This window comes from Salmo trutta, chromosome 4 (assembly GCF_901001165.1).
Source record: "Salmo trutta chromosome 4, fSalTru1.1, whole genome shotgun sequence".
In the NCBI taxonomy this organism is placed as follows: Eukaryota; Metazoa; Chordata; class Actinopteri; order Salmoniformes; family Salmonidae; genus Salmo; species Salmo trutta.
Window position 1 is genome coordinate 59,558,584 of NC_042960.1, and position 70,751 is coordinate 59,629,334.

The 70,751-nt window shown below is 44.1% G+C and overlaps 5 protein-coding genes across 7 annotated transcripts in view; all 5 read right to left on the bottom strand.

Annotated features, from left to right (window-relative positions):
- Positions 1–259: 259 nt before the first annotated feature.
- LOC115193057 (bile acid-CoA:amino acid N-acyltransferase-like) lies at positions 260–4,662 on the bottom strand. The gene is made up of 7 exons (XM_029752040.1): positions 4,645–4,662; positions 2,264–2,440; positions 1,885–1,973; positions 1,671–1,764; positions 1,289–1,369; positions 1,027–1,168; positions 260–778 (listed from the first exon to the last, which is right to left on the bottom strand). Exons 1-7 carry the CDS (start codon positions 4,660–4,662, stop codon positions 648–650), a joined length of 732 nt encoding a protein of 243 aa, XP_029607900.1. The 3' UTR covers positions 260–647.
- A 7,738-nt stretch (positions 4,663–12,400) lies between these two features.
- Positions 12,401–16,805, bottom strand: LOC115193058 (peroxisomal succinyl-coenzyme A thioesterase-like). The gene is made up of 7 exons (XM_029752041.1): positions 16,788–16,805; positions 14,404–14,583; positions 14,025–14,113; positions 13,811–13,904; positions 13,429–13,509; positions 13,167–13,308; positions 12,401–12,919 (listed from the first exon to the last, which is right to left on the bottom strand). Exons 1-7 carry the CDS (start codon positions 16,803–16,805, stop codon positions 12,789–12,791), a joined length of 735 nt encoding a protein of 244 aa, XP_029607901.1. The 3' UTR covers positions 12,401–12,788.
- A 7,737-nt stretch (positions 16,806–24,542) lies between these two features.
- On the bottom strand, positions 24,543–29,613 carry LOC115192744 (acyl-coenzyme A thioesterase 1). Of its 2 annotated transcripts, none has more exons than XM_029751559.1 (10): positions 29,198–29,613; positions 28,618–28,717; positions 28,150–28,286; positions 27,361–27,524; positions 26,546–26,665; positions 26,167–26,255; positions 25,953–26,046; positions 25,571–25,651; positions 25,309–25,450; positions 24,543–25,061 (listed from the first exon to the last, which is right to left on the bottom strand). In XM_029751559.1, the coding sequence occupies exons 1-10, from the start codon at positions 29,490–29,492 to the stop codon at positions 24,931–24,933; spliced, it is 1,353 nt and encodes a 450-aa protein (XP_029607419.1). In that variant the 5' UTR covers positions 29,493–29,613; the 3' UTR covers positions 24,543–24,930. The 2 variants fall into 2 exon arrangements, with proteins under 2 accessions (XP_029607419.1, XP_029607418.1); XM_029751558.1 differs by having other exon boundaries at positions 28,150–28,340; positions 29,198–29,612.
- A 10,210-nt stretch (positions 29,614–39,823) lies between these two features.
- LOC115192746 (acyl-coenzyme A thioesterase 1) lies at positions 39,824–44,835 on the bottom strand. 2 transcript variants are annotated; one of them, XM_029751563.1, is made up of 10 exons: positions 44,438–44,835; positions 43,858–43,957; positions 43,390–43,526; positions 42,601–42,764; positions 41,803–41,922; positions 41,424–41,512; positions 41,210–41,303; positions 40,852–40,932; positions 40,590–40,731; positions 39,824–40,342 (listed from the first exon to the last, which is right to left on the bottom strand). In XM_029751563.1, exons 1-10 carry the CDS (start codon positions 44,622–44,624, stop codon positions 40,212–40,214), a joined length of 1,245 nt encoding a protein of 414 aa, XP_029607423.1. In that variant the 5' UTR covers positions 44,625–44,835; the 3' UTR covers positions 39,824–40,211. The 2 variants fall into 2 exon arrangements, with proteins under 2 accessions (XP_029607423.1, XP_029607422.1); XM_029751562.1 differs by having other exon boundaries at positions 43,390–43,580; positions 44,438–44,833.
- Positions 44,836–69,376: 24,541 nt separating this feature from the next.
- LOC115193059 (acyl-coenzyme A thioesterase 1-like) overlaps positions 69,377–70,751 on the bottom strand; it is a 5,038-nt gene continuing 3,663 nt past the window's right edge. Inside the window, exons 7-9 of the mRNA XM_029752042.1 lie at positions 70,628–70,708; positions 70,286–70,427; positions 69,377–69,999 (exon numbers count right to left, since the gene is read on the bottom strand). Coding sequence (XP_029607902.1) covers positions 69,869–69,999; positions 70,286–70,427; positions 70,628–70,708 — 354 coding nt within the window. The 3' untranslated portion in view covers positions 69,377–69,868. The remainder of the gene's footprint in view (positions 70,000–70,285; positions 70,428–70,627; positions 70,709–70,751) is intronic.

Here is a 70,751-nt window from a genome sequence, read left to right on the forward strand (position 1 = left end):
AGCTCTATTCCCCGCTGCTGCATAGTATTGTTTTTTTTGTCTGTATTATTAGTTTGCTGACGCTATTCCTGTCTTGTTCCATGCCCGTTCTTTATTAAATGTTTGACTCCCCGTACCTGCTTCGTCTCTCCAGCGTCAACACGTGAAATCCTGTAACTCCCTCTGGATAAGAGCGTATGCTAAATCACTAAAATATAACATTTGCAAAAACAAATGTTTTTATGGCATCAATATCAACTAATCAGTCATATAGTTATACTGTAGTTTAACACATTTAATAACAGGGTGTCAATAAGCATATTTGAAATCAGGAAGAAATTAGTACATTTTATCATTCTTAATAAGTACGGTAACAATAGATGTTGAATTCAGTGACATGAGTTGTACTTAAAGGACTAAAAAGTAAGTTGAGATCTGTGTGAATAAATGTTTCATTGTTATCATGATTCAAGGTGGCGGTTGATGCTGTGGTACACTTCCACTGCATCTGGGTTGTTACTATCTTAATATCAATTCAGCATATTTTTGTTCTACAGTATGTTGATGAACTCAAAATCCAGACTGTGGTTCAAGGCTCTGGAAGAGATGCTCTCGGAGAAAACCTTCTCCCATGCATAGTAGTGACGCCACCTCACGTAAGACAATGCTCACAATCTTGACTGAACATGGGGTTTGACACTGTGACAGAGATGCTCTCGCAGAAAACCTAGAATCTTCTCCCATGAGTCTTCCTGTGCGACAGCGTGAGGTTTGGTGAGGCCTCCCCACAGCGCCAACACTGCAACAAGTTGGAATGACTGCTTTAGATTTAACACATTTGAGACATGGTATTCTTATGACTGTGTAATGTAGACCTATATGAATTTACTGGTATGTTCAAGTAACATAAAATAGCCTTACTTAACATAATAAGAACATAGAACTGTAGGTTGATGATTCCTTGACCAGTTGAATCAGGTGTGGCAAAGCACAATAACTAATTATGCACAGACTGTCTACATGAATGATCAGACTTCCGAAAGGCACCTCTCTCTCTGCTTATCGGCATCAGAAAGGATGAAACCTTGCAGTGGGGACTATACGGCATTTCAATCAGGTGACCAGCCCCAGGGTAGGACAGAGTGGTCAGCAGGTTACTGTTCCCTGCTCTCTCCATCATCTGCTTCATCTGAGGAGGAGAAAAGGATGGAGATTAGTATGAGGATCATTTCATATTTTCTCTAAAAGACTTCTCAACTCATTGTTCTTTTGTATTTAAACAGCATTTATGATGCATACAGTAACTCACATCATCAGCTGATTCGACAGTGGCGTTACTCTGATCATCTTGTCCAACAACCAGCAGCAGAGGACATGTTATCCTCCCCATCTGAGGACAGAATAAAACAAAATGGAGCTGAACTGAACAGATTAACAGCCATTTAGGAAAACATTGAATATTGACAGACACAACAATACTTCTGAGCCCTCAATCTTGTGAGATGCTGGAGGATCATGATAGGACTGGAGAAAGTGTGAAACTGTTCCCAGTATTGGTTGAGTTCTCCAGCGTAATCTTTTAGAGCTCCTTATCATCCTGTCCTCCTGTGTGGGATACATTTCCCTCACTACAATCATCCAAACAAGAGCAGAGGACTGAAGGGTCTTTCTGTACATAACAGATATCTTACTTCCACTTTCAGGTCTATATCTTCTGGAATAGGTAAAAGAACGTCCCTCCCGATGATGTGATTCTTCTCATATCGACAGGCCTTTTTGTACAGTCTGCAAACGCAAGGGCAAAGGTAATGCCCTTTAACCAAGTCAAACAGTACTTTTCTTCTTTAAAAAAGTTGGCTATGTAAAGAGACACACATAAATTAAAAACATTAAGTATCAACTCACTTTTCTATCCTACTATAGGCTTCTGCAATGGACTGGGTGGCTCCAATTCGGCCAGTATGGGTGCCACTGATGCACACACAACATCTTGGCTAAAAGGAGTAGACAGAGATTTAGTCATCGTAATAATAATACTACATTTTATGTGTTAATGCTACAAATGTTCCTGACAGAGAAACATATATACACAATAAAAGGACTGATAGACAACAATGCAACTTTTCTCTGATATTAATGTGGCAAGTAACTTTGTGATATTCCCAAACATACGCATACTCAATGATGGTGAGTATTTCGGGGACATTTTGGTCTGGTGCAAGCAAATATGTATATGTGTTTATTCACGAAATCAAAAAAATGACAGAGTTGCATAGGGACTTACCTTTACAGTTTTTGAGTAGGCGGTGATGGATAGAACCACTGGGACAGCAGCGGAAATGCCAAGTAGAGCAATTCTGTCAGTGGCCACTAGAGGGTGATCCTGCAGTAGTCTGAAAGCATTCTGAGATGAGATAGATGTACAATATGTATGAGAGTTGTTCTCAAAGTCCTTGGGATTCTTTCATCAGTCTTTAGCAGCACAAACTTGCTCAATCTTTCGTATGAGCAAATTCACCAATATGTCTGCATTCATCAACATTTTCTCCAGACAATATATACTGTAGATTAAGACAAGTCTCAGATAGAAATGTTGACATAAGACATGCAGAGGTAATTGTGTGTGGGGGGTATGGGTTCATATTTAACAATTATCTGATGCATGGGACTTTTATTTCCCGGTGCTACATGAGACAGCATGGTGAGACAGCATGGTGGTGAGTGTGCTGATATCCACCTTCATGGAACACTCTGACCTGATTCCAAAGGCCTTAATTAAGTACTGATTGGGTGCAGTAAGGATTCAAGCTAGCAAACAAACAACCACAGGTATTATGGTTGTTTGTTTGTGTATAAAACACACACACACACACACGTTTTGGTAAGTTTGCTAGTGGTTTTCGAGTACTGTCGGCAGGTTTTCAGACAGATGCCGTTAAGCACGTTGTTTCGTTCCGGAGGCAAATGTTTATGTTTCTGAACAACAATGAGCAACAGCTAAATGTGCATTTTAAAGTGAGGCATGGGGAGGGGCTCTATGCAGGGTTTGCCAGCACAGATAGTCTACGGTGTTTTGAGTGTGGGGATTTGGGGCATAAGAGCTTTGCGTGCCCACATAAAGGCCATAGACAAAGTGAGGGTACAAGCGCCACTGGGGGAAATCGAGGTCAAATTGCAGGGGGTAATGAGATGCAGACAGCAGAGGCTGGGCCAAGTCATGCCAGGGATGGTGTTGTAGATGAGGCTGGGCCTAGTCAGGCTAGAGATGGTGGGGTAGCTGAGGCTGGGTCTAGTCAGGCTAGAGATGGTGGGGTAGCGGAGGCTGGGCCTAGTTATGCTATGGAGGGTGGTGTAGATGATGCTGGGTCTAGTCAGGTTATGCTAGTGGATGAGGAGAGTATAGTGGGGAAGTGTAAGAGACTAGGGGGGGAGGAGGAGGGTGTCAAGCGGAAAAGGAAAAAGGGTGTGGTCAAAGGCACCATGGAAACTTTGCCTGTTGCTGTGGGGGATGGTCAGGGTGGGAGAAGGGCAGGTGGTCAGGGTGGGAGATAGAGATGAGGAGGAAAGTGAGTCTGAGGAAGAGGATGAGGAGTTATTTTTTTCAGACTCCTCTTCAATGGGCCCGGAGCTGACAGCCAGTCAAGCAGAGGGGTCTAAGTACACGTTGAGAGAACTGACAAGGTTCCTGAATGAGACCAAGGGGAAAAAAGTTAATCTTGTGGCTTTTTTTTCTGATCCGAGAAAATGTGTAAGATCAGTACAACATGCTATGAAAAATGAGGAGCATGGTGTCCTCTCACCCAGAAACGGTTTAGGTTGAGGAAGTGGCTCACAACAGTGTGTAAAGGTTTACCTTCAGACACTGTTTAGATATATAGTTTCTTTCTGACACTGGGGCTTTTTGAGCTTTGCTATTGGTCTCTTTCTCTGCTGGCTTTTCTCCCACTTCTTATGGAGACTCTTCGGATAGGCTCGCTCAATATAAATGGCGCCAGAGATGCGGGAAAGAGGAGTGTGTTGGGTGAATATGTGAAACAAAAAAAAGTACAGGTGTTGTTTCTGCAGGAGACACAAAGTGATGTGTTGCATGAAGTCGATTGGGGGCTCTGGTGGAAAGGGGCAAGTGTGTTGAGCCATGGGACAAATCTTAGTGCAGGGGTAGCAGTCCTTTTTGCACCGGGTCCGTCTGTAAAAGTTTGCTCCTCAAAGGTAGGCTGCTTGTTGTTAAAGCAGAAATTAACAACATGGGTTTTGTCTTTATAAATGTGTATGCGCCTAATACAGGGAGGGAAAGCGGGGTTCTATTTGGGAGTCTTAGACAGGAACTCTCACAGGTAGCGCCTGAGGAGACGCTGGGGGTCGGAGGAGACTGGAACTGTACAACGGATTTTACAAAAGACAGAAATGGCGAGGAGCCTCATTCAGTGTTAGTGGGAGTGTTAAGGGACATCATTAATCAGTTCGACCTAGTGGATGTTTGGAGATCTAAACATCCAAACACAAGACAGTATACATGGGTGAAGGTTTTTGGGGCTAGGGTGAGTGCAGCACGACTTGATCGGTTTTACATGTCTAGGAATCGGAGCAATAGGCTGTTGGGCGCTACCATTCTCCCGGTGGGGTTTTCCGATCATCACATAACCATGGCTCGGCTGTCTACTTCACCAGGATCCCGGGAGGCATCTTATTGGAAGTTAAATGTAAAGCTCTTACAAGATGCCACTTTTTGCTCAGGTTTCCAGACTATTTGGGAAGGGTGGGGGCAGCGAAGAGAGGAGTATGAGTCTCTGAGTCAATGGTGGGATGTGGGGAAAGTCCAAATTTGACTTTTCTGTTAACAGTACACAGCTCTCTCATCCTCAGAGGCTAGGAGAGTATTGGGGGAACTAGAGCGTTGTTTTAGCAAGATGGAGGTAGAGATGGTGGGGCAAGGCAATATAAGCCTCCAGGCTAATTTAGCTGAACTACGTAGAGACCTGGGCTGTTTTTTCCAGGTTAAAGCAAAGGGAGCACTTGTAAGAGCTAGGTTCTACATGCTCAAGGAGATGGATGCTCCCTGCTCCTTCTTCTTTGGTTTGGAAAGACAGAGCAGTGAAGACAAGGGTATGCATTGTCTACGGCTGTCTGATGGGCAGGTGACCTCTGTGGTGGGTGAGATGCGGGAGCAGACTGTGGAGTTTTATACTGAGTTGTATAGGGCAGAAGTGTGTGATCCTATGTGTGCTCAGGTCTTGTTTGCAGAACTCCCTAAGCTCTCTCTGGCACAGAGGGATGAAATGGACATTCCTCTGTTGTCCCATGAACTGGCAGAGGCCGTAACCCAGATGTCCCCCGGTCGTGCACCGGGGGTTGATGAACTCCCAGTGGAGTTTTATAAAGAATTCTGGGGAATAATTGGACAGGACTTCTTCTGCGTGTTGCCTGAATGCGTCGGGGTAGGAGAGTTGCCTATGAGCTGCCGTCGGGAGGCTCTGACTCTCCTGCCAAAAAAAGAGGACTTGTGTGAACTTAAGAACTGGAGGCCTGTGGCATTACTCTGTGCGGACTACAAGATATTTGCCAAGGTCCTCTCTAACAGACTGAAGTCCCATTTGGACTCGATAGTACATAAGGACCAAACATATTGTGTACCGGGACGCTCAATCACAGACAACTTGTTCTTAATTAGGGACCTGTTGGACTTGTCGAGAGGTTCTAATGTCAACTTTGGACTGGTCTCTTTAGATCAAGAGAAGGCTTTTGATAGAGTGGACCATGAGTATCTGTTCAATGTAATGTTTGGGTTTGGGGAGAGTTTTTTGACGTGTGAAGCTGTTGTATGCTGGGGCGTCATGTATGGTTAAGGTGGGAGGGGGGCTCAGTAGGCCAGTCTAAGTGAGACGGGGCATTAGACAAGGATACCCTCTATCTGGGCAGTTATACACATTTGCCATTGAGTCTTTTTTAGGACTGCTACGCAGGAGACTGCAGGGAGTGTGCTGGACAGGCATGGATGTGGTGACAGGAATAGCAGTGTCAGCATATGCAGATGATGTTTCTGTGATGGTCAAGATATGCAGGCACTAGAGACCAGTCTGAAGGTGTACGAGGGAGCTTCATTAGCTAAGGTAAACTGGGGCAAGAGCAAAGCTCTGTAATGTGGGGCATGGGGGGATAGGGCTCCTCCTCCTACCTGGGCTCAGAGAAGTGGGTCAGGAAGAACTGGGAGGGGCTGTCACATGCAGTGGTGTCAAGACTGGCCAGGTGGAGGTGGCTCCTGTCCCAAGTGTCATATAGAGGGAGGGTGCTGATAATTAACAACCTGGTGGCATCTTTCCTGTGGCATAAACTGGCTGTCCTCAACCCCCCGCCCCCTCCCCCCCGCCAGTTTGCTCGCAGACCTGCAACGCAAGCTGGTGGACTTCTTCTGGTCGGGCCATCACTGGCTGAGGGCGGCAGTGTTGTACATGACCGTCCACAAAGGAGGACAGGGCCTAGTGGAACTAGAGGGCAGGATGGCTGCCTTCCGGCTAAAGGCGGTGCAGAGACTGCTGTACCATACTGATGTTGGCTGGAGGGAACCAGCATGCACGCTGCTGAGTAGAGCTGGCGGATTAGGGTTGGACCGGCAGCTGTTCCTCATGAAGCTGGAGAGGCTGACTACAGCAGGTCTCTCAGATTTCTACTCTGCAATGCTGAGGGCCTGGCAGCTGCTAAGGCCCACACGAGAAGGGGGTGTGGAGCCTGGGCTCTGGGTGTGGGAGGAGCCTATCTTCCACAACCCAGCCATCCCTTTGAGATCGGTTCAGTCGACCACCCTGCAGAGGCAACTGATGGCAGCGGGTTTACAAAGGCTGGGTGACCTGAGACTGCTGGGAGAGGAGGGGTGGAAAACCCCGGATGTCTTGGCACAACAAACATGAATAACGTCTCTTAGGCTACTGGAGAGATTCCTGGAGGAGGTCCAGGAGGCACTTTCTGAGCCGGTAAGGGGGATGTTTGAGCGGCCAAAGGGAGAGGTGCCACCACTGTTTCCGCCACTGCAGGTGACGGCAGAGACTGGAGACTGGCAAGGGGGTCTGGAGGACTTGTTAGATTTTAACACTCCGAGCCTGGGGGAGTTTGAAGGGGTTGGGAGGTAAAGCCCTCTACAACCTCTGCGTTAAGGTTAGGAACATTAGAAGCCGAAAAGGAGTGAGGGCACATCAGTGGCAGGGGGTATGTGGGGAGGAGAGTATGGTGGGTTTTAGATGGAGGGGGCTTTACAAACCCCCAGTACCAAAGAGGTCAATGGATCTCCAGTGGAGAGTTCTTCATGGAGCCCTGGCCACTAACAGCTGGTTGGCACCGGGAGTCGGGCAGGGGTGTCCTTTCTGTAAAATGAAAGAAACTGTGATTCATGTGTTTTCTTTGTGCACCAGGTTAATGCCATTAATGTCTCTGTTGGAATGTCTGTGTGAGAGGTTGGGGGTGGTTTTTACTGTTGGGGTGTTTATAATGGAATACAGGTATTCGAGTAAGGAGAAGGCCAAATGTGTTTTGTTGAATTTTCTGTTTGCTCAGGCAAAGTTAGCAATTTGGCTAACAAAGAGGAACAGGGTCAAAGGTGGGGGGATAATAGACCCTTTACTATTGTTTAATGGGATGGTCTCAGCGCGCCTTAGGGTTGAGTTTGAGTTCTATAAAATGATAAATATTGTTGAGATGTTTAAGGAGATATGGTGTGTTGGGGGGCTGTCTGTATAGCTGGGGAAGATGTTTTGGATATACGGTTGTAGGAGTGGGTATTGTTTTGGGTATTGTGATGTTGGTTTGTATCATGTGGTAGCTGGAAAGGTAAGTATGGTACATGTATGCAGTACAGGATATATTTTGGGGTTTTATTTTTAAGGGGGGGGGGGGGGGGGGGGGGTTTAAATGAAATGAGAATGTTCCATTAAAGAAAGACCAAAAGTCTAAAAAGTCTCTCTCGCTCTCTCTCTCTCACTCACTCGGCTAGATAAAACCGGCACTTTTACTGAAACATTGATTAATGTGCACTGTCCCTGTAAAAATAAAATAAACTCAAACTCAAACCTCATTACTGACGGATGTCCCGCCTCCAGCGGGAATCCCACGTGGCTTCGGCCTTAGGGAGAGATGAACCTAGTGGTGAATGATACCTAACATTTAAACTACTGGCGACACTTTTATGATAATCCAGACAATCCCAATAGATAGGATATCATCGTCTCATTCAATTTAATAGGTTAAATTGTCAAACATACCTTTTTAGGTTCTTCCAATTAAATGAGACATTTTAAACTTTTCAATAGTAACCTAGATGAACAACTTCCCAGGTTAATTAAAGTTTAATTCCCCGATAGCCTATCCAGGTATGATTAATCCTAATCATTGATTAATTTGCTTTTGCAAATTCATTCATGTCCAACTCCCACATTACTAGTACAGTACTGATGGTTCATTAACGTCTATAAATAGATTAAAATCGTCTTTGCAGCTTCCAACGTATTCCAAAACCAAACTTTGGAAAATGAGGAATAACAGTTTTCCTTTCAAATGTTCTAATAATGTGCAAGCTATCAGAAGGGGTAGTCCCCACCCGCCTGCTAATTAGTGAACCTCCACCCATAAATGGATTGATCTCTGACCTCAGCAGCGATACCAACCCTAATTATGCCATTAGCGGAAAAACAGCAGACATGGCACACAACGCTCTCCAAAATCAACCGTCGGGCGCAGGCCTCGTAAAGGTTCTCTCCAGTCTAGCCCTGATGTCTTGCCATCCGAGATTGGCATCAGTCCAATACCGCAGTGCACAGCTGAATCACGAGCAGGTAACGGTAAACATAAAGGGACAGGTGGATAGAACCCGGAAACCATTGACAAATGCAGAAAAGGGAAAAATTATTCTAGCTACGGAAATGTGTTTGGAAACTGAAAAATTAAATGTAATTGCAAAAACCTATGATGATGAACAAGCACAAACTCTTCAACAAATTATTTTCTACAGGAACAAAATCGTATGCTACAGGAACAACTCAATTCAGCCAAAACTAAATACGATCAAGTCCACGCCAAACTAGATAAATCTAACGAGTTATCTACAAACAGGCGCGCTCTTTCTTGATAACATGCATGCAGTTTTGTTGAACGCTACTTAAAGTAACAATGTTCTACTCAACATGCTGCAGACCAAAGACGATCAGTTAAGTCGAACGACACCGCTGGTCCTGCTCACATTGCCCTACCCTATGCTTTGACCTCTTTCTCCCCTTTCTCTCCAGATGAAATCTTGCGACTTGTGACGGCCGGCCGCCCAACAACCAACATCCCCTCCTCTCTCCTCCAGACCATTTCCGGAGACCTTCTCCCTTACCTCACCTCGCTCATCAACTCATCCTTGACCGCTGGCTACGTCCCTTCCGTCTTCAAGAGAGCGAGAGTTGCACCCCTTCTCAAAAAACCTACACTCGATCCCTCCGATGTCAACAACTACAGACCAGTATCCCTTCTTTCTTTTCTCTCCAAAACTCTTGAGCGTGCCGTCCTTGGCCAGCTCTCTTGCTATCTCTCTCAGAATGACCTTCTTGATCCAAATCAGTCAGGTTTCAAGACTGGTCATTCAACTGAGACTGCTCTTCTCTGTGTCACGGAGGCTCTCCGCACTGCTAAAGCTAACTCTCTCTCCTCTGCTCTCATCCTTCTAGACCTATTTGCTGCCTTTGATACTGTGAACCATCAGATCCTCCTCTCCACCTTCTCCGAGTTGGGCATCTCCGGCGTGGCTCACTCTTGGATTGCGTCCTACCTGACAGGTCGCTCCTACCAGGTGGCGTGGCGAGAATCTGTCTCCGCACCACGTGCTCTCACCACTGGTGTCCCCCAGGGCTCAGTTCTAGGCCCTCTCCTATTCTCGCTATGCACCAAGTCACTTGGCTCTGTCATATCCTCACATGGTCTCTCCTATCTGCTACGCAGACGACACACAATTAATCTTCTCCTTTCCCCCTTCTGATAACCATGTGACGAATCGCATCTCTGCATGTCTGGCAGACATATCAGTGTGGATGACGGATCACCACATCAAGCTGAACCTCGGCAAGACGGAGCTGCTCTTCCTCCCGGGGAAGGACTGCCCGTTCCATGATCTCGCCATCACAGTTGACAACTCCATTGTGTCGTCCTCCCAGAGTGCTAAGAGCCTTGGCGTGACCCTGGACAACACCCTGTCATTCTCCGCTAACATCAAGGCGGTGACCCGATCCTGTAGGTTCATGCTCTACAACATTCGCATAGTACGACCCTGCCTCACACAGGAAGCGGCGCAGGTCCTAATCCAGGAACTTGTCATCTCCCGTCTGGATTACTGCAACTCGCTGTTGGAAGGGGCTCCCTGCCTGTGCCATTAAACCCCTACAACTCATCCAGAACGCCACAGCCCATCTGGTGTTCAACCTTCCCAAGTTCTCTCACGTCACCCCGCTCCTCCGCACACTCCACTGGCTTCCAGTTGAAGCTCGCATCTGCTACAAGACCATGGTGCTTGCCTACAGAGCTGTGAGGGGAACGGGACCTCCGTACCTTCAGGCTCTGATCAGTCCCTACACCCAAAGAAGGGCACTGCGTTCATCCACCTCTGGCCTGCTCGCCTCCCTACCTCTGCGGAAGCACAGTTCCCGCTCAGCCCAATCAAAACTGTTCGCTGCTCTGGCACCCCAATGGTGGAACAAGCTCCCTCACGACGCCAGGACAGCGGAGTCAATCACCACCTTCCGGAGACACCTGAAACTCCACCTCTTTAAGGAATACCTGGGATAGGATAAAGTAATCCTTCTAACCCCCCACCCCCCCAAAAAAAGATATAGATGTACTATTGTAAAGTGGTTGTTCCACTGGATATCATAAGGTGAATGCCCCAATTTGTAAGTCGCTCTGGATAAGAGTGTCTGCTAAATGACGTAAATGTAATGTAAATGTGTGGGTAACTGTCATTTGGAACTTTTTTTCTTTCTATTTTTCTTATTTAAAATTTGTGTTGCTCAGTCCTTGAGCTGTTCTTGTCTATTGATGTTCTGTATTATGTCATGTTTTGTGTGGACCCCAGGAAGTGTAGTGGCTGTTTCAGCAACAGCTAATGGGGATCAGAATAAAATACAGAAAAGTAAAAGATGCGTTATGAAGGTTTTGTATCATTTCAGCCAGTAGTTTTGAAAGTAGCGCCCACGAGCCAAAACAGGTCCACAAAAATGTTGCACAATTGTGTACTTCGCCATCCATTTTGTATGATATCTTACGTCCTGGAAAAAATAAAAATCCTGCAATTCGTATGATATGTTAGAATTCCAAAACGTACAATATGTTACAAATTTGTAAGTGCTTAAATTTGTAAGTGAAAAATCCACACCAAAACAATATTTAGGTATTTGTTACATTATTGAACTGTTAATATAGTCCCAAAATGTTTTGCATGTCAGCAGAATGTAAACTGAATGCTTCCATGTATTGTTTTTGCAAAATATCATCATGGATAAAACAATGTCTTTGGTTCCACAGAAGCAGGATTTATTTTTTTGTCTAAACATATACATGGTTGCGCATCATGTTTCTGGTTTTTGTATTTTTGTTGTTTTTATGTTAATTAAACTGCTAATGACTGGACATGATCTTAAAGGAAAAATGCACGCAAAAACTATATTTTTGAATTTTTTTCATTAGTCCACTGTTGATACAGTCCGAAAATGTTTTGTATGTCAGCAGTCAAGTTCTCAAGATATTGGATTTTGAAGAAGCAAAGTGTCACTTGCCACATCATCATGATGAAGCAAAATAAATCATATGAAGCATAACGCATTATCATGATGATGTGGCAAGTGACACTTTTTCAGGTAGCCAGGCGGATCTGAGCGTTTGACCAGTACCTGAACGGTCGTTGGTCTGAATCCCCGATATTCTGCCGATGTGCCCTCGAGCAAGACACTTAACCCTAATTGCTCCTGTGTCACGTCTGCTCCCGCTCTTCCCTCCCCCTGGCACTTGAGGGCCCCAGGTTGCCCTGCATCATGCACTCCTGCCATCCATCACGCACACCTGCCTTCCCTCGTCACGTGCATCAGCGTTATTGGACTCACATGGACTCACTTATCACCTGTTCATTTCCTCCCTTATATTTGTCAGTTCCCCAGCTCTATTCCCCGCTGCTGCATAGTATTGTTTTTTTTGTCTGTATTATTAGTTTGCTGACGCTATTCCTGTCTTGTTCCATGCCCGTTCTTTATTAAATGTTTGACTCCCCGCACCTGCTTCGTCTCTCCAGCGTCAACACGTGAAATCCTGTAACTCCCTCTGGATAAGAGCGTATGCTAAATCACTAAAATATAACATTTGCAAAAACAAATGTTTTTATGGCATCAATATCAACTAATCAGTCATATAGTTATACTGTAGTTTAACACATTTAATAACAGGGTGTCAATAAGCATATTTGAAATCAGGAAGAAATTAGTACATTTTATCATTCTTAATAAGTACGGTAACAATAGATGTTGAATTCAGTGACATGAGTTGTACTTAAAGGACTAAAAAGTAAGTTGAGATCTGTGTGAATAAATGTTTCATTGTTATCATGATTCAAGGTGGCGGTTGATGCTGTGGTACACTTCCACTGCATCTGGGTTGTTACTATCTTAATATCAATTCAGCATATTTTTGTTCTACAGTATGTTGATGAACTCAAAATCCAGACTGTGGTTCAAGGCTCTGGAAGAGATGCTCTCGGAGAAAACCTTCTCCCATGCATAGTAGTGACGCCACCTCACGTAAGACAATGCTCACAATCTTGACTGAACATGGGGTTTGACACTGTGACAGAGATGCTCTCGCAGAAAACCTAGAATCTTCTCCCATGAGTCTTCCTGTGCGACAGCGTGAGGTTTGGTGAGGCCTCCCCACAGCGCCAACACTGCAACAAGTTGGAATGACTGCTTTAGATTTAACACATTTGAGACATGGTATTCTTATGACTGTGTAATGTAGACCTATATGAAATTACTGGTATGTTCAAGTAACATAAATAGCCTTACTTAAGATAATAAGAACATAGAACTGTAGGTTGATGATTCCTTGACTAGTTGAATCAGGTGTGGCAAAGCACAATAACTAATTATGCACAGACTGTCTACATGAATGATCAGACTTCCGAAAGGCACCTCTCTCTCTGCTTATCGGCATCAGAAAGGATGAAACCTTGCAGTGGGGACTATACGGCATTTCAATCAGGTGACCAGCCCCAGGGTAGGACAGAGTGGTCAGCAGGTTACTGTTCCCTGCTCTCTCCATCATCTGCTTCATCTGAGGAGGAGAAAAGGATGGAGATTAGTACGAGGATCATTTCATATTTTCTCTAAAAGACTTCTCAACTCATTGTTCTTTTGTATTTAAACAGCATTTATGATGCATACAGTAACTCACATCATCAGCTGATTCGACAGTGGCGTTACTCTGATCATCTTGTCCAACAACCAGCAGCAGAGGACATGTTATCCTCCCCATCTGAGGACAGAATAAAACAAAATGGAGCAGAACTGAACAGATTAATAGCCATTTAGGAAAACATTGAATATTCACAGACACAACAATACTTCTGAGCCCTCAATCTTGTGAGATACTGGAGGATCATGATAGGACTGGAGAAAGTGTGAAACTGTTCCCAGTATTGGTTGAGTTCTCCAGCGTAATCTTTTAGAGCTCCTTATCATCCTGTCCTCCTGTGTGGGATACATTTCCCTCACTACAATCATCCAAACAAGAGCAGAGGACTGAAGGGTCTTTCTGTACATAACAGATATCTTACTTCCACTTTCAGGTCTATATCTTCTGGAATAGGTAGAAAAACGTCCCTCCCGATGATGTGATTCTTCTCATATCGACAGGCCTTTTTGTACAGTCTGCAAACGCGAGGGTAAAGGTAATGCGCTTTAACCAAGTCAAACAGTACTTTTCTTCTTTAAAAAAGTTGGCTATGTAAAGAGACACACATAAATTAAAAACATTAAGTATCAACTCACTTTTCTATCCTACTATAGGCTTCTGCAATGGACTGGGTGGCTCCAATTCGGCCAGTATGGGTGCCACTGATGCACACACAACATCTTGGCTAAAAGGAGTAGACAGAGATTTAGTCATCGTAATAATAATACTACATTTTATGTGTTAATGCTACAAATGTTCCTGACAGAGAAACATATATACACAATAAAAGGACTGATAGACAACAATGCAACTTTTCTCTGATATTAATGTGGCAAGTAACTTTGTGATATTCCCAAACATACGCATACTCAATGATGGTGAGTATTTCGGGGACATTTTGGTCTGGTGCAAGCAAATATGTATATGTGTTTATTCACGAAATCAAAAAAATGACAGAGTTGCATAGGGACTTACCTTTACAGTTTTTGAGTAGGCGGTGATGGATAGAACCACTGGGACAGCAGCGGAAATGCCAAGTAGAGCAATTCTGTCAGTGGCCACTAGAGGGTGATCCTGCAGTAGTCTGAAAGCATTCTGAGATGAGAAATGAGATGTACAATATGTATGAGAGTTGTTCTCAAAGTCCTTGGGATTCTTTCATCAGTCTTTAGCAGCACAAACTTGCTCAATCTTTCGTATGAGCAAATTCACCAATATGTCTGCATTCATCAACATTTTCTCCAGACAATATATACTGTAGATTAAGACAAGTCTCAGATAGAAATGTTGACATAAGACATGCAGAGGTAATTGTGTGTGGGGGGTATGGGTTCATATTTAACAATTATCTGATGCATGGGACTTTTATTTCCCGGTGCTACATGAGACAGCATGGTGAGACAGCATGGTGGTGAGTGTGCTGATATCCACCTTCATGGAACACTCTGACCTGATTCCAAAGGCCTTAATTAAGTACTGATTGGGTGCAGTAAGGATTCAAGCTAGCAAACAAACAACCACAGGTATTATGGTTGTTTGTTTGTGTATAAAACACACACACACACACACGTTTTGGTAAGTTTGCTAGTGGTTTTCGAGTACTGTCGGCAGGTTTTCAGACAGATGCCGTTAAGCACGTTGTTTCGTTCCGGAGGCAAATGTTTATGTTTCTGAACAACAATGAGCAACAGCTAAATGTGCATTTTAAAGTGAGGCATGGGGAGGGGCTCTATGCAGGGTTTGCCAGCACAGATAGTCTACGGTGTTTTGAGTGTGGGGATTTGGGGCATAAGAGCTTTGCGTGCCCACATAAAGGCCATAGACAAAGTGAGGGTACAAGCGCCACTGGGGGAAATCGAGGTCAAATTGCAGGGGGTAATGAGATGCAGACAGCAGAGGCTGGGCCTAGTCATGCAAGAGATGGTGGTGTAGATGAGGCTGGGCCTAGTCAGGCTAGAGATGGTGGGGTAGCTGAGGCTGGGTCTAGTCAGGCTAGAGATGGTGGGGTAGCGGAGGCTGGGCCTAGTTATGCTATGGAGGGTGGTGTAGATGATGCTGGGTCTAGTCAGGTTATGCTAGTGGATGAGGAGAGTATAGTGGGGAAGTGTAAGAGACTAGGGGGGGAGGAGGAGGGTGTCAAGCGGAAAAGGAAAAAGGGTGTGGTCAAAGGCACCATGGAAACTTTGCCTGTTGCTGTGGGGGATGGTCAGGGTGGGAGAAGGGCAGGTGGTCAGGGTGGGAGATAGAGATGAGGAGGAAAGTGAGTCTGAGGAAGAGGATGAGGAGTTATTTTTTTCAGACTCCTCTTCAATGGGCCCGGAGCTGACAGCCAGTCAAGCAGAGGGGTCTAAGTACACGTTGAGAGAACTGACAAGGTTCCTGAATGAGACCAAGGGGAAAAAAGTTAATCTTGTGGCTTTTTTTTCTGATCCGAGAAAATGTGTAAGATCAGTACAACATGCTATGAAAAATGAGGAGCATGGTGTCCTCTCACCCAGAAACGGTTTAGGTTGAGGAAGTGGCTCACAACAGTGTGTAAAGGTTTACCTTCAGACACTGTTTAGATATATAGTTTCTTTCTGACACTGGGGCTTTTTGAGCTTTGCTATTGGTCTCTTTCTCTGCTGGCTTTTCTCCCACTTCTTATGGAGACTCTTCGGGTAGGCTGGCTCAATATAAATGGCGCCAGAGATGCGGGAAAGAGGAGTGTGTTGGGTGAATATGTGAAACAAAAAAAAGTACAGGTGTTGTTTCTGCAGGAGACACAAAGTGATGTGTTGCATGAAGTCGATTGGGGGCTCTGGTGGAAAGGGGCAAGTGTGTTGAGCCATGGGACAAATCTTAGTGCAGGGGTAGCAGTCCTTTTTGCACCGGGTCCGTCTGTAAAAGTTTGCTCCTCAAAGGTAGGCTGCTTGTTGTTAAAGCAGAAATTAACAACATGGGTTTTGTCTTTATAAATGTGTATGCGCCTAATACAGGGAGGGAAAGCGGGGTTCTATTTGGGAGTCTTAGACAGGAACTCTCACAGGTAGCGCCTGAGGAGACGCTGGGGGTCGGAGGAGACTGGAACTGTACAACGGATTTTACAAAAGACAGAAATGGCGAGGAGCCTCATTCAGTGTTAGTGGGAGTGTTAAGGGACATCATTAATCAGTTCGACCTAGTGGATGTTTGGAGATCTAAACATCCAAACACAAGACAGTATACATGGGTGAAGGTTTTTGGGGCTAGGGTGAGTGCAGCACGACTTGATCGGTTTTACATGTCTAGGAATCGGAGCAATAGGCTGTTGGGCGCTACCATTCTCCCGGTGGGGTTTTCCGATCATCACATAACCATGGCTCGGCTGTCTACTTCACCAGGATCCCGGGAGGCATCTTATTGGAAGTTAAATGTAAAGCTCTTACAAGATGCCACTTTTTGCTCAGGTTTCCAGACTATTTGGGAAGGGTGGGGGCAGCGAAGAGAGGAGTATGAGTCTCTGAGTCAATGGTGGGATGTGGGGAAAGTCCAAATTTGACTTTTCTGTTAACAGTACACAGCTCTCTCATCCTCAGAGGCTAGGAGAGTATTGGGGGAACTAGAGCGTTGTTTTAGCAAGATGGAGGTAGAGATGGTGGGGCAAGGCAATATAAGCCTCCAGGCTAATTTAGCTGAACTACGTAGGGACCTGGGCTGTTTTTTCCAGGTTAAAGCAAAGGGAGCACTTGTAAGAGCTAGGTTCTACATGCTCAAGGAGATGGATGCTCCCTGCTCCTTCTTCTTTGGTTTGGAAAGACAGAGCAGTGAAGACAAGGGTATGCATTGTCTACGGCTGTCTGATGGGCAGGTGACCTCTGTGGTGGGTGAGATGCGGGAGCAGACTGTGGAGTTTTATACTGAGTTGTATAGGGCAGAAGTGTGTGATCCTATGTGTGCTCAGGTCTTGTTTGCAGAACTCCCTAAGCTCTCTCTGGCACAGAGGGATGAAATGGACATTCCTCTGTTGTCCCATGAACTGGCAGAGGCCGTAACCCAGATGTCCCCCGGTCGTGCACCGGGGGTTGATGAACTCCCAGTGGAGTTTTATAAAGAATTCTGGGGAATAATTGGACAGGACTTCTTCTGCGTGTTGCCTGAATGCGTCGGGGTAGGAGAGTTGCCTATGAGCTGCCGTCGGGAGGCTCTGACTCTCCTGCCAAAAAAAGAGGACTTGTGTGAACTTAAGAACTGGAGGCCTGTGGCATTACTCTGTGCGGACTACAAGATATTTGCCAAGGTCCTCTCTAACAGACTGAAGTCCCATTTGGACTCGATAGTACATAAGGACCAAACATATTGTGTACCGGGACGCTCAATCACAGACAACTTGTTCTTAATTAGGGACCTGTTGGACTTGTCGAGAGGTTCTAATGTCAACTTTGGACTGGTCTCTTTAGATCAAGAGAAGGCTTTTGATAGAGTGGACCATGAGTATCTGTTCAATGTAATGTTTGGGTTTGGGGAGAGTTTTTTGACGTGTGAAGCTGTTGTATGCTGGGGCGTCATGTATGGTTAAGGTGGGAGGGGGGCTCAGTAGGCCAGTCTAAGTGAGACGGGGCATTAGACAAGGATACCCTCTATCTGGGCAGTTATACACATTTGCCATTGAGTCTTTTTTAGGACTGCTACGCAGGAGACTGCAGGGAGTGTGCTGGACAGGCATGGATGTGGTGACAGGAATAGCAGTGTCAGCATATGCAGATGATGTTTCTGTGATGGTCAAGATATGCAGGCACTAGAGACCAGTCTGAAGGTGTACGAGGGAGCTTCATTAGCTAAGGTAAACTGGGGCAAGAGCAAAGCTCTGTAATGTGGGGCATGGGGGGATAGGGCTCCTCCTCCTACCTGGGCTCAGAGAAGTGGGTCAGGAAGAACTGGGAGGGGCTGTCACATGCAGTGGTGTCAAGACTGGCCAGGTGGAGGTGGCTCCTGTCCCAAGTGTCATATAGAGGGAGGGTGCTGATAATTAACAACCTGGTGGCATCTTTCCTGTGGCATAAACTGGCTGTCCTCAACCCCCCGCCCCCTCCCCCCCGCCAGTTTGCTCGCAGACCTGCAACGCAAGCTGGTGGACTTCTTCTGGTCGGGCCATCACTGGCTGAGGGCGGCAGTGTTGTACATGACCGTCCACAAAGGAGGACAGGGCCTAGTGGAACTAGAGGGCAGGATGGCTGCCTTCCGGCTAAAGGCGGTGCAGAGACTGCTGTACCATACTGATGTTGGCTGGAGGGAACCAGCATGCACGCTGCTGAGTAGAGCTGGCGGATTAGGGTTGGACCGGCAGCTGTTCCTCATGAAGCTGGAGAGGCTGACTACAGCAGGTCTCTCAGATTTCTACTCTGCAATGCTGAGGGCCTGGCAGCTGCTAAGGCCCACACGAGAAGGGGGTGTGGAGCCTGGGCTCTGGGTGTGGGAGGAGCCTATCTTCCACAACCCAGCCATCCCTTTGAGATCGGTTCAGTCGGCCACCCTGCAGAGGCAACTGATGGCAGCGGGTTTACAAAGGCTGGGTGACCTGAGACTGCTGGGAGAGGAGGGGTGGAAAACCCTGGACGTCTTGGCACAACAAACAGGAATAACGTCTCTTAGGCTGCTGGAGAGATTCCTGGAGGAGGTCCAGGAGGCACTTTCTGAGCCGGTAAGGGGGATGTTTGAGCGGCCAAAGGGAGAGGTGCCACCACTGTTTCCGCCACTGCAGGTGACGGCAGAGACTGGAGACTGGCAAGGGGGTCTGGAGGACTTGTTAGATTTTAACACTCCGAGCCTGGGGGAGTTTGAAGGGGTTGGGAGGTAAAGCCCTCTACAACCTCTGCGTTAAGGTTAGGAACATTAGAAGCCGAAAAGGAGTGAGGGCACATCAGTGGCAGGGGGTATGTGGGGAGGAGAGTATGGTGGGTTTTAGATGGAGGGGGCTTTACAAACCCCCAGTACCAAAGAGGTCAATGGATCTCCAGTGGAGAGTTCTTCATGGAGCCCTGGCCACTAACAGCTGGTTGGCACCGGGAGTCGGGCAGGGGTGTCCTTTCTGTAAAATGAAAGAAAGTGTGATTCATGTGTTTTCTGTGTGTACCAGGTTAATGCCATTAATGTCTCTGTTGGAATGTCTGTGTGAGAGGTTGGGGGTGGTTTTTACTGTTGGGGTGTTTATAATGGAATACAGGTATTCGAGTAAGGAGAAGGCCAAATGTGTTTTGTTGAATGTTCTGTTTGCTCAGGCAAAGTTAGCAATTTGGCTAACAAAGAGGAACAGGGTCAAAGGTGGGGGGATAATAGACCCTTTACTATTGTTTAATGGGATGGTCTCAGCGCGCCTTAGGGTTGAGTTTGAGTTCTATAAAATGATAAATATTGTTGAGATGTTTAAGGAGATATGGTGTGTTGGGGGGCTGTCTGTATAGCTGGGGAAGATGTTTTGGATATACGGTTGTAGGAGTGGGTATTGTTTTGGGTATTGTGATGTTGGTTTGTATCATGTGGTAGCTGGAAAGGTAAGTATGGTACATGTATGCAGTACAGGATATATTTTGGGGTTTTATTTTTAAGGGGGGGGGGGGGGGGGGGTTTTAAATGAAATGAGAATGTTCCATTAAAGAAAGACCAAAAGTCTAAAAAGTCTCTCTCGCTCTCTCTCTCTCACTCACTCGGCTAGATAAAACCGGCACTTTTACTGAAACATTGATTAATGTGCACTGTCCCTGTAAAAATAAAATAAACTCAAACTCAAACCTCATTACTGACGGATGTCCCGCCTCCAGCGGGAATCCCACGTGGCTTCGGCCTTAGGGAGAGATGAACCTAGTGGTGAATGATACCTAACATTTAAACTACTGGCGACACTTTTATGATAATCCAGACAATCCCAATAGATAGGATATCATCGTCTCATTCAATTTAATAGGTTAAATTGTCAAACATACCTTTTTAGGTTCTTCCAATTAAATGAGACATTTTAAACTTTTCAATAGTAACCTAGATGAACAACTTCCCAGGTTAATTAAAGTTTAATTCCCCGATAGCCTATCCAGGTATGATTAATCCTAATCATTGATTAATTTGCTTTTGCAAATTCATTCATGTCCAACTCCCACATTACTAGTACAGTACTGATGGTTCATTAACGTCTATAAATAGATTAAAATCGTCTTTGCAGCTTCCAACGTATTCCAAAACCAAACTTTGGAAAATGAGGAATAACAGTTTTCCTTTCAAATGTTCTAATAATGTGCAAGCTATCAGAAGGGGTAGTCCCCACCCGCCTGCTAATTAGTGAACCTCCACCCATAAATGGATTGATCTCTGACCTCAGCAGCGATACCAACCCTAATTATGCCATTAGCGGAAAAACAGCAGACATGGCACACAACGCTCTCCAAAATCAACCGTCGGGCGCAGGCCTCGTAAAGGTTCTCTCCAGTCTAGCCCTGATGTCTTGCCATCCGAGATTGGCATCAGTCCAATACCGCAGTGCACAGCTGAATCACGAGCAGGTAACGGTAAACATAAAGGGACAGGTGGATAGAACCCGGAAACCATTGACAAATGCAGAAAAGGGAAAAATTATTCTAGCTACGGAAATGTGTTTGGAAACTGAAAAATTAAATGTAATTGCAAAAACCTATGATGATGAACAAGCACAAACTCTTCAACAAATTATTTTCTACAGGAACAAAATCGTATGCTACAGGAACAACTCAATTCAGCCAAAACTAAATACGATCAAGTCCACGCCAAACTAGATAAATCTAACGAGTTATCTACAAACAGGCGCGCTCTTTCTTGATAACATGCATGCAGTTTTGTTGAACGCTACTTAAAGTAACAATGTTCTACTCAACATGCTGCAGACCAAAGACGATCAGTTAAGTCGAACGACACCGCTGGTCCTGCTCACATTGCCCTACCCTATGCTTTGACCTCTTTCTCCCCTTTCTCTCCAGATGAAATCTTGCGACTTGTGACGGCCGGCCGCCCAACAACCAACATCCCCTCCTCTCTCCTCCAGACCATTTCCGGAGACCTTCTCCCTTACCTCACCTCGCTCATCAACTCATCCTTGACCGCTGGCTACGTCCCTTCCGTCTTCAAGAGAGCGAGAGTTGCACCCCTTCTCAAAAAACCTACACTCGATCCCTCCGATGTCAACAACTACAGACCAGTATCCCTTCTTTCTTTTCTCTCCAAAACTCTTGAGCGTGCCGTCCTTGGCCAGCTCTCTTGCTATCTCTCTCAGAATGACCTTCTTGATCCAAATCAGTCAGGTTTCAAGACTGGTCATTCAACTGAGACTGCTCTTCTCTGTGTCACGGAGGCTCTCCGCACTGCTAAAGCTAACTCTCTCTCCTCTGCTCTCATCCTTCTAGACCTATTTGCTGCCTTTGATACTGTGAACCATCAGATCCTCCTCTCCACCTTCTCCGAGTTGGGCATCTCCGGCGTGGCTCACTCTTGGATTGCGTCCTACCTGACAGGTCGCTCCTACCAGGTGGCGTGGCGAGAATCTGTCTCCGCACCACGTGCTCTCACCACTGGTGTCCCCCAGGGCTCAGTTCTAGGCCCTCTCCTATTCTCGCTATGCACCAAGTCACTTGGCTCTGTCATATCCTCACATGGTCTCTCCTATCTGCTACGCAGACGACACACAATTAATCTTCTCCTTTCCCCCTTCTGATAACCATGTGACGAATCGCATCTCTGCATGTCTGGCAGACATATCAGTGTGGATGACGGATCACCACATCAAGCTGAACCTCGGCAAGACGGAGCTGCTCTTCCTCCCGGGGAAGGACTGCCCGTTCCATGATCTCGCCATCACAGTTGACAACTCCATTGTGTCGTCCTCCCAGAGTGCTAAGAGCCTTGGCGTGACCCTGGACAACACCCTGTCATTCTCCGCTAACATCAAGGCGGTGACCCGATCCTGTAGGTTCATGCTCTACAACATTCGCATAGTACGACCCTGCCTCACACAGGAAGCGGCGCAGGTCCTAATCCAGGCACTTGTCATCTCCCGTCTGGATTACTGCAACTCGCTGTTGGAAGGGGCTCCCTGCCTGTGCCATTAAACCCCTACAACTCATCCAGAACGCCACAGCCCATCTGGTGTTCAACCTTCCCAAGTTCTCTCACGTCACCCCGCTCCTCCGCACACTCCACTGGCTTCCAGTTGAAGCTCGCATCTGCTACAAGACCATGGTGCTTGCCTACAGAGCTGTGAGGGGAACGGGACCTCCGTACCTTCAGGCTCTGATCAGTCCCTACACCCAAAGAAGGGCACTGCGTTCATCCACCTCTGGCCTGCTCGCCTCCCTACCTCTGCGGAAGCACAGTTCCCGCTCAGCCCAATCAAAACTGTTCGCTGCTCTGGCACCCCAATGGTGGAACAAGCTCCCTCACGACGCCAGGACAGCGGAGTCAATCACCACCTTCCGGAGACACCTGAAACTCCACCTCTTTAAGGAATACCTGGGATAGGATAAAGTAATCCTTCTAACCCCCCACCCCCCCCAAAAAAAGATATAGATGTACTATTGTAAAGTGGTTGTTCCACTGGATATCATAAGGTGAATGCCCCAATTTGTAAGTCGCTCTGGATAAGAGTGTCTGCTAAATGACGTAAATGTAATGTAAATGTGTGGGTAACTGTCATTTGGAACTTTTTTTCTTTCTATTTTTCTTATTTAAAATTTGTGTTGCTCAGTCCTTGAGCTGTTCTTGTCTATTGATGTTCTGTATTATGTCATGTTTTGTGTGGACCCCAGGAAGTGTAGTGGCTGTTTCAGCAACAGCTAATGGGGATCAGAATAAAATACAGAAAAGTAAAAGATGCGTTATGAAGGTTTTGTATCATTTCAGCCAGTAGTTTTGAAAGTAGCGCCCACGAGCCAAAACAGGTCCACAAAAATGTTGCACAATTGTGTACTTCGCCATCCATTTTGTATGATATCTTACGTCCTGGAAAAAATAAAAATCCTGCAATTCGTATGATATGTTAGAATTCCAAAACGTACAATATGTTACAAATTTGTAAGTGCTTAAATTTGTAAGTGAAAAATCCACACCAAAACAATATTTAGGTATTTGTTACATTATTGAACTGTTAATATAGTCCCAAAATGTTTTGCATGTCAGCAGAATGTAAACTGAATGCTTCCATGTATTGTTTTTGCAAAATATCATCATGGATAAAACAATGTCTTTGGTTCCACAGAAGCAGGATTTATTTTTTTGTCTAAACATATACATGGTTGCGCATCATGTTTCTGGTTTTTGTATTTTTGTTGTTTTTATGTTAATTAAACTGCTAATGACTGGACATGATCTTAAAGGAAAAATGCACGCAAAAACTATATTTTTGAATTTTTTTCATTAGTCCACTGTTGATACAGTCCGAAAATGTTTTGTATGTCAGCAGTCAAGTTCTCAAGATATTGGATTTTGAAGAAGCAAAGTGTCACTTGCCACATCATCATGATGAAGCAAAATAAATCATATGAAGCATAACGCATTATCATGATGATGTGGCAAGTGACACTTTTTCAGGTAGCCAGGCGGATCTGAGCGTTTGACCAGTACCTGAACGGTCGTTGGTCTGAATCCCCGATATTCTGCCGATGTGCCCTCGAGCAAGACACTTAACCCTAATTGCTCCTGTGTCACGTCTGCTCCCGCTCTTCCCTCCCCCTGGCACTTGAGGGCCCCAGGTTGCCCTGCATCATGCACTCCTGCCATCCATCACGCACACCTGCCTTCCCTCGTCACGTGCATCAGCGTTATTGGACTCACATGGACTCACTTATCACCTGTTCATTTCCTCCCTTATATTTGTCAGTTCCCCAGCTCTATTCCCCGCTGCTGCATAGTATTGTTTTTTTTGTCTGTATTATTAGTTTGCTGACGCTATTCCTGTCTTGTTCCATGCCCGTTCTTTATTAAATGTTTGACTCCCCGTACCTGCTTCGTCTCTCCAGCGTCAACACGTGAAATCCTGTAACTCCCTCTGGATAAGAGCGTATGCTAAATCACTAAAATATAACATTTGCAAAAACAAATGTTTTTATGGCATCAATATCAACTAATCAGTCATATAGTTATACTGTAGTTTAACACATTTAATAACAGGGTGTCAATAAGCATATTTGAAATCAGGAAGAAATTAGTACATTTTATCATTCTTAATAAGTACGGTAACAATAGATGTTGAATTCAGTGACATGAGTTGTACTTAAAGGACTAAAAAGTAAGTTGAGATCTGTGTGAATAAATGTTTCATTGTTATCATGATTCAAGGTGGCGGTTGATGCTGTGGTACACTTCCACTGCATCTGGGTTGTTACTATCTTAATATCAATTCAGCATATTTTTGTTCTACAGTATGTTGATGAACTCAAAATCCAGACTGTGGTTCAAGGCTCTGGAAGAGATGCTCTCGGAGAAAACCTTCTCCCATGCATAGTAGTGACGCCACCTCACGTAAGACAATGCTCACAATCTTGACTGAACATGGGGTTTGACACTGTGACAGAGATGCTCTCGCAGAAAACCTAGAATCTTCTCCCATGAGTCTTCCTGTGCGACAGCGTGAGGTTTGGTGAGGCCTCCCCACAGCGCCAACACTGCAACAAGTTGGAATGACTGCTTTAGATTTAACACATTTGAGACATGGTATTCTTATGACTGTGTAATGTAGACCTATATGAAATTACTGGTATGTTCAAGTAACATAAATAGCCTTACTTAAGATAATAAGAACATAGAACTGTAGGTTGATGATTCCTTGACTAGTTGAATCAGGTGTGGCAAAGCACAATAACTAATTATGCACAGACTGTCTACATGAATGATCAGACTTCCGAAAGGCACCTCTCTCTCTGCTTATCGGCATCAGAAAGGATGAAACCTTGCAGTGGGGACTATACGGCATTTCAATCAGGTGACCAGCCCCAGGGTAGGACAGAGTGGTCAGCAGGTTACTGTTCCCTGCTCTCTCCATCATCTGCTTCATCTGAGGAGGAGAAAAGGATGGAGATTAGTACGAGGATCATTTCATATTTTCTCTAAAAGACTTCTCAACTCATTGTTCTTTTGTATTTAAACAGCATTTATGATGCATACAGTAACTCACATCATCAGCTGATTCGACAGTGGCGTTACTCTGATCATCTTGTCCAACAACCAGCAGCAGAGGACATGTTATCCTCCCCATCTGAGGACAGAATAAAACAAAATGGAGCAGAACTGAACAGATTAATAGCCATTTAGGAAAACATTGAATATTGACAGACACAACAATACTTCTGAGCCCTCAATCTTGTGAGATACTGGAGGATCATGATAGGACTGGAGAAAGTGTGAAACTGTTCCCAGTATTGGTTGAGTTCTCCAGCGTAATCTTTTAGAGCTCCTTATCATCCTGTCCTCCTGTGTGGGATACATTTCCCTCACTACAATCATCCAAACAAGAGCAGAGGACTGAAGGGTCTTTCTGTACATAACAGATATCTTACTTCCACTTTCAGGTCTATATCTTCTGGAATAGGTAGAAAAACGTCCCTCCCGATGATGTGATTCTTCTCATATCGACAGGCCTTTTTGTACAGTCTGCAAACGCAAGGGTAAAGGTAATGCCCTTTAACCAAGTCAAACAGTACTTTTCTTCTTTAAAAAAGTTGGCTATGTAAAGAGACACACATAAATTAAAAACATTAAGTATCAACTCACTTTTCTATCCTACTATAGGCTTCTGCAATGGACTGGGTGGCTCCAATTCGGCCAGTATGGGTGCCACTGATGCACACACAACATCTTGGCTAAAAGGAGTAGACAGAGATTTAGTCATCGTAATAATAATACTACATTTTATGTGTTAATGCTACAAATGTTCCTGACAGAGAAACATATATACACAATAAAAGGACTGATAGACAACAATGCAACTTTTCTCTGATATTAATGTGGCAAGTAACTTTGTGATATTCCCAAACATACGCATACTCAATGATGGTGAGTATTTCGGGGACATTTTGGTCTGGTGCAAGCAAATATGTATATGTGTTTATTCACGAAATCAAAAAAATGACAGAGTTGCATAGGGACTTACCTTTACAGTTTTTGAGTAGGCGGTGATGGATAGAACCACTGGGACAGCAGCGGAAATGCCAAGTAGAGCAATTCTGTCAGTGGCCACTAGAGGGTGATCCTGCAGTAGTCTGAAAGCATTCTGAGATGAGATAGATGTACAATATGTATGAGAGTTGTTCTCAAAGTCCTTGGGATTCTTTCATCAGTCTTTAGCAGCACAAACTTGCTCAATCTTTCGTATGAGCAAATTCACCAATATGTCTGCATTCATCAACATTTTCTCCAGACAATATATACTGTAGATTAAGACAAGTCTCAGATAGAAATGTTGACATAAGACATGCAGAGGTAATTGTGTGTGGGGGGTATGGGTTCATATTTAACAATTATCTGATGCATGGGACTTTTATTTCCCGGTGCTACATGAGACAGCATGGTGAGACAGCATGGTGGTGAGTGTGCTGATATCCACCTTCATGGAACACTCTGACCTGATTCCAAAGGCCTTAATTAAGTACTGATTGGGTGCAGTAAGGATTCAAGCTAGCAAACAAACAACCACAGGTATTATGGTTGTTTGTTTGTGTATAAAACACACACACACACACACACACACACACACACACAGACAGACAGACAGACAGACAGACAGACAGACAGACAGACAGACAGACAGACAGACAGACAGACAGACAGACAGACAGACAGACAGACAGACAGACAGACAGACAGACAGACAGACAGACAGACAGACAGACAGACAGACAGACAGAAATACTTTACGGCTGTGCATCAACCATGATTTCCACAAGAAAATGGTGCAGACAAACAAACCTCAAAGTAAGGGTAGCCAATGGTAGTGTTTTTCTTATGGTCTGGGAAGAGGTAGATTATCGCCATGGCAGCAAAGCCGTGGGATGCCAAGAGAGCAGCTCGATATTCCACTAGGCCGCCACCACCTCCCCACATATCTAAAACTCCAGGGAAGGGTCCGGGACCTTCAGGATGACATGACAAAAACATTATTGTTTGTTTCTACAAGAGAGCATGGTCATATTCAACATAGTTATACTCAATATAGTTATTCTGTGCTACAAAATATGAAATTTATTATCTTTCTGTCTTGTACCTGATAGCAGCTGTATGTAGCTCATAGCTGTAACATACCTAATGGCAGCTGTATGTAGCTCATAGCTGTAACATACCTGGTGGCAGCTGTATGTAGCTCATAGCTGTAACATACCTGATGGCAGCTGTATGTAGCTCATAGCTGTAACATACCTGATGGCATCTGTATGTAGCTCATAGCTGTAACATACCTGATGGCAGCTGTATGTAGCTCATAGCTGTAACATACCTGGTGGCAGCTGTATGTAGCTCATAGCTGTAACATACCTGATGGCATCTGTATGTAGCTCATAGCTGTAACATACCTGATGGCAGCTGTATGTAGCTCATAGCTGTAACATACCTGATGGCAGCTGTATGTAGCTCATAGCTGTAACATACCTGATGGCAGCTGTATGTAGCTCATAGCTGTAACATACCTGATGGCAGCTGTATGTAGCTCATAGCTGTAACATACCTGATGGCAGCTGTATGTAGCTCATAGCTGTAACATACCTGGTGGCAGGAACAGGGTCCCTGTGACCCCTCCCTCTGTGATGTTGACCCTGCGGACTCCGGGGGCCATGTACCAGCGCTCTGTGACAACACTCGCCAGGGCCACCTGCTCTCTGAAGCCCTGACTCATGTGTCCGCTGTACACAGAGATGTGCACTACCATGGGAGTGTGGACCTTCTTCCTCCTCAACCTACGAGAGGTCAGTACGAAGTGCATTTAGTGCCAAAGGTCTGTATGCAGGCCGACATCTTTTTGTTATTACATTTTATTTTATTATTGGGGTAACAACCATTTATTTCCCAAACCCACCAATCACCTCGGCCTTGGCCTGCGTTTCAGTGTACTCTTGTGAGAGATAGTGACAGCAGTCGGATAATGGTGGGATGAACATCAAATGCTCACGGTCGCATTATGTCATGTTGCACACTCATAATCAAGAATATAATCAGGTGGATCAAAATGCTTACCTGAGTCCAGTTCTACTGCCAGGTACTGGTCTCATGCTCCACAACAGACCCATTGGCTCAACACCCTCATATGTCCCTCCTACGCTTGGATCCTTGGCAACTATAAATTACATTAAACTTGCCATTATCAATCACTCCCATTGTTCTTAGCTGGTATCTCATCAGACTGCCCCTCGGGCAAGTCCTCTGACCGAGTACTCACTGTTCTACCTTCAAATAGGTATTGGGGCGGCGGGTAGCGTAGTGTTTAGAGCATTGGGGCAGGAACTGAATGGTCGCTAGATCGAATCCCCGAGCTGACAAGGTAAAAATCTGTCGCTATGCCCCTGAACAAGGCAGTTAACCCACTGTTCCTAGTCCGTCATTGTAAATAAGAATTTGTTCTTAACTGACTTGCCTAGTTAAATAAAATAAAACATTCATTACAGACACAAATACATCTCCTACAATGTTTGTTTTTCTATATTGTTGAAGTAGATGAATAAAGGAAAAATGACATTATTACAGAATGTTTCCCATTGGAATTTAGAGGTGTTTCTTTAGAAATTGGTTAAAGATGTGATGAAATAATATTCCTCACCTGTGACCCTTCCCTGAGCATCACTGACATAGTGCCCAAACGCCTCCCAGTAGTCTGTGTCTTCAGACTGATGTAAAGAATGTAGTGTGACCTCCTGTGTTGGTGGTAAGTTCCCCACAACCACATGGAACTTCTCATCAAAGAGGGCTCTCCATGGTTTTACAGTCAACACAGGAATAGAATTCATGTCACAGATTGTTGTAGTGGAAATGTCCTCTAAAACAAATGCTCTGACCCTCTCGTAATAGAAAAGAAGAGAAGTTGAGCCTGTGTTCCTCTGATGACAAATGTGCATATCCACATTGCTGAACTGGCTGTACCCTGTAACTGAAACCTTCTGCTGACACGGTTATAGCAATAGTTATATTGTAATACCTGTTACCAGTATATGAACTGTACACTGTGGGCTGTTTTGTGTCTAAAGGTCATTATAGGCTGTACCCTTTAACTGAAACCTTCTGCTTACACATGTCATGGTCATAGCTAGTGCCTCATTACAGGTCATTCACCTTATTTTTCTCTCTCTCTCTCTCTCTCTCTCTCTCTCTCTCTCTCTCTCTCTCTCTCTCTCTCTCTCTCTCACTCTCTGTCTCTCAGTGCATGCTGGGAGTTTTTTGGAGTTTGAGTATTTGGTGTGGAGGGCTCTGTCCTAACTAACTTTCTTGGTCTTTTCTTTCAATTTTATTTTTCTATGTTGGAGGGTTAAATGCAATATTTGTTTTAGCGGTATCCACAGATTTTTCAAAGTTAGGTTGGAAGAGGACAGTAAGTTTCCTGGGGTTTGGAAGGTGTGGTGTGCGCGATGGCTTCTCAGCCTAGCGCGGAGGAGACGCTGTCGATACGGCATGGATTCAGGTGTGTTCCTGAGAATGGAGTTAAGGTGGAGGAGGTTCTGCTCAAGGTCGGTGAACAGGTAGGAGCTGAATTTATACATTCTGCTTCTAGAATGAACAAAGCTGTGGTTGTGTTCCTGAAAAGAGCACATTTGGTTGGTAGGCTAATTGCTAGCGGAATATTTGTAAGGGATGTGTTGGTGCCAGTTTCACCTCTCTCTACCCCTTCGACAAGAGTGGTTGTTGCAAATTTGCCTCCGTTTATTTTGGATGTTCAAATCAGGAAAGTGCTGAGTCGTTTTGGTAAGTTTGCTAGTGGTTTTCGTGTACTGTCGGCAGGTTTTCAGACAGATGCCGTTAAGCACGTTGTTTCGTTCCGGAGGCAAATGTTTATGTTTCTGAACAACAATGAGCAACAGCTAAATGTGCATTTTAAAGTGAGGCATGGGGAGGGGCTCTATGCAGGGTTTGCCAGCACAGATAGTCTACGGTGTTTTGAGTGTGGGGATTTGGGGCATAAGAGCTTTGCGTGCCCACATAAAGGCCATAGACAAAGTGAGGGTACAAGCGCCACTGGGGGAAATCGAGGTCAAATTGCAGGGGGTAATGAGATGCAGACAGCAGAGGCTGGGCCTAGTCATGCAAGAGATGGTGGTGTAGATGAGGCTGGGCCTAGTCAGGCTAGAGATGGTGGGGTAGCTGAGGCTGGGTCTAGTCAGGCTAGAGATGGTGGGGTAGCGGAGGCTGGGCCTAGTTATGCTATGGAGGGTGGTGTAGATGATGCTGGGTCTAGTCAGGTTATGCTAGTGGATGAGGAGAGTATAGTGGGGAAGTGTAAGAGACTAGGGGGGGAGGAGGAGGGTGTCAAGCGGAAAAGGAAAAAGGGTGTGGTCAAAGGCACCATGGAAACTTTGCCTGTTGCTGTGGGGGATGGTCAGGGTGGGAGAAGGGCAGGTGGTCAGGGTGGGAGATAGAGATGAGGAGGAAAGTGAGTCTGAGGAAGAGGATGAGGAGTTATTTTTTTCAGACTCCTCTTCAATGGGCCCGGAGCTGACAGCCAGTCAAGCAGAGGGGTCTAAGTACACGTTGAGAGAACTGACAAGGTTCCTGAATGAGACCAAGGGGAAAAAAGTTAATCTTGTGGCTTTTTTTTCTGATCCGAGAAAATGTGTAAGATCAGTACAACATGCTATGAAAAAGGAGGAGCATGGTGTCCTCTCACCCAGAAACGGTTTAGGTTGAGGAAGTGGCTCACAACAGTGTGTAAAGGTTTACCTTCAGACACTGTTTAGATATATAGTTTCTTTCTGACACTGGGGCTTTTTGAGCTTTGCTATTGGTCTCTTTCTCTGCTGGCTTTTCTCCCACTTCTTATGGAGACTCTTCGGATAGGCTCGCTCAATATAAATGGCGCCAGAGATGCGGGAAAGAGGAGTGTGTTGGGTGAATATGTGAAACAAAAAAAAGTACAGGTGTTGTTTCTGCAGGAGACACAAAGTGATGTGTTGCATGAAGTCGATTGGGGGCTCTGGTGGAAAGGGGCAAGTGTGTTGAGCCATGGGACAAATCTTAGTGCAGGGGTAGCAGTCCTTTTTGCACCGGGTCCGTCTGTAAAAGTTTGCTCCTCAAAGGTAGGCTGCTTGTTGTTAAAGCAGAAATTAACAACATGGGTTTTGTCTTTATAAATGTGTATGCGCCTAATACAGGGAGGGAAAGCGGGGTTCTATTTGGGAGTCTTAGACAGGAACTCTCACAGGTAGCGCCTGAGGAGACGCTGGGGGTCGGAGGAGACTGGAACTGTACAACGGATTTTACAAAAGACAGAAATGGCGAGGAGCCTCATTCAGTGTTAGTGGGAGTGTTAAGGGACATCATTAATCAGTTCGACCTAGTGGATGTTTGGAGATCTAAACATCCAAACACAAGACAGTATACATGGGTGAAGGTTTTTGGGGCTAGGGTGAGTGCAGCACGACTTGATCGGTTTTATATGTCTAGGAATCGGAGCAATAGGCTGTTGGGCGCTACCATTCTCCCAGTGGGGTTTTCCGATCATCACATAACCATGGCTCGGCTGTCTATTTCACCAGGGCCCCGGGAGGCATCTTATTGGAAGTTAAATGTAAAGCTCTTACAAGATGCCACTTTTTGCTCAGGTTTCCAGACTATTTGGGAAGGGTGGGGGCAGCGAAGAGAGGAGTATGAGTCTCTGAGTCAATGGTGGGATGTGGGGAAAGTCCAAATTTGACTTTTCTGTTAACAGTACACAGCTCTCTCATCCTCAGAGGCTAGGAGAGTATTGTGGGAACTAGAGCGTTGTTTTAGCAAGATGGAGGTAGAGATGGTGGGGCAAGGCAATATAAGCCTCCAGGCTAATTTAGCTGAACTACGTAGGGACCTGGGCTGTTTTTTCCAGGTTAAAGCAAAGGGAGCACTTGTAAGAGCTAGGTTCTACATGCTCAAGGAGATGGATGCTCCCTGCTCCTTCTTCTTTGGTTTGGAAAGACAGAGCAGTGAAGACAAGGGTATGCATTGTCTACTGCTGTCTGATGGGCAGGTGACCTCTGTGGTGGGTGAGATGCGGGAGCAGACTGTGGAGTTTTATACTGAGTTGTATAGGGCAGAAGTGTGTGATCCTATGTGTGCTCAGGTCTTGTTTGCAGAACTCCCTAAGCTCTCTCTGGCACAGAGGGATGAAATGGACATTCCTCTGTTGTCCCATGAACTGGCAGAGGCCGTAACCCAGATGTCCCCCGGTCGTGCACCGGGGGTCGATGAACTCCCAGTGGAGTTTTATAAAGAATTCTGGGGAATAATTGGACAGGACTTCTTTTGCGTGTTGCCTGAATGCGTCGGGGTAGGACTTGTGAAAAAAAGAGGACTTGTGTGAACTTAAGAACTGGAGGCCTGTGGCATTACTCTGTGCGGACTACAAGATATTTGCCAAGGTCCTCTCTAACAGACTGAAGTCCCATTTGGACTCGATAGTACATAAGGACCAAACATATTGTGTACCGGGACGCTCAATCACAGACAACTTGTTCTTAATTAGGGACCTGTTGGACTTGTCGAGAGGTTCTAATGTCAACTTTGGACTGGTCTCTTTAGATCAAGAGAAGGCTTTTGATAGAGTGGACCATGAGTATCTGTTCAATGTAATGTTTGGGTTTGGGGAGAGTTTTTTGACGTGTGAAGCTGTTGTATGCTGGGGCGTCATGTATGGTTAAGGTGGGAGGGGGGCTCAGTAGGCCAGTCTAAGTGAGACGGGGCATTAGACAAGGATACCCTCTATCTGGGCAGTTATACACATTTGCCATTGAGTCTTTTTTAGGACTGCTACGCAGGAGACTGCAGGGAGTGTGCTGGACAGGCATGGATGTGGTGACAGGAATAGCAGTGTCAGCATATGCAGATGATGTTTCTGTGATGGTCAAGATATGCAGGCACTAGAGACCAGTCTGAAGGTGTACGAGGGAGCTTCATTAGCTAAGGTAAACTGGGGCAAGAGCAAAGCTCTGTAATGTGGGGCATGGGGGGATAGGGCTCCTCCTCCTACCTGGGCTCAGAGAAGTGGGTCAGGAAGAACTGGGAGGGGCTGTCACATGCAGTGGTGTCAAGACTGGCCAGGTGGAGGTGGCTCCTGTCCCAAGTGTCATATAGAGGGAGGGTGCTGATAATTAACAACCTGGTGGCATCTTTCCTGTGGCATAAACTGGCTGTCCTCAACCCCCCGCCCCCTCCCCCCCGCCAGTTTGCTCGCAGACCTGCAACGCAAGCTGGTGGACTTCTTCTGGTCGGGCCATCACTGGCTGAGGGCGGCAGTGTTGTACATGACCGTCCACAAAGGAGGACAGGGCCTAGTGGAACTAGAGGGCAGGATGGCTGCCTTCCAGCTAAAAGCGGTGCAGAGACTGCTGTACCATACTGATGTTGGCTGGAGGGAACCAGCATGCACGCTGCGGAGTAGAGCTGGCGGATTAGGGTTGGACCGGCAGCTGTTCCTCATGAAGCTGGAGAGGCTGACTACAGCAGGTCTCTCAGATTTCTACTCTGCAATGCTGAGGGCCTGGCAGCTGCTAAGGCCCACACGAGAAGGGGGTGTGGAGCCTGGGCTCTGGGTGTGGGAGGAGCCTATCTTCCACAACCCAGCCATCCCTTTGAGATCGGTTCAGTCGGCCACCCTGCAGAGGCAACTGATGGCAGCGGGTTTACAAAGGCTGGGTGACCTGAGACTGCTGGGAGAGGAGGGGTGGAAAACCCTGGACGTCTTGGCACAACAAACAGGAATAACGTCTCTTAGGCTGCTGGAGAGATTCCTGGAGGAGGTCCAGGAGGCACTTTCTGAGCCGGTAAGGGGGATGTTTGAGCGGCCAAAGGGAGAGGTGCCACCACTGTTTCCGCCACTGCAGGTGACGGCAGAGACTGGAGACTGGCAAGGGGGTCTGGAGGACTTGTTAGATTTTAACACTCCGAGCCTGGGGGAGTTTGAAGGGGTTGGGAGGTAAAGCCCTCTACAACCTCTGCGTTAAGGTTAGGAACATTAGAAGCCGAAAAGGAGTGAGGGCACATCAGTGGCAGGGGGTATGTGGGGAGGAGAGTATGGTGGGTTTTAGATGGAGGGGGCTTTACAAACCCCCAGTACCAAAGAGGTCAATGGATCTCCAGTGGAGAGTTCTTCATGGAGCCCTGGCCACTAACAGCTGGTTGGCACCGGGAGTCGGGCAGGGGTGTCCTTTCTGTAAAATGAAAGAAACTGTGATTCATGTGTTTTCTTTGTGCACCAGGTTAATGCCATTAATGTCTCTGTTGGAATGTCTGTGTGAGAGGTTGGGGGTGGTTTTTACTGTTGGGGTGTTTATAATGGAATACAGGTATTCGAGTAAGGAGAAGGCCAAATGTGTTTTGTTGAATTTTCTGTTTGCTCAGGCAAAGTTAGCAATTTGGCTAACAAAGAGGAACAGGGTCAAAGGTGGGGGGATAATAGACCCTTTACTATTGTTTAATGGGATGGTCTCAGCGCGCCTTAGGGTTGAGTTTGAGTTCTATAAAATGATAAATATTGTTGAGATGTTTAAGGAGATATGGTGTGTTGGGGGGCTGTCTGTATAGCTGGGGAAGATGTTTTGGATATACGGTTGTAGGAGTGGGTATTGTTTTGGGTATTGTGATGTTGGTTTGTATCATGTGGTAGCTGGAAAGGTGAGTATGGTACATGTATGCAGTACAGGATATATTTTGTGGTTTTATTTTTAAGGGGGAGGGGTGAGTTTTAAATGAAATGAGAATGTTTCATTAAAGAAAGACCAAAAGTCTAAAAAGTCTCTCTCAATCTCTCTCTCTCACTCACTCGGCTGGATAAAACCGGCACTTTTACTGAAACTTTGATTAATGTGCACTGTTCCTGTAAAAATAAAATAAACTCAAACCTCAGTACTGACAGAAGTCCCGCCTCCTGCGGGAATCCCACTTGGCTTCGGCCTTAGGGAGAGATGAACCTAGTGGTGAATGATACCTAACATGTAAACTACTGGCTACACTTTTATGATAATCCAGACAATCCCAATAGATAGGATATCATCGTCTCATTCAATTTAATAGGTTAAATTGTCAAACATACCTTTTTAGGTTCTTCCAATTAAATGAGCCATTTTAAACTTTTCAATAGTAACCTAGATGAACAACTTCCCAGGTTAATTAAAGTTTAATTCCCCGATAGCCTATCCAGGTATGATTAATCCTAATCATTGATTAATTTGCTTTTGCAAATTCATTCATGTCCAACTCCCACATTACTAGTACAGTACTGATGGTTCATTAACGTCTATAAATAGATTAAAATCGTCTTTGCAGCTTCCAACGTATTCCAAAACCAAACTTTGGAAAATGAGGAATAACAGTTTTCCTTTCAAATGTTCTAATAATGTGCAAGCTATCAGAAGGGGTAGTCCCCACCCGCCTGCTAATTAGTGAACCTCCACCCATAAATGGATTGATCTCTGACCTCAGCAGCGATACCAACCCTAATTATGCCATTAGCGGAAAAACAGCAGACATGGCACACAACGCTCTCCAAAATTAACCGTCGGGCGCAGGCCTCGTAAAGGTTCTCTCCAGTCTAGCCCTGATGTCTTGCCATCCGAGATTGGCATCAGTCCAATACCGCAGTGCACAGCTGAATCACGAGCAGGTAACGGTAAACATAAAGGGAAAGGTGGATTAGAACCCGGAAACCATTGACAAATGCAGAAAAGGGAAAAATTATTCTAGCTACGGAAATGTGTTTGGAAACTGAAAAATTAAATGTAATTGCAAAAACCTATGATGATGAACAAGCACAAACTCTTCAACAAATTATTTTCTACAGGAACAAAATCGTATGCTACAGGAACAACTCAATTCAGCCAAAACTAAATACGATCAAGTCCACGCCAAACTAGATAAATCTAACGAGTTATCTACAAACAGGCGCGCTCTTTCTTGATAACATGCATGCAGTTTTGTTGAACGCTACTTAAAGTAACAATGTTCTACTCAACATGCTGCAGACCAAAGACGATCAGTTAAGTCGAACGACACCACTGGTCCTGCTCACATTGCCCTACCCTATGCTTTGACCTCTTTCTCCCCTTTCTCTCCAGATGAAATCTTGCGACTTGTGACGGCCGGCCGCCCAACAACCAACATCCCCTCCTCTCTCCTCCAGACCATTTCCGGAGACCTTCTCCCTTACCTCACCTCGCTCATCAACTCATCCTTGACCGCTGGCTACGTCCCTTCCGTCTTCAAGAGAGCGAGAGTTGCACCCCTTCTCAAAAAACCTACACTCGATCCCTCCGATGTCAACAACTACAGACCAGTATCCCTTCTTTCTTTTCTCTCCAAAACTCTTGAGCGTGCCGTCCTTGGCCAGCTCTCTTGCTATCTCTCTCAGAATGACCTTCTTGATCCAAATCAGTCAGGTTTCAAGACTGGTCATTCAACTGAGACTGCTCTTCTCTGTGTCACGGAGGCTCTCCGCACTGCTAAAGCTAACTCTCTCTCCTCTGCTCTAATCCTTCTAGACCTATTTGCTGCCTTTGATACTGTGAACCATCAGATCCTCCTCTCCACCTTCTCCGAGTTGGGCATCTCCGGCGTGGCTCACTCTTGGATTGCGTCCTACCTGACAGGTCGCTCCTACCAGGTGGCGTGGCGAGAATCTGTCTCCGCACCACGTGCTCTCACCACTGGTGTCCCCCAGGGCTCAGTTCTAGGCCCTCTCCTATTCTCGCTATGCACCAAGTCACTTGGCTCTGTCATATCCTCACATGGTCTCTCCTATCTGCTACGCAGACGACACACAATTAATCTTCTCCTTTCCCCCTTCTGATAACCATGTGACGAATCGCATCTCTGCATGTCTGGCAGACATATCAGTGTGGATGACGGAACACCACATCAAGCTGAACCTCGGCAAGACGGAGCTGCTCTTCCTCCCGGGGAAGGACTGCCCGTTCCATGATCTCGCCATCACAGTTGACAACTCCATTGTGTCGTCCTCCCAGAGTGCTAAGAGCCTTGGCGTGACCCTGGACAACACCCTGTCATTCTCCGCTAACATCAAGGCGGTGACCCGATCCTGTAGGTTCATGCTCTACAACATTCGCATAGTACGACCCTGCCTCACACAGGAAGCGGCGCAGGTCCTAATCCAGGCACTTGTCATCTCCCGTCTGGATTACTGCAACTCGCTGTTGGAAGGGGCTCCCTGCCTGTGCCATTAAACCCCTACAACTCATCCAGAACGCCACAGCCCATCTGGTGTTCAACCTTCCCAAGTTCTCTCACGTCACCCCGCTCCTCCGCACACTCCACTGGCTTCCAGTTGAAGCTCGCATCTGCTACAAGACCATGGTGCTTGCCTACAGAGCTGTGAGGGGAACGGGACCTCCGTACCTTCAGGCTCTGATCAGTCCCTACACCCAAAGAAGGGCACTACGTTCATCCACCTCTGGCCTGCTCGCCTCCCTACCTCTGCGGAAGCACAGTTCCCGCTCAGCCCAGTCAAAACTGTTCGCTGCTCTGGCACCCCAATGGTGGAACAAGCTCCCTCACAACGCCAGGACAGCGGAGTCAATCACCACCTTCCGGAGACACCTGAAACTCCACCTCTTTAAGGAATACCTGGGATAGGATAAAGTAATCCTTCTAACCCCCCACCCCCCCCAAAAAAGATATAGATGTACTATTGTAAAGTGGTTGTTCCACTGGATATCATAAGGTGAATGCACCAATTTGTAAGTCGCTCTGGATAAGAGTGTCTGCTAAATGACGTAAATGTAATGTAAATGTGTGGGTAACTGTCATTTGGAACTTTTTTTCTTTCTATTTTTCTTATTTAAAATTTGTGTTGCTCAGTCCTTGGGCTGTTCTTGTCTATTGATGTTCTGTATTATGTCATGTTTTGTGTGGACCCCAGGAAGTGTAGTGGCTGTTTCATCAACAGCTAATGGGGATCAGAATAAAATACAGAAAAGTAAAAGATGCGTTATGAAGGTTTTGTATCATTTCAGCCAGTAGTTTTGAAAGTAGCGCCCACGAGCCAAAACAGGTCCACAAAAATGTTGCACAATTGTGTACTTCGCCATCCATTTTGTATGATATCTTACGTCCTGGAAAAAATAAAAATCCTGCAATTCGTATGATATGTTAGATTTCCAAAACGTACAATATGTTACAAATTTGTAAGTGCTTAAATTTGTAAGTGAAAAATCCACACCAAAACAATATTTAGGTATTTGTTACATTATTGAACTGTTAATATAGTCCCAAAATGTTTTCCATGTCAGCAGAATGTAAACTGAATGCTTCCATGTATTGTTTTTGCAAAATATCATCATGGATAAAACAATGTCTTTGGTTCCACAGAAGCAGGATTTATTTTTTTGTCTAAACATATACATGGTTGCGCATCATGTTTCTGTTTTTTGTATTTTTGTCGTTTTTATGTTAATTAAACTGCTAATGACTGGACATGATCTTAAAGGAAAAATGCACGCAAAAACTATATTTTTGAATTTTTTTCATTAGTCCACTGTTGATACAGTCCGAAAATGTTTTGTATGTCAGCAGTCAAGTTCTCAAGATATTGGATTTTGAAGAAGCAAAGTGTCACTTGCCACATCATCATGATGAAGCAAAATAAATCATATGAAGCATAACGCATTACCATGATGATGTGGCAAGTGACACTTTTTCAGGTAGCCAGGCGGATCTGAGCGTTTGACCAGTACCTGAACGGTCGTTGGTCTGAATCCCCGATATTCTGCCGATGTGCCCTCGAGCAAGACACTTAACCCTAATTGCTCCTGTGTCACGTCTGCTCCCGCTCTTCCCTCCCCCTGGCACTTGAGGGCCCCAGGTTGCCCTGCATCATGCACTCCTGCCATCCATCACGCACACCTGCCTTCCCTCGTCACGTGCATCAGCGTTATTGGACTCACATGGACTCACTTATCACCTGTTCATTTCCTCCCTTATATTTGTCAGTTCCCCAGCTCTATTCCCCGCTGCTGCATAGTATTGTTTTTTTTGTCTGTATTATTAGTTTGCTGACGCTATTCCTGTCTTGTTCCATGCCCGTTCTTTATTAAATGTTTGACTCCCCGTACCTGCTTCGTCTCTCCAGCGTCAACACGTGAAATCCTGTAACTCCCTCTGGATAAGAGCGTATGCTAAATCACTAAAATATAACATTTGCAAAAACAAATGTTTTTATGGCATCAATATCAACTAATCAGTCATATAGTTCTACTGTAGTTTAACACATTTAATAACAGGGTGTCAATAAGCATATTTGAAATCAGGAAGAAATTAGTACATTTTATCATTCTTAATAAGTACGGTAACAATAGATGTTGAATTCAGTGACATGAGTTGTACTTAAAGGACTAAAAAGTAAGTTGAGATCTGTGTGAATAAATGTTTCATTGTTATCATGATTCAAGGTGGCGGTTGATGCTGTGGTACACTTCCACTGCATCTGGGTTGTTACTATCTTAATATCAATTCAGCATATTTTTGTTCTACAGTATGTTGATGAACTCAAAATCCAGACTGTGGTTCAAGGCTCTGGAAGAGATGCTCTCGGAGAAAACCTTCTCCCATGCATAGTAGTGACGCCACCTCACGTAAGACAATGCTCACAATCTTGACTGAACATGGGGTTTGACACTGTGACAGAGATGCTCTCGCAGAAAACCTAGAATCTTCTCCCATGAGTCTTCCTGTGCGACAGCGTGAGGTTTGGTGAGGCCTCCCCACAGCGCCAACACTGCAACAAGTTAGAATGACTGCTTTAGATTTAACACATTTGAGACATGGTATTCTTATGACTGTGTAATGTAGACCTATATGAAATTACTGGTATGTTCAAGTAACATAAATAGCCTTACTTAAGATAATAAGAACATAGAACTGTAGGTTGATGATTCCTTGACTAGTTGAATCAGGTGTGGCAAAGCACAATAACTAATTATGCACAGACTGTCTACATGAATGATCAGACTTCCGAAAGGCACCTCTCTCTCTGCTTATCGGCATCAGAAAGGATGAAACCTTGCAGTGGGGACTATACGGCATTTCAATCAGGTGACCAGCTCCAGGGTAGGACAGAGTGGTCAGCAGGTTACTGTTCCCTGCTCTCTCCATCATCTGCTTCATCTGAGGAGGAGAAAAGGATGGAGATTAGTAAGAGGATAATTTCATATTTTCTCTAAAAGACTTCTCAACTCATTGTTCTTTTGTATTTAAACAGCATTTATGATGCATACAGTAACTCACATCATCAGCTGATTCGACAGTGGCGTTACTCTGATCATCTTGTCCAACAACCAGCAGCAGAGGACATGTTATCCTCCCCATCTGAGGACAGAATAAAACAAAATGGAGCAGAACTGAACATTGAATATTGACAGACACAACAATACTTCTGAGCCCTCAATCTTGTGAGATACTGGAGGATCATGATAGGACTGGAGAAAGTGTGAAACTGTTCCCAGTATTGGTTGAGTTCTCCAGCGTAATCTTTTAGAGCTCCTTATCATCCTGTCCTCCTGTGTGGGATACATTTCCCTCACTACAATCATCCAAACAAGAGCAGAGGACTGAAGGGTCTTTCTGTACATAACAGATATCTTACTTCCACTTTCAGGTCTATATCTTCTGGAATAGGTAGAAAAACGTCCCTCCCGATGATGTGATTCTTCTCATATCGACAGGCCTTTTTGCACAGTCTGCAAACGCGAGGGTAAAGGTAATGCGCTTTAACCAAGTCAAACAGTACTTTTCTTCTTTAAAAAAGTTGGCTATGTAAAGAGACACACATAAATTAAAAACATTAAGTATCAACTCACTTTTCTATCCTACTATAGGCTTCTGCAATGGACTGGGTGGCTCCAATTCGGCCAGTATGGGTGCCACTGATGCACACACAACATCTTGGCTAAAAGGAGTAGACAGAGATTTAGTCATCGTAATAATAATACTACATTTTATGTGTTAATGCTACAAATGTTCCTGACAGAGAAACATATATACACAATAAAAGGACTGATAGACAACAATGCAACTTTTCTCTGATATTAATGTGGCAAGTAACTTTGTGATATTCCCAAACATACGCATACTCAATGATGGTGAGTATTTCGGGGACATTTTGGTCTGGTGCAAGCAAATATGTATATGTGTTTATTCACGAAATCAAAAAAATGACAGAGTTGCATAGGGACTTACCTTTACAGTTTTTGAGTAGGCGGTGATGGATAGAACCACTGGGACAGCAGCGGAAATGCCAAGTAGAGCAATTCTGTCAGTGGCCACTAGAGGTTGATCCTGCAGTAGTCTGAAAGCATTCTGAGATGAGAAATGAGATGTACAATATGTATGAGAGTTGTTCTCAAAGTCCTTGGGATTCTTTCATCAGTCTTTAGCAGCACAAACTTGCTCAATCTTTCGTATGAGCAAATTCACCAATATGTCTGCATTCATCAACATTTTCTCCAGACAATATATACTGTAGATTAAGACAAGTCTCAGATAGAAATGTTGACATAAGACATGCAGAGGTAATTGTGTGTGGGGGGTATGGGTTCATATTTAACAATTATCTGATGCATGGGACTTTTATTTCCCGGTGCTACATGAGACAGCATGGTGAGACAGCATGGTGGTGAGTGTGCTGATATCCACCTTCATGGAACACTCTGACCTGATTCCAAAGGCCTTAATTAAGTACTGATTGGGTGCAGTAAGGATTCAAGCTAGCAAACAAACAACCACAGGTATTATGGTTGTTTGTTTGTGTATAAAACACACACACACACACACACACACACACACACACAGACAGACAGACAGACAGACAGACAGACAGACAGACAGACAGACAGACAGACAGACAGACAGACAGACAGACAGACAGACAGACAGACAGACAGACAGACAGACAGACAGACAGACAGACAGACAGAAATACTTTACGGCTGTGCATCAACCATGATTTCCACAAGAAAATGGTGCAGACAAACAAACCTCAAAGTAAGGGTAGCCAATGGTAGTGTTTTTCTTATGGTCTGGGAAGAGGTAGATTATCGCCATGGCAGCAAAGCCGTGGGATGCCAAGAGAGCAGCTCGATATTCCACTAGGCCGCCACCACCTCCCCACATATCTAAAACTCCAGGGAAGGGTCCGGGACCTTCAGGATGACATGACAAAAACATTATTGTTTGTTTCTACAAGAGAGCATGGTCATATTCAACATAGTTATACTCAATATAGTTATTCTGTGCTACAAAATATGAAATTTATTATCTTTCTGTCTTGTACCTGATAGCAGCTGTATGTAGCTCATAGCTGTAACATACCTAATGGCAGCTGTATGTAGCTCATAGCTGTAACATACCTGGTGGCAGCTGTATGTAGCTCATAGCTGTAACATACCTGATGGCAGCTGTATGTAGCTCATAGCTGTAACATACCTGATGGCATCTGTATGTAGCTCATAGCTGTAACATACCTGATGGCAGCTGTATGTAGCTCATAGCTGTAACATACCTGGTGGCAGCTGTATGTAGCTCATAGCTGTAACATACCTGATGGCATCTGTATGTAGCTCATAGCTGTAACATACCTGATGGCAGCTGTATGTAGCTCATAGCTGTAACATACCTGATGGCAGCTGTATGTAGCTCATAGCTGTAACATACCTGATGGCAGCTGTATGTAGCTCATAGCTGTAACATACCTGATGGCAGCTGTATGTAGCTCATAGCTGTAACATACCTGATGGCAGCTGTATGTAGCTCATAGCTGTAACATACCTGGTGGCAGGAACAGGGTCCCTGTGACCCCTCCCTCTGTGATGTTGACCCTGCGGACTCCGGGGGCCATGTACCAGCGCTCTGTGACAACACTCGCCAGGGCCACCTGCTCTCTGAAGCCCTGACTCATGTGTCCGCTGTACACAGAGATGTGCACTACCATGGGAGTGTGGACCTTCTTCCTCCTCAACCTACGAGAGGTCAGTACGAAGTGCATTTAGTGCCAAAGGTCTGTATGCAGGCCGACATCTTTTTGTTATTACATTTTATTTTATTATTTGGGATACAACCATTTATTTCCCAAACCCACCAATCACCTCGGCCTTGGCCTGCGTTTCAGTGTACTCTTGTGAGAGATAGTGACAGCAGTCGGATAATGGTGGGATGAACATCAAATGCTCACGGTCGCATTATGTCATGTTGCACACTCATAATCAAGAATATAATCAGGTGGATCAAAATGCTTACCTGAGTCCAGTTCTACTGCCAGGTACTGGTCTCATGCTCCACAACAGACCCATTGGCTCAACACCCTCATATGTCCCTCCTACGCTTGGATCCTTGGCAACTATAAATTACATTAAACTTGCCATTATCAATCACTCCCATTGTTCTTAGCTGGTATCTCATCAGACTGCCCCTCGGGCAAGTCCTCTGACCGAGTACTCACTGTTCTACCTTCAAATAGGTATTGGGGCGGCGGGTAGCGTAGTGTTTAGAGCATTGGGGCAGGAACTGAATGGTCGCGAGATCGAATCCCCGAGCTGACAAGGTAAAAATCTGTCGCTATGCCCCTGAACAAGGCAGTTAACCCACTGTTCCTAGGCCGTCATTGTAAATAAGAATTTGTTCTTAACTGACTTGCCTAGTTAAATAAAATAAAACATTCATTACAGACACAAATACATCTCCTACAATGTTTGTTTTTCTATATTGTTGAAGTAGATGAATAAAGGAAAAATGACATTATTACAGAATGTTTCCCATTGGAATTTAGAGGTGTTTCTTTAGAAATTGGTTAAAGATGTGATGAAATAATATTCCTCACCTGTGACCCTTCCCTGAGCATCACTGACATAGTGCCCAAACGCCTCCCAGTAGTCTGTGTCTTCAGACTGATGTAAAGAATGTAGTGTGACCTCCTGTGTTGGTGGTAAGTTCCCCACAACCACATGGAACTTCTCATCAAAGAGGGCTCTCCATGGTTTTACAGTCAACACAGGAATAGAATTCATGTCACAGATTGTTGTAGTGGAAATGTCCTCTAAAACAAATGCTCTGACCCTCTCGTAATAGAAAAGAAGAGAAGTTGAGCCTGTGCTCCTCTGATGACAAACTATAACTGAAACTTTCTGCTGACACGGTTATAGCAATAGCTATATTGTAATACCTGTTACCAGTATTTGAACAGTACAATGTGGGCTGTTTTGTGTCTGAAGGTCATTATAGGCTGTACCCTTTAACTGAAACTTTCTGCTGACACATGTCATGGTCCTTTTTGAGTATAGCTAGTCTCTCTCTCTCTCTCTCTCTCTCTCTCTCTCTCTCTCTCTCTCTCTCTCTCTCAGGTTCTGTTATCTCAGGTCGTAAATTCCTGGAGGAGGCTCTCTCCCCCTGGCCGTGCAGAAAGAGACACATAGAGAGAACAAAGGATTTCACATGGCAAACTCCTAAATCCCCAAAATGAGGATTTGAAACAAAATGAAATAGAAACTCCCCAAATACATGCCAAGCATGTAGCATCATACCCAAAAAGACTCGAAGCTGTAATTGCTTTCAAAGATGCTTCAACAAAGTACTGAGTAAAGGGTCTGAATACTTATGTTAATGTAATATTTTATTTATTTTAATGCATTTGCAAAAAATTCTAAAAACCTGTTTTTGATTTGTCATTGTGGGGTATTGTGTTTAGATTGATGGGTTGGAAAAAACTATTTAATCAATTTTAGAACAAGGATGTAACGTAACAAAATGTGTAAAAAATCATGTGGTCTGAAAACTTTCAGAATGCACTGTATATACAAAAGTATGTGGACACCCCATCAAATGATTGGATTCGGCTATTTCAGCCACACCCGTTGCTGACAGGTGTATAAAATCGAGTACACATCCAAACAATGTCCATAGACAAACATTGGCAGTAGAATGGCCTTACTGAAGAGCTCAGTGACTTTCAACATGACACCGTCATAGGATGCCACCTTTCCAACAAGTCAGTTCGTCAAATTTCTGCCCTGCTAGAGCTCCCCCGGTCAACTGTAAGTGTTGTTATTGTGAAGTGGAAATGTCTAGGAGCAACAACAGCTCAGCTGTGAAGTGTTAGGCCACACAAGCTCACAGAACTGAACCACCAAGTGCTGAAGCACGTAGAGCGTCTGTCCTCTTTTGCAACACTCACTGCCGAGTTACAAACTGCCTCTGGAAGCAACGTCAGCACAAGAACTGTTTGTTGGGAGCTTCATGAAACGGGTTTCCATGGCTGAACAGCTGCACACAAGCCTAAGATCACCATACGCAATGCCAAGCGGCGGCTGGAGTGATGTAAAGCTCACCGCCATTGGACTCTGGAGCAGTGGAAACGCGTTCTCTCGAGTGATGAATCACGCTTCACCATCTGGTAGTCCGACGGACGAGTCTGGGGTTGGCCAAATTTGGGATTGGCGGATGGCAGGAGAACGCTACCTGCCCCAATGCATAGTGCCAACTGTAAAGTTTGGTGGAGGAGGAATATTGGTCAGGGGCTGTTTTTCACGGTTCGCGCTAGGCCACTTAGTTCCAGTGAAGGGAAATCTTAACGCTATAGCATACAATGACATTCTAGATGATTCTGTGCTTCTAACTTTGTGGCAGCAGTTTGGGGAAGGCCCTTTCCTGTTTCAGAATGACAATGCCCCAGTGCACAAAGTGAGGTTCATACAGAAATGGTTTGTCAAGATCAGTGTGGTAGAACTTGACTGGCCTGAGACAGAGCCCTGACCTCAACCCCATCGAACACCTTTGGGATGAATTGGAACGCTGACTGTGAGCCAGGCCTAATCTCTCAACATCAGTGCCCGGCAAGTCCCTGCAGCAAGGTTCCAACATCTAGTGAAAGCCTTCCCAGAAAAGTGGATGCTGTTATAGCATCAAAGGTGGGACCAACTCCATATTAATTCCCATGATTTTGGAATGAGATGTTCGACGAGCAGATGTCCACCCAGATGTCCACATACTTTTGGTCATGTAGTGTATCATCTTCTGTAGCCTATTGCTTGAGTGCTTGAGAAGTTGTGACTCGCGGGAGCATAGTGGTGCTTGAATGAACGGCCAATAATATTGCTCAAATACAAATGGCAGGTCTTTTCTGTGTGTAGTCTTTAATGGTTTTCAATGGTAGGCTGTGACTGAGCAGGTCACATGTTGCCAGGTCAAGGCCAAAATTTCTAGGCCAATTACTACTCAACCCCCCCACACTGTCACAATATTCGTCGTGGTGTTGCAGAGAAGAGGACCAAAATGCAGCGGGTATATGAATGCTCATCTTTTAATACTTTAGAATAAAGCATGCACGGGAAACCAATAAACATAAATGACTAGACAGTTTTGCAGGCTATATAAAACGCAGTGCAAAAACAATCTCCCACAAAAGACACATACAAACACACCCTAATATATGGGACTCTCAATCAAAGGCAAATGTACAACACCTGCCTTCAATTGAGATTCCCAACCCCAATTGACCACACATAGACATACAACCGCTAGATCAATCATAGACATACATAACAAGGAACAGTGCCCAAAAACCCCGGAAATAATAAATCAAACGCCCTCCTAACTAACACACCACCCTGAACCACATAAAACAAATACCCTCTGCCACGCCCTGACCAAACTAAAATGACAATTAACCCTTATACTGGCCAGGACGTGACACACACAAAGCCTGAAACTTAACGCAAATGTTTTTTTTTGCTGCAGCAAGAGTGGAGTCGCCACAGTTAGACAATAAACCCTTTTTCCATAACGATTTCAAGCAAATTAAGAAATATCGACGTAACGACGTAAGAGGGTGATTCTGCAACTTCGGGCACTTTGGCCCTGCATGCTTTCAGAAATAAGCATTTATTTAAACACCATTTGACCAGTATTATAATTGTCTTTGATTTGTCTAGAAATATTATCTGATAATGGCTGCGATCGTACTATTCAGGAATTTAAATCATTTTGTCATTTTTCTCAGACAGCCATAGACAAATGTAATTTACATCACGTTATTAAACATCAATTTTATTTGAAAATGAAATATACAATTAATTTATAACACATTTCTTATACATTTATACATTAACTTCTACATTAATATTATTTAAGTGCTTTTTAAGGTTTTCCTAATATTAATTATTCAACACAATGCCTGAATGTATAAACTTGCCTTTGTGACAGCTGAAAACATTTATTTATCATTAAAAAAATAAGATATTTCCACCCAACCCTTTTGTGAGATTATGATAACCATATTATTTCGCTATCTAAAACCAATCAATGTAAATTATACATAATATACTAATTTACCTAAAAACATATGGGTGTGGTGGAAATGACATCTATGTAAAAAAAAATTAGGAAAACAATATTTTATTGCAAACATTTTGAAGAACAACCATTGTTAAACATTGAATTAATTTAAGACAAAGTAAAATTCCAAAAGTAGCCAATGGGCAGAGCTCAAGGAAGTAGGCCAGTGTTTTTGAGAGATGAGCCCAGATTGCAGAAGGGTCATCCGCATAGAAGAGCTCAGTGACCAAAGTGAAACTATATCATTTGTGGTATGCCCAACACAGGTGTGGATGGTCACCTGCTTGTGAGAATCACCAAAGTGAATTGCTTGGATTTCACTGGTGTATTTACACAGGTAGTTCTCTCAGGGGCGCAACTTTGGTTTTAGAAGTGGGGGAGAAATAATTATTATAATTTGTTTTATCCAGTCGGACAAACACTCCAAACAGGCTACCTGACCACTCAGAGGCGTCTGCATGGTCCTAAAGAACACTGTTGCATCATTTTGTATCACATTCCAATGACTATACTGGGGGGGACAAAAATGCAATTTCAGACTGTGGCCCCGTCCCCAGTGAAAGTTGCGGCCCTGAGTTCTTTGCAAGTCAATATGCACGATAATCTCCTCTTTCCACAGATTCTCTTTTAATTCTCTCAGTTTGGAGTATTGGTGTCAAATGTTGTACACGTGTTTCCCCAACTTCTCTTTCAATCCTTTGGAGAAGTCCTCCAGTAGAATATGCAGTGTGCCACACAACTTTTCTTTTACTGTCAAATGTACAGTGAACTTCTCCATGTTTCCCTCGTTGTTTATCTTTCTCTCTCTCTTCAGCTTTGTTTTTCCCACTCAAACCACCATGCCTGCTCACCAGAATTAGTCAAATGTTTTAAGCTCTTTCGCTTGGCAAAGGGGGACCTCTGTGTACATGCACTCTTTCTTCAGGTTCTCACAACACAAAGACTCAATAAGGTTTGATTGTTGCTGCAGCTGATCACTTTGTGATGCTGTAGTTTGTCCACTATGAACTGGAGGTTGGCGTGGGTTTTGCAGAGGCATGTGTCCCTATCCTGGACTGTTGGCTTGACAACCCAAAAAGGACATATTTTGCAGAATTCATTGTAGGACTGTAATGGCTGTCGTCGGAAGAAGACCAAGGTGCAGCGGAGATAGTGTTCATAATTTAATTCAGAAAGAACACGATATAATTACAAAACAAGAAACAACCGACAGCTAAACAGTACTGACAGCTAACACACTGAACAGAAACAATTACCCACAAACACCAACGGAAAAACATGCACTTATGTGTGACTCCCCATCAACAGCAACGAACTACAGCTGTGCCTGATTTGGGAGCCACACACGGCCCAAACAAAGAAATACAAACACATAGAAACAAAACATAGAATGCCCACCCAATGTAACACCCTGGCCTAACCAAAATAAAGAACAAAAACTCTATGGCCAGGGCGTTACAGTACCCCCCCCCCCCCAAGATGCGGACTCCGGCCGCAAAACCTGACACTGAAGGGGAGGGTCTGGGTGGGCCCTCTTACGGCGGCGGCTCAAGTGCGGGACGTAGCCTCTGCCCCACCCTTGGCGTCGCCCTCTTTGGTGGCACACCTGGCCCCGCCGAAGGTCTGATGGGCGACCCTGGCTTCACCCGGCTGGCGGGCGACCCTTGTTGCACCCGGCTGGCGGGCGGCGCTGGCTGCGCCCGGCTGGCGGATGACCCTGGCTGATCCGGGAAGACGGCCACTCGGGCTGATCCGGACAGGCGGGCCACTCGGGCTGGGCCGGAGGACAGGCGGGCCACTCGGGCTGGTCCGGAGGACAGGCGGGCCACTCGGGCTGGGCCGGAGGACAGGCGGGCCACTCGGGCTGGGCCGGAGGACAAGCGGGCCACTCGGGCTAGGCCGGAGGACAGGCGGGCCACTCGGGCAGCTCCGGGCAGATGGGCCACTCTGGCAGCTCCGGGCAGACGGGCCACTCTGGCAGCTCCGGGCAGACGGGCCACTCTGGCAGATCCGGACAGGCGGGGCACCCTGGCAGATCTGGCCCTGGACTCACCAGGCTGGGGAGACCCGCTGGAGGCCTGGTCTGAGGAGGCGGCACAGGAGAGACCAGGGTGGAGGGATCCACCGGAGGACTGGTCCTTGGAGGAGGCACAGGACGAACCAGGATGGGAAGACCCACTGGAGGACTGGTCCGTGGAGGAGGCATGGGCTTGACCAGGATGGGAAGACATGCAGGAGGCCTGGTTCTGGGCGTAGGCACAGGACGTGCAGGGCTGGGAAGACATGCAGGAGGCCTGTTTCTGGGCGCATGCACAGTCTTCACCAGACAACCAGCATGCACCTCAGGCCGAGTATGGAGAGCTGCCTCAGGTGACATCATATCCACGACACGCTCCGTAGGGCGAATGCCATGCCTTATGCACCAAACTAGCAGCTCTCTCATCTCTCTCTCCTTTAATCTCCCCATTAACTCCTTCACAGTCTCTGCCTCGTACCCCTCGCTCACCTCCAATGTCAACCCGGCTGGCTCTGGTTCCGACCTCGGCTCCGCCGACTGTCCCGTGTGCCCCCCCCCCAAAAAATATTGGGGCTGCCTCTCCTGCTCGTTGCGCTCTCTCTCCTCATAGTATCGCCTCTCCGCTCTCGCCGCTTCAATCTCCCACTGCGGGAGGCGATAATCCCCAGCCTGAGTCCATGGTCCCTCTCCGTCCAGGATTTGTTCCCATGTCCACGAGTCCATCAAGCTGTACTCCTGTCGCTTCTCCTTCCTCCGCTGCTTGGTCAGTTGTTGGTGGGTAATTATGTAACGGCTGTCGTCGGAAGAAGACCAAGGTGCAGCAGAGTTAGTGTTCATAATTTAATTCAGAAAGAACACGATATAATTACAAAACAAGAAACAACCGACAGCTAAACAGTACTGACAGCTAACACACTGAACAGAAACAATTACCCACAAACCCCAACGGAAAAACATGCACTTATGTGTGACTCCCAATCAACAGCAACGAACTACAGCTGTGCCTGATTTGGGAGCCACACACGGCCCAAACAAAGAAATACAAACACATAGAAACAAAACATAGAACGCCCACCCAATGTAACACCCTGGCCTAACCAAAATAAAGAACAAAAACCCCTCTCTATGGCCAGGGCGTTACAAGGACATTTTAATCTCTGAATATACCCTCTTAAAATTCTGATAAAGGTTCTGAATTGTGCCATTCAAGAAGCGCTTCTGCTTTTTTTTCTTGTTCCTCGTTAGTGTGTCCTTTTTCCCTGTTGTTGCTCTACTGTTGACATCACGTTCATAGAATCTCGTGATTTTCTCTTCTGTGGCTGTGCTACTTATGTTACACTGCTTTTTCCTGGAGTATTGAAGACTTGTTGGCCTGTTTCCATTTGCCCTCATTGCTTTTGCTGAAAATCCAAATTTTCTTTTTGCAGCTTTGACCAGGCCATACTTTCTCAGGATGTTGCCTATGAGCATTTTTGAACACACTTGTTTGTCCTTGACACTGCACATTTTTTGATACTTTTGCTTTAACTCTGCAATGATGGCATTTTGAAATAATAAACTCCTTCTCAAGTTCTTCGGAGTTCCCTTCGTTTGCTGTTTTATCTTTGTTTTGGGGGAATCTTGTCTCTTCATTTTCTTCATCAGTTGATCATACCCAGTTGTGGAAAAAGTACTAAATTCTCATACTTCAGTAAAAGTAAAGATACCTTCATAGAAAATGACTCAAGTAATAATGAGTCCCCCAGTAAAATACTACTTGGGTAAAAGTCTAAAAGTATTTGGTTTTAAAAGTAAATGTAGTTGCTAAAATATATTATATATCAAAAGTAAAAGTAAAATACATTTTAAAAAATCCTTATATTAAGCAAACCAGAAAGATAGCCAGGGTCACACTCCAACACTCAGACATCATTTAAAAACAAAGCATTTGTGTTTAGTGAGTACGCCAGATCAGAGGCAATACGGATGACCAGGGTTGTTCGCTTGATAAGTGTGCAAATTGGACCATTTTCTGTCCTGCTAAGTATTCAAAATGTTAAGTATTTTTGGGTGTCAGGGTAAATGTATGGAGTAAAAAGTACATAATTTTCTTTAGGAATGTAGTGAAGCAAAAGTAAAAGTTGTCAAAAATAGAAATAGTAAAGTACAGAAAAACCCAAAAAACGACTTAAGTAGTACTTTCAAGTATTTTTACTTTAGTACTTTACACCACTGATCATACCTTTTTTTGTATTTCTCAGTTTTCAGTTAAGCTTTAACAAATGTTTTTGAGCGACCTCTTCCAACCTTTTTCCATCCAGCATGTATTTGACTTCTCATTCCTGTTGCAGATGATGAGGAAGGAGTATCAGGGTGTGCATCAGGGGCAGGTAAGTTAGGGGCAGGTATGAAGGCCTCATGTTCTGGCTGCAAGTCATCTGGTGACTGAGGTGGTGTGTTGCCTGATGGGTAGGTCTCCATGCTACTGTTCTCTTTAAAGTCTGTCTTCTATTCCGTTGGTTCCATTTCCATTACCATCTCTTGCTTCTTTGTTCTTGCTTTGTAAGCGCAGAGATAGATTTCACTTCTCCCTTCTCTTTTTTCTTCCAGTATCTCTCCCTGTCTTTTTGCAGATGTTTCTGGTATCAGATAGGATCATTTTTTATTTTGTTTCTGTCTGTGAATTCTGTGCTGTTTTATGTGGCATCTTCTAAAAATTATAGCCTGTTTGGAAATGACTGACAATAAAAATATTCTCTACACAAGCAATATTTACCTAGATTTTTCTTCAACTTCTGGACATCACTTCTGAATAACTGTCTGCTGCAGCCATGTGCTTCAGTGTCACAATAAGTGCCCATGGTAACTACATTAATATTCTCTTAACAAAACTTTATTAATGAGGAATTTGCCCTTAGTGGTAGAAATGACACCACTACCAAAGGACAGGTATATTTTGTGTAGATAACAATATAAAGGGCATACTCACAAATAAATATTGATGTAGATTTGATTTTATTGACTCTTTCTCTAGAAGATAACATGATATAATGTGTAATTATTCATGTTTTCTCATAGAAAAACATAGTAGAAGCTCAAAAGGGCAAAACAGTGAAATTGAGGTATAAAATGCATCTGAAAAGTAGCTAAAATTCTTGATATAATTCGCCCTTATTACACTCGACAGATCACTTTCCATCAATGAATGTCGATATAACCCTTGTGTAGTCTTAACATTCTGTATACTCCCCTTGTCTTAACCTCTCTGGGAACCTGGGACGCTTGCGTCCCACACTCGTCAACAGCCAGTGGAATCGCGTCGCGCGAAATACAAATACCTCATAAATGCTATAACTTCAATTTCATTTTATAGATACACCTCTCCTGAATCGAACCACGTTGTCCGATTTCAAAAAGGCTTTACAGCAAAAGCAAAACATTAGATTATGTTAGGAGAGTACCCTGCCAAAAAAATCACACTGCCATTTTCAAAGCAACTAGCATGCATCACAAATACCCAAAACACAGCTAAATGCAGCATTAACCTTTGACAATCTTCATCAGATGACACTCCTAGGACATCATGTTACACAATAGATGCATTTTTTGTTCGATAAAGTTCATATTTATATATAAAAACAGCATTTTACATCGGCGCATGACGTTCAGAAAATATTTTCCCTCAAATGCTTCCTGTGAACCAGCGCTACAATTTACTAAATTACTATTCGAAAACATTGTTAAAATGTAATATTGTCATTCAAAGAATTATAGATTAACATCTCGTGAATGCAACCGCATTGCCAGATTTAAAAATAACTTTACTGGGAAATCACACTTTGCAATAAACGAGGTGGTATGCTCAAAAAAATAGGCTAGGCGATACATGTTAGCGCCATCTTGGAACCATCTAAAATCAAATATACTATTGTAAATATTCCCTTACCTTTGATTATCTTCATCAGAAGGCACTTCCAGGAATCCCAGGTCCACAACAAATGTAGTTTTGTTCGAAAAAGTTAATAATTTATGTCCCAATAGCTCCTTCTTGTTAGCGCGTTCCGAAGGCTACTCATAATGTACTGTAGCGCGCGGGACTTGTCGCCACGAAAGAGCAAAAAATATATATTTACGTTCGTTCAAACATGTCAAACGTTGTATAACATAAATCTTTAGGGCCTTTTTCAACCAGAGCTTCAATAATATTCAAGGCGGACGATTGCATTGTCTTACTAAACGTTTGGGAACAAAAGGGTTCCCATGGGCGCCCGCGTCATAGTAGTAATGGCCCTCCCCCTGTGACCAACTTTCCAAGCCACACTTTCGGTCAGTTTCTACCATAGAAGACTCAAACCACTTTGTAAAGACTGTTGACATCTAGTGGAAGCCTTAGGAAGTGCTAAATGAATCCTAACTCACGGTGTGTCTCATAGGCAAAGTGTTGAAGGTGATTCCACAAATCAGATTTCCACTTCCTGCATGGAATCTTCTCAGGTTTTTGCCTGCCATATGAGTTCTGTTACACTCACAGACACCATTCAAACAGTTTTAGAAACTTTAGAGTGTTTTCTATCCAAATCTACTAATTATATGCATATTCTAGTTACTGGGCAGGAGTAGTAACCAGATTAAATCGGGTACGTTTTTTTTTCCGGCCGTGCAAATACTGCCCCCTATCCCCAACAGGGTTTAAGGGTAAAAAATGACCCGCCTTCAATAAACCCCTCAACTACAAAATACTAGTCTTCTCACATTTTTTTAACCAACCAGGTGTATAAACAACAACAATAAATAAGAATAAATAAAGATAATAGATACAAAACAAAAACGTGAAGAACATCAATCAATCAACTCTAATTAGCACATGTAGGACAGTATACAAGTGTGTGTGCACGGACTTTGCAGATGTATTTCTCACGTGCAGCACATAGTATTTGTTTTACAGTCCTTCTTTAGGGGGCAGAATTGGCATCTCCTCCTCTTGCCTGCCCCAGCTGCAGCCTCAGGTGGATCAGGACAAGATTCAGCCCCCTGAACAGCTTTCACAAGCACTGCAGAGGCTGCTGTGTGGGGGAGGCGCGCCCTTCTTTTTTATTTAAAACAAATTATTTATTGTATATTCAAAACATACAATATACTTGCAGTGAAGCCGCTCAACAACTACATCATACCAGTCATCCAACAGATTCTCATACAGAGCGACACACAGAAGCATCCAGGGTCAATGCCCTGCACAAAGGCATGTTGACCGATCTACCACCAGGCCAAAAAACGTGAAACCGAACCCTCCAAGATCCCCACACAGTTCCCCAATAGCTGTCCCTCAACCATTCGAGACCCCTCCCACAGTCCCCCCGGAAGAAAAATAAAATTAAAAATACAATTAATTCCATTCCCCACCACCAAGAACCCCCCAATGCACCAACAACCAAGAGAATGAACTAAAGAGAAAAAAGGAAAAGACAGAAGAAAACAGCAAACAACAATGCAAAAAAATAACAAATAAAACAAAATAATAAATGATGCCCTCCCTTCTTTGAATGTGTGGGGTTACAAGTGCCTTTCCTTTCCCAGCTGCTCCATGAATACCCACCTCTTGATCCGCTTATCAGGCATCCAGGTAGGGTTGATCTTGTTCCATATCACGAAGGCATTGTTTGAGGACACATCAACGATGTAATGGAAGATGACCAGGGGCCTGCAGGCAGTCATCCTCCTGCAACTGTAAGCTATAAATTGATAACTGTTGACTCACAGTTATCAAATTGTAGCATTCTTGAGAAAGTGTGAAAGACTTTCAGTGGCATCGTGGCACAGAAAGTCGCCCTTCCACTCTCTGCATCCCAGAGACTACATGTAGCCTCGCCTCGGGGCCTATACACATCCGCTAAGATTAGCAGCCCTATGTAGGCACGCAGGTCAATCTCATCCATCCTTTTCCAGTTGTCTCCATATTTACGGAAACCCTCAAATTTGTCATCTCCAGGATGATTTTTTTGATGGTTGGTGTGATCAACTTGTAGAATGTTGAGGCGATGTACTGGGCATGGGCAACTGCATGTCTTGTGGGCCCTGGGGTCATCCTTACGACATTTTGCGCTGCCATCCTGCACTGGTTGTCATATGGTGACAAGGACCATGTTATTTGCTGTTCTTTGACAAAAATGTCTCTCTTCAGTTTGGGGGATTTCTTCTTCATCTGAAGATGATGCATCGTGCTCTGGGTTGTATTCTTCCCCATCTTCTTCCTCAGATTCCTTGTCCCCTTCTAAATCATTGTTCTCTTGTTCCTCCTGGACGTCTGAAAAAATGTGATCTACAACCTGTTGGGAACTGAAACGTGCGCTCATGGCTTCAGCAAAGAGAGAACTGGGGGGACTGTCATCTGCAGCACCGTTATAGCCTCTGACTGCATTCCCCATTTGTAAACAATGTTTTCAATAAATGTTTATTTTGTCTGAAATAGTTTTTATTTTGTCTGTGAACTTGAGTCATGTGTGGGGTCATGGAGGGCAGATGCTGCACATGCACAAGAATGTTTTAGTTTTTTCTGAGTTCAATCAGCAGCACACAATTTCAAATTCTCATTGTATGTGTGTGTGTGTGTGTATCTTTGTGGTTTTTGTGGTGTGTAAATGATTTTATATCTGGGTCAAAAATTACCCTAAGACAATCTTTGTACCCTGGTTGTGTACAGCCTTCATGGAAATATGAACAAAGGCGATGTTTCACTTTTTCTAATGTCGGGGTCACTCTAGGAAAAGTCATCAAATTTCAAGTTGAAAAAAAATCATTTAGGTGGTTTTCTCTGCTGTTAAACATACTGGCGGGTTATTTTTTTGCCCTAAAGACAACACGTTTGACTGAAGATTGTAAATAAATCCCTTATGCGGCATGTGGATAACTATAGATAAATCCAACAGGAGAGTTTGAGGGATGAAAGTTGGACAGGGGAGCTCGAAATATCTGTGCAATAAACACTTGGGCAAACCTCACGAGAATGTTAGGCTATTTTCTGCCGTTATTTGGCTATGTGCCAGATGTTAAGACTATAACCGTTTTACAATTGCCTATTTGTGAGATTGACTTGTCATGTCAAGTTTGTAATTAAAGTTTGCCATGGTTTGGTTAGTTAGATGCAGGTATCCTATAGCTGCTGATAACCTACAGTAGCCTAGGCAAGCTGTAAAATGAACGATTTAGCAGCTTGATTAGTTCAAATTGATAGACTAATTTATTTAACATGAATAGCGAGGCATGGCGATTTCGAGATGAGAAGTGCTTCTGTTGCCCAATAGCCTGCTGGAATAGGCTGTCGAGGATGGGGTCTGTCGAGTTGCGTCAATTCAATCTGGTATTGGAATAAAACAGTTAACTCAATAGAATTCCTTTAGTTATGTATTTAATGAAGCAAACATTTAAATGGTAAATATGAAGTTCGTATATACGGGCTCCCTGTAACACCACGCAGGGCAGACAGAGAACTGAAATGACATCATAAGTTCTTCATTAAATACTTGTTGACAGACGTAGTTCCCTCTCCCTGAGGGCCTGTCATAGTAGAGGCTTGGGTGTGGTTTAGACTTACTCCAGCCTCTCGTTGGCGTGCAGGCTGGTCCCAGCCTCTAGACGCATCTTTGTTGCCAAGCATAGTTGTCTTCTAGCTTATCTTCATGTGTGTAACCGAGAGTCAGACACTCAAGGACAGTGCCTGTTTTTATGCTACAGTTAGGACAGTTTCTGCTTTTGTGCTTCAGCTATCTTCCATTCTACCAGCCCCTCCCGTACACCTGTCCTTGAGCGGCCCCACAACCAGGCATTGTGTGTGTGTGTCACGAGTCTACTCAGCCTACACTCCTACTAGCCAGCAACCCTCCAGTTAGTCATGTCTATTATATGTTGCTCAATCTATGTTAATACAATATAAACCTCTTAGTGCATTACAGTCCGTTCATACTTAGGCCTACATCTACTGTAAATGGTAATGCATCACATCTAATAAGTGAAATAAAACCCAACAGGTCGTAATCAGTGAATCACATATTAATAATATGGATATGAACTGAATAGGTCTATTCTTGTCAACAATTGTCAGTGATTTTTTTCAACATGTTTAAATCTTATTGACGGTAATTACCTTCAATCTAATGCATTCTAACAACAGCTGATCGACAAGTGCGATAGAACTGACCGTGATCACAATTGATAACTTCCAATGTCATTACTTAACTAAACATGGCCATTAAAAATTGCATAATAACACACGGCTACAACAACAATAAACCTTATGTTATAGGCTATTTATTAAATATGTTTGCCAGCTCAATGTAGGCTACAAAAGTGGCACAAATTGATTTGCACTGACTCCAGTGATATCTTCACGTCAACATATTTATTGTATCAAATGGTAACCTACGTAGGCATATAAATGAATAGGCTACTTAATGGCCAACAGATGTATCCCACTCCACGTTCAATGTCAGCTTGATTGTGGACTTTTTCCGTATCAGAAGCACGTCGGGGAATTCCATAACTTCCATTGAACATTTCCCCTCGCGCAGCACTCGATGCGTTTAAACCATTTGCTTGACATGCCTTGACAAGCAAAGTCGACCTCCGAGCAAATTGATCCTGCGCATTGTCGCCCTATTTGTTGACGCGCATCAGTTCTAAAGCGTTAGTATGTTTTATGGAGAAAGGGTTGGAGATGCAGTAGCTGTCACCATAATGATCATCTAAATAGCTACAGTACAACTGGTAAAAAGATGTCATTACGTGTGCGCGTGCTGCTCTGGCTCCTCTCACGTGACTCAGCTGCCTGCAGCAGTCTCAACACACACACACATACACACACACACACACAGACACACACACACACACACACCATTTATGCACTCAGAAACAGCCTTTTTATTGTAACTCTGGACAAGCACATCTGATTGAACTTGTCAACTAATGATCAAGCCCTCAATATGCTGAATGATGTGTTACAACAAAAATGTGTACTGTTGGGGGTACTTGAGGACCAAGGTTTGAAACACTGTACTAAATTGTGAGGCCTGTCACAACCTACCTACATTAAATTCTCTTCATTATTCCTGTTCCTAAAATGAAAAACATGTACCACCAACTAACCCTACACCTATATACCACTATTTCATCAAAATAAAAATCACCAACCCATTAACTCTTCTGCAGTAAAATCTCATGCACCAGGTCTCCCGAGTTGTGTAGCGGTCTAAGGCACCGCATCTCAGTGCAAGAGGCTTCACTACAGTCCCTGGTTTGAATCCAGCCTGTATCACATCGTGATTGGGAGTCCCATAGGGCAGCGCATAATTGGCCCAGCGTCCTCCTGGTTTGGCCACGGAAAGCTGTCATTGTAAATAAAAATTTGTTCTAAACTGACTTGCCTAGTTAAATAAAGTTAAAAGAAAAAATAAAAGAAAATACTTCTCTGCACCTTGCACCTACACTCATTAAATAACCACTACCCCATTCCACTAATTTGACAGCATCTGCTCTTGCACCATGCCAACGGCCTGGGATGACGGGACGCCATCCATCAACACACCCTGTAATTCTTCTGAAATCCAATCTTGTATGGCCAAATACTTCTCTGCAGCTGCCACCACAGCATATTCTCTGTGATTTATGTTCCATTTCTACCCTACAGTTGATAGCCATTGCTATGAATGCTATAAGAAGCCAACCTTACTGAAGCATAACTCACTCGTTGCCCTATCCCTCTGTGCTGGCACAGATCTACTACTCACTGGGATCCTCTCAGGATCCTTCACCCTTGACCCTTCCTCCTCCACTTTCTGCACTGCCTCAGCATATCTGCACTATTCTGACTCTGGCCACTTCAACCTGCCTCTCTCGCATCGGACACTTCTGATCCCCAGCAACATGAGCAGGTGACACACAACTTTATCCACCAAAACTTCACAATCCTCTGTTCCATGCCCTCCTGCACACATCTTGGAATCTCCCTCCTACACTGCTGCAACATGACCATAAACGTTGCACCTGAAACAGCTCAGTGGATTCACCACAAAGACTCTAACAGGATAACAGATATATCCTAACATGACTTTTTCTGCTAGAGTCTCTGATTCAAAACTCAACATGACTGACAATAACTCCTTTTTCACCACGCTCCCCAGCGGTTCTACGTCGCACCAAACGGTGGTCGTCACAAACACCAGCAATTTTCAACTTCAGTTGCTCCACCTCCACACTTAACACTGCCCATAAACCACTCCTTTCAATGGCGCCCCGTTCCTAAGAGCAAAGCAAGGAAGAGATATTGACCCAAGTTGCGTGACACAGAGCGCCTCCTCCCTCTGGTCTTCTTCTTCTTCTTTTTTCTTCTTCTTCTATGATATTAGGCGGTCTGCACACAACTTTAAAGGTGAATGCTACCACCTACTGGATGGGGTGAAAACTGATCAACTTTAACTCAAAATATAAGGGAGAAGGGAAGGGTTTAAAAAAATACTTATAATATTCAACAAAAACAAAAACAGACCGTACTTCTTCAGTTGGATTCAAATGTCTATTCAGATCCTTACACAGGCTCTGGAACCTGGGAGGGGGGAAATGCTTCATTCAATATTCCCTGTAACATTGTGTCTGAAAAGTTCTGGATATCCAGAAATATATTTGCAGCCTTCACAATGATGTCTAGTTTCTTAGATTTTTTATTTGTTTGTCCAGTGCAATGTATCACTTGCGCAGTAAAGTCAACAAAGTCCACCTTCTTCACTGTTTGTGTTTCGGGATCCTTCTCCTGAGGGACATTCACTGCAGACTGTGGGGCATTCACTGCAGACTGTGGGACATTCACTGCAGACTGTGGGACATTCACTGCAGACAGTGGGGCATTCACTGCAGACTGTGGGACATTCACTGCAGACTGTGGGACATTCACTGCAGACTGTGGGGCATTCACTGCAGACTGTGGGGCATTCACTGCAGACTGTGGGACATTCACTGCAGACTGTGGGGCATTCACTGCAGACTGTGGGACATTCACTGCAGACTGGGACATTCACTGCAGACTGTGGGACATTCACTGCAGACTGTGGAACATTCAATGCAGGCTGTGGGACATTCACTGCAGACTGTGTGGCATTCACTACCATCTCTTCTCCGCTGGCTCCTTCAGCTATTTTCACTGCCTCCACATAGGAGACCTGTTGGATAGCCCTGATCCTAGCTACTACGACCTCCATCTTTACAGGACACTCTGGAAACAAGTGAACATGATTCCCATCACAATTACAGCAACATGCTTCATCAACTACGACATATTTATTCCTTCGACAAACACTTGCCACATGTCCAAACTTTTTACAATTGTAACACTGCAGCAGCTTCTGTACACACGGTCTCACCGCATATCTCACATACCCAAGTTTTACATGAGTCCGGAGAACCTCTTGATCAAACAACAATAAAACCACTAGGCTTTCCTCTTTTTTTCGATCTATCATTCAAGATTCATATTCCATTTTCAAATTCGTCCATTCACCTTCTATATTCCCCTACTCTGGAATCCTTTATCCTTCTCATCCTCTCGTTGTAGGTATGGCTCCATTCCCTCAAGCCGTTGGCTCTGATCTGTAGTCACCTAAAGTGTTATTAAATGAGGGTTTTAGGAGAGCTCTGCTCTCTGGTCAGTCAGTGTCATCTTTATAAAAGTGTTAGTTGGTGGGACTTATCTCATTTCAAATACAAAACCTGAAAGATCATGTAGCTTTTGAGCAGTGGTGTAAAGTACTTAAGTCGTTTTTTGCGGTATCTGTACTTTACTATTTATATTTTGGACAACTTTTACTTTTACTTCACTACATTCCTAAAGAAAATTATGTACTTTTTACTACATAGATTTTCCTTCACCCAAAAGTATTCTTTACATTTGGAATGCTTAGCAGGACAATAAAATGGTCTAATTCACACACTTATCAAGAGAACATCCCTGGCCATCTGTACTGCCTCTGATCTGGTGGACTCACTAAACAAATGCTTTGTTTGTAAATGTCTGAGTGTTGGAGCGTGCCCATGGCTATCCGTAAATACATTTCAAAAACAGAAAATTATGGCGTCTGGTTTGCGCAACATAAGTCCTTTGAAATTATTTATACTTTTACTTTTGATAATTAAATATATTTGATAAATTATATTTACTTTTGATAATTAACTTTTATTATAAACCAAATACATTTAGACTTTTACTCAAGTAGTATTTTACTGGGTGACTTTCACTTTTACTTGAGACATTTTATATTAAGGTATCTTTACTTTTACTCAAGTATGGCAATTGGGAACTTTTTCCGCCACTGCTATTGAGCTTGCATTTTTCGGAGCAGGTTAGGAAAGTATTTTCGCTAACCCTAACCCTTTTCCTAACCTTAACATAATTCTAATCTGCTACGTTAATTCTCCTAACCTGCTGCGTAAATTCTCCTAATCTGCTATGATAATTTCACTTCCGTTCGTAGCTGTATCGAATTGCACCCATACTGATTAATTGCACCAGACACGTCCACAAGTCCTGCATGGATGAGAACAATTGCATAATCTGGAGGGATACTCTTCTACCCATTCCAGAGGATTCTGACCTGAAAGTAGATGTAAGCGACCCGCCATTTCAGAACCTTGGGTCTTTGCCGGCTTGTTTTAAATGGTATTTTCCTCGTTCACAAAATGGTGGTCTTAGTCTATTCCCTTTATTGTTTTTCTTGATATAAATCCCCCCCAAATGTATGTTCTCAGGTGGGGTGGATGACATGTCCATTATTACTGGTTGTTGGACAAGATGATACGAATTGGGCTGCTGTTGAATCAGCTGATGATGTGAGCAATGTTCCTGACAGTATTGAGTGTGTCCTTATGTAGCCTACTCTAAAAATTGGCTTGCGTGAATGAATGTATTATTTCATGAGCTGAATTATTACTTGAGATCTGTGAGCATAACTTTCTCCTCAGTGTAACGGTTGTCGTCGGGAATGGAGGACCAAAACGCAGCAGGAATGCGGATGCTCATCTTGTATTTATTTTAAATCAAGAAAACACCAAAATAACAAACAAAGAACGCACGAACAACAAAACAGTCTTGTCAGGCTCACACAGGCAAAACAAGAAACAATCTCCCACAAACACTTAACCAAACACATACCCATATATAGGACTCTCAATCAGAGGCAACGAGAAAGCACCTGCCTCCAATTGAGAGTCCAACCCCCCATCAACATAAACATAGACATACAACAAACCAGAAAGAACATAACCCCAAAAACCCGGAAATAATAAATCAAACACCCTACTACATAAAACACCACCCCGAACCACATAAACAAAATACCCTCTGCCACGTCCTGACCAAACTACAATAACAAATAACCCTTATACTGGTCAGGACGTGACACTCAGGTTGAAGCAGATGATGGATAGAGCAGGGCACACTGTGAATCCCAAACCACCCCCTCGCCCCTACCAACTCGCTCAGAGAGCCCTCCATTTTCACTCGTTGCTGACGAAACTTAGAGGGAGACTTTCAGAGTTCTGAGGGGATCAATAAACCCATCAACTTCGGGACATACTTGTGACTTGAATGATGCAATTCATGTTCCACTTTCATATAATAAAACAAACATGAAATTCTAATCAACAAATTCCCTCTCCACTCTTTTGTATGAAATTGTGCAAACTCCAAACATATCGCGGTGTGTGTTGGGATACCACTACGCTCTGGAGCCTGCAGCCTTGCTGACTTGGTCGAAGTGGCTACCGGAGGGTCTAATTAGCCCCTACAAACACTTTTCTCTCCCTCAGCTTTGGGACACTTGTGCAAATGACAGAGGTGCGCGTGAATGTGCAAATGAAGTGCTGGGGAAAGGGGTGATTTGGGATTGAGACGGACACCTGCTGACCACTTTTAGTGCTTTCAAGACAATTTTGAACTGTGAAAAGAATGAGGTCAAATCATGACGTCAGTAATCTTCAGGTCAGAAATTCAGAGCTCTAAAAAGATGCCAGAGTTTCTCACTTGGAATATCGTGTTAGACGACCATTCAAAAGATTTTTCCCAGTTGGAGCTAGTTTTTTTCCAAGTTCCAGGTGGCTTGAACACACGGAAATCGGAGATTTACGAGTTCACAGTTGTTGTAGCGGGTCACCTGAATGAACTGCCATATAGTCCTCTCTGCCATGCCTGTAACTTTGTGGTCCGGCAAATGCAAGAGAAAGGTAAATAGTGGCAAGCATTTTTTGAGGATTTGTTAAATTGCTTTTCATTTGATATAAACCACAGGAGGTTGGTGAGGACGGGCTTGTGGTAATGGCTGGAGCGGAATAGGTAGAATGGTATCAAATACATCAATCACGTGGTTTCCATGTGTTTGATGCCATTCCATTTACTCAGTTCCTGACATTATTATGAGCCGTCCTCTCCTCAGTAGCCTCCACTCACAAACATACAAGAAAAGTAAATAATGTCTGCAACACTGTTGTACTTTAGCAGTGATTTATTAGTGAGATGGGCAATGTTCAATTCCCCGTTTCAGCACAAATGAGCAGTGAAACCACCCATATTAGCTGTTAACTTATCAATTGGGTAATTACCAACACAAATACCTATACCAGAAACATACGGTCAATTTGAAAATAACTTTTGAGGGGGGAAAAAAAACAACCAATAAACGGCTTGTGTCTAATAATAGCGATTACTAACCGATTACTAACCTCGAAGTGGACGAAGATATTTTCTTTAACGAGTCGAACGTGAAGGATTCACTTCACATACCCGACCAGGCTCAAATTCCCGTCCTTCGCATGAAGAGAAGACGCCGATACAAGGGACGCAGGTTTGGGTGCCTTGTGAAAATTCATCGGCAAGTGGGTAACCTGCTTCTAACATCAGTCCTATTGGCCAATGTGCAACCATTGGAGAATAAACTGGATAGGCTCCAATCAAGACTATCCTACCAACGGGACATTAAAAACTGTAATATCTTATGTTTCACCGAGTCGTGGCTGAACAACGACATGGATAATATACAGTTGGCTGGTTTTTCCATGCATCGGCAAGACCGAACAGCTGCCTCCGGTAAGACAAGGGGTGGAAGTCTGTGTCTATTTGTCAATAACAGCTGGTGCGTGAAATCTAATATTACGGAAGTCTCGCGGTATTGCTCGCCTGAGGTAGAATACCTCATGATAAGCTGTAGACCACACTATTTACCAAGATAATTTTCATCTATATTTTTTCTAGCTGTTTATTTACCACAACAAACCCATGCTGGCACTAAGACCGCACTCAATGAGCTGTATACGGCCATAAGCAAACAAGAAAATGCTCATCCAGAGGGGGCGATCCTAGTGGCCGGGGACTTAAATCCGTTTTTACCTCATTTCTACCAGCATCTTACATCTGCAACAAGAGGGGAAAAAACTGTAGACCACCTGTAATCCACAAACAGAGACGCGTACAGAGACGTGTACAAAGCTCTCCCTCGCCCTCCATTTGGCAAATCTGACCATAATTCTATCCTCCTGATTTCTGCTTACAAGCAACAACTAAAGCAGGAAGTACCAGTGACTTGCTCAAAACGGAAGTGGTCAGATGACGCAGATGCTACGCTAACGGACTGTTTTGCAAGCACAGACTGAAATATGTTCCAGGACTCATCCGGTGGCAATGACGAGCAGGGTTGGGGAGTAACGGTGTCACGCTCATCATAAGGATGGGACCAAGGCGCAGCGGGAATGTGTATGCTCATCTTCTTTTATTACGAAGAAAATCAAAACAAACACTTAAACAAAAATAACAACGAAAAACAGTCCTGTAAGGCACTCAGCTTACATACGGAACAACTACCCACAAAAACCCATGAAAAAACACCCTTACTAAATAGGACCTTCAATTAGAGGCAACGAGGAACAGCTGCCTCCAATTGAAGGTCAATCCAATAAACTAAACATAGAAATAGAATAACTAGACACAGACATAGAAATAGACTAACATAGAATATAACCCCCCCAAAAAATTAAACACAGAAAACAAACACCCCCTGCCACGTCCTGACCAAACTACAATAACAAATAACCTATTTACTGGTCAGGACGTGACAAACGGATTACATGTAATCTGTTACATGTAAGGGATTACACAAAAAGGGTAACTGTAATCCCTTACCTTTCCAGCTAAAATATTGTAATCAGATTACTGATACTTTTGAAAAACTAGATGATCATTTTGATGATTACTTTTAAATTCAGAAAGGATGTTTGCAAAAAAAAATCTTTGACACTTCTCTGTTTTCTCAATGACATTCAAATCAGCATTGAAAAAAGGCTCAGGTTTAAGTTTGTTCCACCTGAGCGAGTCTGACCACAAGTCAGAGACCACTATGATGACACACCAAATGTGTTTGATGGATCGCGGGAAAAGCGCAAAAATAGGCTTTTGTAGGCTACAGTCCAAGCTATGTCTTCCAATGGTGCGACTGTTGTCGGCATCCAAAGATTATCCAACTTGAATAACTGCTTGGAGGTAAGGATGACAGTAGAGTTGTAGTCTACGTCGATACGGATATCACTTATTATTGATATCTACATAACGCATTGATGTGAATCACACTGCTGCTCTCTCATTTAGCTTTTTGCACAAATCTAAATGTGTATATGAACCCAATAATGGTTGAATTCAAGAAGTTTAAGCTGCCTATCAATCATTGTTTTTGAAACCAGTGGACAGCCAGTGAAAAATGCGCTCTTGCAACAGCTGCATAGTGCAGATCCAAGCCTATGGAATACAAGTGGGGCTTTTATTGCTCAATCTAATTCATGCTGATAAAAAAAAAAAATCCATAGGCCTAATGGACACATTTATAAATTATATGTAATTTATATATACACACTACCGTTCAAAAGTTTGGGGTCACTTAGAAATGTCCTTGTTTTGAAAGAAAAGCATTTTTGGTCCATTAAAATAACATCAAATTGATCAGGAATACAGTGTAGGCATTGTTAATGTTGTAAATGACTATTGTAGCTGTAAAAGGCAGATTTTTTTATGAAATATCTACATAGGCATACAGAGGCCCATTATCATAGGCATACAGAGGCCCATACTGGAGGAAACAGGTACAAAAGTATCTATATCCACAGTAAAACAAGTCATAAATAGATATTACATGAAAGGCCACTCAGCAAGGAAGAAGCCACTGCTCCAAAACAGCCATAAAAAGCCAGACTAAGGTTTGCAACTGCACATGGGGACAAAGATCGTACTTTTTGGAGCAATGTCCTCTGGTCTGATGAAACAAAAATAGAACTGTTTGGCCATAATGACCATTGTTATATTTGGAGGAAAAAGGGGGAGGCTTGCAAGCCGAAGAACACCATCCCAACCGTGAAGCACGGGGGTGGCAGCATCATGTTTTGGGGGTGCTTTGCTGCAGGAGGGACTGGTGCACTTCACAAAATAGGTGGCATCATAAGGAAGGAAAATCATGTGGATATATTGAAGCAACATCTCAAGACGTCAGTCAGGAAGTTAAAGCTTGGTTGCAAATGGGTCTTCAAAATGGACAATGACCCCAAGCTTACTTAAGGACAACAAAGTCAAGGTATTGGAGTGGCCATCACAAAGCCCTGACCTCAATCCTATAGAAAATTTGTGGTCAGAACTGAAAAGCGTGTGAAAGGAAGGAGGCCTACAAACCTGACTCAGTTACACCAGCTCTGTCACGAGGAATGGGCCAAAATTCACCCAACTTATTATGTGAAGCTTGTGGAATGCTACCCGAAATGTTTGACCCAAGTTAAACAATTTAAATGCAAAGCTACCAAATACTAATTGAGTGTACGTAAACTTCTGATCCACTGGGAATGTGATGAACGAAATAAAAGCTGAAATAAATCTTTCTCTCCACCATTATTCTGACATTTCACAGTCTTAAAATAAAGTGGTGATCCTACCTGACCTAAGACAGGGAATTTTTACTTTTTACTTTTACATGTATTTGGCTAAGGTGTATCTAAACTTCCGACTTCAACTGTATGTGAGAATGCTGTTCATTGACTACAGCTCAGCGTTCAACACCATTGTGCCCTCGAAGCTCATCACTTAGCTAAGGACCCTTGCAGTAAACACCTCCCTCTGCAACTGGTTCCTAGACTTCCTGATGGGCCGCCCCCAGGTGGTAAGGGTAGGCAACAACACATCCGCCACGCTGATCCTCAACACGGGGGCCCCTCAGGGGTGCATGCTTAGTCCCATCCTGTACTCCCTGTTCACCCATGACTGTGTGGCCAAGCACGACTCCAACACCATCATTAAGTTTGCTGAGAACACAACGGTGGTAGGCCTGATCACCGACAACAATGAGACATCCTATAGGGAGGTCAGAGACCTGGAGGTGTTGTGCCAGGACAACGACCTCTCCCTCAACGTGATCAAGACAAAGGATCGTGGACTACAGGAAAAGGAGGACCGAGCACGCCCCCATTCTCATCGACGGGGCTGTAGTGGAACAGGTTGACAGCTTCAAGTTCCTTGGTGTCACCAACAAACTATCATGGTCCAAACACACCAATACAGTAGTGAAGAGGGCACGACAACGCATATTCCCCCTCAGGACACTGAAAAGATTTGGCATGGGTCCTTAGATCCTCAAAACGTTTTACAGCTGCACCATCGAGGGCATACTGACTGGTTGCATCACTGCCTGGTATGGAAACTGCTCGGTCTCTGACCGCAAAGAGCTACAGAGGGTAGTGCTTATGGCCCAGTACATCACTGGGGCCAAGCTTCCTGCCATCCAGGACCTCTATACCAAGCTGTGTCAGAGGAAGGCCCTAAAAATTGCCAAAGACTAATGCCACCCTAGTCACAGACTGTTCTCTCTGCTACCTCACAGGAAGCGGTACCTGAGCGTCAAGTCTAGGTCCAAAAGGCTTCTTAACAGCTCCTACCCCCAAGCCATAAGACTGCTGAACAGCTAATCAAATGGCTACCCGGACTACTTGCATTGACCCCCCCCCCCCCCCCCCCCCCCACACACACACACACAAAAATAATACGCTGCTGCTATTCGCTGTTTATTATCTATGCATAGTCACTTTACCCCTACCTACATGTAGAATTACCTTGAGTAATCGGTACCGGTACCAGTACCCCCTGTATATAGCCTTGTTATTGTTATTTTACTGTTGGTCTTTTATTTATTTATTTAGTAAATATTTTTCTTAACTCTTATTTTTCATTAAAACTGCATTGTTGGTTAAGGGCTTGTAAGTAAGCATTTCATGGTAAGGTCTACCTACAACTGTTGTATTCGGCGCATGTGACAAATAACATTTTATTTTATTTATTTAGCAAAAACATATATTTCTAGATTAAAAAAAACAATAAATAGATACATTCAGTTTACATTTATTGTATGACAACAATATTACGATTATACCTACCATGCTGTTTCACCTCTGGTGGCCATGAAGTTCTACAGTACCGTAGTTTTACTATTAAATACCAGAGAGTGGATAGACATCTTCGAAAACAGGAAGAAAATCATTGATTCTTTGAAACTCCAGAAATAATATACAAAGTCCTCTTCAGAATTCTGTGACATTGCTTCGGCACAAAGGACTGAAAACTAAGTTGAGATTTGTGCGTATAACCCAGATTTTCAGCAAAATCTTGAACTCATCTTGCACCAATGTGGCGGTTGATGCTGTGGTACACTCCCACTGCATCTGGGCTGTTATCATCTTAGTATCAATTCAGCATATTTTTGTTTGATGTTGATGACCTCAAAATCAGACTGGATCAACGCTCTGGAAGAGATGCTCTTGGTGAAAACCTAGAATCTTCTCTCACACGTAAGAGTGACGCCACCTGACGTAAGACCATGCTCACAATCTTGACTGAACATGGGGTTTGACACTGTGACAGAGATGCTCTCGCAGAAAACCTAGAATCTTCTCCCATGAGTCTTCCTGTGCGACAGCGTGAGGTTTGGTGAGGCCTCCCCACAGCATGACCACTGCAACAAGTTGGAATAACTGCTTCAGATTTGAGACATTTGAGACATGATATTCCTATGACTGTGTAATGTAGACCTACATAAAAATGCATTCAAGTTACAGTACATAAGAAAAATATAGAACTGTAGGATCATTAGTGAACTAGTTTCATCTGGTGTGGTAATGTTGAGCAAGAGCAAAACATTGCAAATCCCTGTGGTCCCAGAGGAATGTATTGGGAATCCTATAGGAGCACAAGAATTCTAAAAGTACAGTCTGTCTGCATGAATGACTCCGCAAAGGCACCTCTCTGTTGGCCTGGCTGCAACACAAAGGTGCAAGCCCTGCAGTGGGGACCATACGGAGGTTCAATCAGGTGACCAGCTCCAGGGTAGGACAGAGTGGTCAGCAGGTGACTGTTCCCTGCTCTCGCCATCATCTGCGTCATCTGAGAAGGAGCAATTGATGGACTTTAACAGGGTTCCTATCCAAGCAATACTTCTCACAAGCAAATATCCCATTGACATCAATGCCTGATTTACCCTAAAGCCTGAGTTCAGTTCATGGAGAATACATCCATTCACGCAAATCCATTTTAAGAATAGGCTACATAAGGACACACTCAATACTGTCAGGAACATTGCTCACATCATCAGCTGATTCAACAGCAGCCCAATTCGTATCATCTTGTCCAACAACCAGTAATAATGGACATGTCATCCTCCCCACCTGGGAAAATAACAAAAAATATTGATTTATATCAAGACCACCA

Coding starts and splice junctions, on each gene's coding strand:
- LOC115193057 (XM_029752040.1), bottom strand. Junction 1,974..2,263: donor CCTACTCAAAAACTGTAAAG/GTAAGTCCCTAT, acceptor TACTCCTTTTAG/CCAAGATGTTGTGTGTGCAT. Junction 1,370..1,670: donor ATATAGACCTGAAAGTGGAA/GTAAGATATCTG, acceptor TTCTGTCCTCAG/ATGGGGAGGATAACATGTCC.
- LOC115193058 (XM_029752041.1), bottom strand. Junction 13,905..14,024: donor GCCTATAGTAGGATAGAAAA/GTGAGTTGATAC, acceptor TCGCGTTTGCAG/ACTGTACAAAAAGGCCTGTC. Junction 13,309..13,428: donor CTGTCGAATCAGCTGATGAT/GTGAGTTACTGT, acceptor TCTCCTCCTCAG/ATGAAGCAGATGATGGAGAG.
- LOC115192744 (XM_029751558.1), bottom strand. CDS start 29,492: ATGCACATTTGTCATCAGAGGAACACAGGCTCAACTTCTCTTCTTTTC. Junction 28,341..28,617: donor GGCAGTAGAACTGGACTCAG/GTAAGCATTTTG, acceptor GACCTCTCGTAG/GTTGAGGAGGAAGAAGGTCC. Junction 26,047..26,166: donor GCCTATAGTAGGATAGAAAA/GTGAGTTGATAC, acceptor TTGCGTTTGCAG/ACTGTACAAAAAGGCCTGTC.
- LOC115192746 (XM_029751562.1), bottom strand. CDS start 44,624: ATGAATTCTATTCCTGTGTTGACTGTAAAACCATGGAGAGCCCTCTTT. Junction 43,958..44,437: donor TGCTCAGGGAAGGGTCACAG/GTGAGGAATATT, acceptor TGTAATTTATAG/TTGCCAAGGATCCAAGCGTA. Junction 42,765..43,389: donor GACCCTGTTCCTGCCACCAG/GTATGTTACAGC, acceptor GTCATCCTGAAG/GTCCCGGACCCTTCCCTGGA.